The 72,089-nt window shown below is 39.4% G+C and overlaps 1 protein-coding gene and 1 pseudogene across 1 annotated transcript; both read left to right on the top strand.

The window, feature by feature from the left end:
- Positions 1-25,848: 25,848 nt before the first annotated feature.
- LOC117695945 (lysine-specific demethylase 5D-like) lies at positions 25,849-61,593 on the top strand. The gene is given in 11 exon segments (XM_076706138.1): positions 25,849-25,955; positions 54,395-54,524; positions 55,501-55,859; positions 57,562-57,700; positions 58,347-58,526; positions 58,666-58,803; positions 59,012-59,339; positions 59,342-59,598; positions 60,019-60,100; positions 60,231-60,430; positions 60,517-61,593. Coding segments are annotated over 11 exon segments (2,262 nt in total). The 3' UTR covers positions 60,859-61,593.
- Positions 61,594-68,015: 6,422 nt separating this feature from the next.
- On the top strand, positions 68,016-71,394 carry LOC117695944 (eukaryotic translation initiation factor 4 gamma 2 pseudogene; annotated as a pseudogene).
- Positions 71,395-72,089: the final 695 nt, after the last annotated feature.

Below are 72,089 nucleotides of genomic sequence, written 5' to 3'. Positions count from 1 at the left end.
GTGAACCTTAAGTCAACTCAGTCATTCTGGATTTCTGACGGGGTTGAAAACTTATAGCTATTTACCTTGAGAGAAAAGATCTGAGTGTATGGTTGTCAGCTGACATTCATCCTAAAGCCAGGTTCAACAAAATGATGGACTGGGTATTAGGACTATCTTGTACCTCACTGGTACAAATTGGCATAATTATGCTCTAATTGTATTTTGAGAGAAAAGTTTCCTTTTAACAGGAAGGGTGATGTGTAGAAGGAGCTAAGGTGGGAGGAGTACTGAGAGAAAGAAAAGGAGTAAGAAGAGGAGAAGAAGAAGGAGAGGAGAAGCTAGGTGATGAAAGAGAGATAGAGGGGGGAGACAGGGAAGCAGATGTTCATGAATCTCCACCAGTCAAAGATAGTAGATATATCTAGGTTGGGTAGTGGGTTACACCTCTGATTGAACAATACCAAACTTATAAAGCCTATGATTAACATTTTTTTTTAATTTATAAATGCAAAAAGGAAAAGGGGGCATGGGATAGGGGTTTTCTAAGGGGGGGAATGGGGAAAGGGAATGGCATCTGAAGTGTAAATGAAAGATTGAATAAATAAATAAATATATATATATATATATATATATATATATATATATATATATAGAGAGAGAGAGAGAGAGAGAGAGAGAGAGAGAAATAATGAATTTGAGAAATTCTTAGGTAAATGGATGGAACTAGAAAATATTGGGCTGTCTCTCTAGGGAAAAGTAGTGGTTTTGTCGGAATAGAGAGGATTACCTAGGGTTTATTGCATAGCCATAACCTATTAGTAGAAATCTGTATAATTAATATCAAGATGAAGATATAAATTCTTAAATGGCACCAATTTACTCTGTTTACAAATTTTAAGGTTTTCATTGGCATGAGCTTCTTAGTGATATAAGAGTGAGATGAATATTGTTACTCTCATAGGCATTGTACCAGTATAACACACTTAGGAATACAAAGCTTAGACCCAGTCCTTCTTCAACTTTTTTAACTGATTTGAGATGGTCAGCCTGTGAGTTAAGGGACTATAGCAAATTCATGACTTGGAGTTTATTATAAGGGTGTTCTCTATGTTTTATTTAGAAATAGCTGAGTGGAGTTAACAGGCAACAGTCCAGATTACCTTACATGGATAGCTGGTTTTCAAAACATCAGAAATCCACAGAATTGACATGACAAACATTTCAGTATTAATGTTCATTTTCATTAGAGACCTGTCTGCTCCGGACAGCTTCCTATGTTAAATTCTAAGAAGAAATTGAGCATCCTTGGAGTTACTCCAGTTGTGGTGAGACAGCCACTAGGCAAGAATTGCCACTTTCCTTCTACAGACAAATTACTGTCCAGAAAAGGACACACTTGCAGAATAGTCGACTGATTATATCTGCCTAGACAGAGTAATCAGCCCTTAATACTTCTGCAGCACTAAGGTCTGTCAGATGATCCTGGGCCAGAAGGCAGAAGAACAGATGCTCCAACGTTTTGAAGTAGAGCGAGTGTCCAGGTGTTCAGAGGTCTCTATAAATTGGCTAAGTTTTAGAAGCTATGCTTTGTGCTTCTACAATTAAAGTCAACTCAGTCATTCTGGATTTCTGACGGGGTTGAAAACTTATAGCTATTTACCTTGAGAGAAAAGATCTGAGTGTATGGTTGTCAGCTGACATTCATCCTAAAGCCAGGTTCAGAACTAAATGTTTTAGTTAGGAGAGATGACAGAGGTGCTGGTAGGTCAACAAAATGATGGACTGGGTATTAGGACTATCTTGTACCTCACTGGTACAAATTGGCATAATTATGCTCTAATTGTATTTTGAGAGAAAAGTTTCCTTTTAACAGGAAGGGTGATGTGTAGAAGGAGCTAAGGTGGGAGGAGTACTGAGAGAAAGAAAAGGAGTAAGAAGAGGAGAAGAAGAAGGAGAGGAGAAGCTAGGTGATGAAAGAGAGATAGAGGGGGGAGACAGGGAAGCAGATGTTCATGAATCTCCACCAGTCAAAGATAGTAGATATATCTAGGTTGGGTAGTGGGTTACACCTCTGATTGAACAATACCAAACTTATAAAGCCTATGATTAACATTTTTTTTTTTAATTTATAAATGCAAAAAGGAAAAGGGGGCATGGGATAGGGGTTTTCTAAGGGGGGGAATGGGGAAAGGGAATGGCATCTGAAGTGTAAATGAAAGATTGAATATATATATATATATATATATATATATATATATATATATATATATATATATATATATATATAGAGAGAGAGAGAGAGAGAGAGAGAGAGAGAGAGAGAGAGAGAAATAATGAATTTGAGAAATTCTTAGGTAAATGGATGGAACTAGAAAATATCATCCTGAGTGAGGTAACCCAATCACAAAAGAACACACATGGTATTTACTCACTGATAAGCTGAGATTAGCCCAAAAGTTTGAAACAACAAAGATTCAACTACCAGAGGACATGAAGCTCATGAAGAAGAAAGAACAAGTGAGGATGCCTAGGTCTTTCTTAGAAGGAGTAAGTAAATACCCAAGGGAGCAAATATGGACACAAAGTGGGACAGAATCTGAAGAGGGGGGGTTGTACAGAGACCATTCCATCTGGGTATTCATTCCATGGGCAGTCACCAAAAATAGATGCTGATAGAGATGTCAGGATGGGAAAGCTGACAGCAGTCTGATAAGGCTATCTCCTTAGAGGTCCCCCATAGTCTGACATACCCAGAGACAGATACCCACAGCTATCCATTAATCTGATCAAAGGTTCCCAATGGAGGAGTTAGAGAGTAAACTGAAGAAACCTTAAGGGCTGGTAGCCCCATGAGGAGAGCAACAATACCAACCAGCCAGAGCTCCCCAGGGTCTAAACCACCAGCCTAGGAACACATATGGAGAGACACATGACTCCAGCTGTATATGTAGGGGAGGATGGCCTTGTTGGGCGTAGGTGGGAGACAAGGTCATTGGTACCCTAAAGGCTGAGCACTGGAGGGTGGGGGGGGGGGGAATTTGAGGGTGGGAAGGAGGGTTTGGGGGTAGGAGGGTAAAGACCTTCATAGAAGCAGGATGAGGGGGTTTGGGATAAGGGGTTCCTGGGTGGTGGGGTAATGAGGTAAGGGAATAAAATTTGAAATGTAAATATTATATCCAATAAAAGTGGGGAAAAAATAGAAAAGCGGTTAGAACCAACATTCTTAATAAAATGTCAGCCATCTTAAAAAAGAAAAACTATCTTGATACTAAAATTTGTTTTGAGAATTGTATATTGCAGAATGATCAGCCTTGGTGTATCTACTCAACAAGCAAGCTGGGCAGACCTGCTCAAACCTCTGAGGTCCGGGAATCCCATCTGAAGGCAGCGAAGACACAGCATCAGAGGATTGTCAATTTGCCCTTTCCCTCACTCCTCTACTAATATCTCAATGCCCATAATCAGCTTGAAGAAGCTAATGAAGAGTCAGCACCCCTATTATCTGGGATTAGGGACTAAGGTGGTAAATGTTGGGCTGTCTCTCTAGGGAAAAGTAGTGGTTTTGTCAGAATAGAGAGGATTACCTAGGGTTTATTGCATAGCCATAACCTATTAGTAGAAATCTGTATAATTAATATCAAGATGAAGATATAAATTCTTAAGTGTCACCAATTTACTTTGATTACAAATTTCAAGGGTTTCATTGGCATGAGCTTCTTAGTGATATAAGAGTGAGATGAATATTGTTACTCTCATAGGCATTGTACCAGTATAACACATTTAGGAATACAAAGCTTAGACCCAGTCCTTCTTTAACTTTTTTTAACTGATTTGAGATGGTCAGCCTGTGAGTTAAGGGACTATAGCAAATTTATGACTTGGAGTTTATTATAAGGGTGTTCTCTATGTTTTATTTAGAAATAGCTGAGTAGAGTTAACAGACAACAGTCGAGATTACCTTACATGGATAGCTGGTTTTCAAAACATCAGAAATCCTTAGAATTGACATGACAAACATTTCAATATTAATGTTCATTTTGATTAGAGACTTGTCTGCTCCGGACAGCTTCCTATATTGAATTCTAAGAAGAAATTGAGCATCCTTGGAGTTACTCCAGTTGTGGTGAGATAGCCACTAGGCAAGAATTGCCACTTTCCTTCTACAGACAAATTACTGTCCAGAAAAGGACACACTTGCAGAATAGTCGACTGATTATATCTGCCTAGACAGAGTAATCAGCCCTTAATAATTCTGCAGCACTAAGGTCTGTCAGATGATCCTGGGCCAGAAGGCAGAAGAACAGATGCTCCAAGGTTTTGAAGTAGAGCGAGTGTCCAGGTGTTCAGAGTTCTCTATAGATTGGCCAAGTTTTAGAAGGTATGCTTTGTGCTTCCCTCAATTATAGTTAACTCAGTCATTTTGGATTTCTGACAGGGTTGAAAACTTATAGTTTTTACCTTAAGAGAAAAGATTTGAGTGATTTGGTTGGCAGCTGACATTCATCCTAAAGCCAGGTTCAGAACTAAATGTTTTAGTTAGGATAGATGACAGAGGTTCTGGTTAGTCAACAAAATGATGGACTGGGTATTAGGACTATCTTGTACCTCACTGGTACAAATTGGCATAATTATGCTCTAATTGTATTTTGAGAGAAAAGTTTCATTTTAACAGGAAGGGTGATGTGTAGGAGGAGCTAAGGTAGGAGGAGTACTGAGAGGAAGAAAAGGAGTGAGAAGCGGAGAAGAAGAAAGAGAGGAGAAGCTAGGTGATGAAACAGAGAAAGAGGGGGGTGACAGGGAGGCAGATGTTCAAGTATCTCCACCAGTCAAAGATAGTTATTATATCTAGGTTGGTCAGTGGGTTAAACCTCTGATTGAACAATTCCAAACTTATAAAGCCTATGATTAACATTATTTTAAAAAAAATGTATAAATGCAAAAAGGGAAAGGGGACATGGAATAGAAGTTTTCTAAAGGGAAGGGAATGGGGAAAAAGGATGGCATCTGAAATGTAAATAAAATATCTAATAAAAAATTATATATATAAAAAAGAAAATGCTGAGAGAAAAAGAAAAAATGGGAATAAAATAAACCTCACCACTTCTGCTTCCAACAATAGAGTTGGTAGATCTTCACAATATTTTGAAGAAAGCTTCAGAAATCCCTTATCATGCCTAGGCATCCATTGGTGGTCCAAATTTCCCAAAACAAATAGAAAAGCGCTTCTTCTGAACAAAGGGACAATCAAGCTTTCCGTTTAGAACATGAGGGTTGAAAACAATCTTCTTTTTCAAAAAAAAAAAAAAAAGCATTCTTTATATTCCAAAAAAAGGTAGGAATGCAACACCCACTACCCAAGGAGATATAGTATTTTTCATCTCAACACAAGAGGACATGAGAACAACTGCCTCTTATGAAGAAAGTCTCAAGCATTTTTTCTCTCAACTGGACTCTTACATACTCAATTGTACCAAAAGAAGACTGAGGAATGTCCCTGATGCTTAATGAACCCTGCAGAACAGGAAGGCACTGACTGAGTCAACTGCATATGGAGACAGTCCCCATAGAGGTGTCAAATAGTCATCATCAATTCAAGAGGATGTCAACTACCTGTTTCTACCAAAGAGGGCTCAAAACATGTTCCTTTTGCCAAAGACTTCGGAAAGGGGGCAGTAATTTGCTTCCTATCTTATGGAAACTCAGATCTGCAACCATTCCAAAATCAAGTTCTAAATCATGTATTAGTAACCATGGAAAGTTAAGACATACCATATTTTAACCACAAGAACTGATATCTTCACTCTCTTACCAAAGTAGAGACGAAACCTTCCATTATGATTGTGGGTAACCCTTTTCTGAGCCTTCTGTCCTACGAGTCCACATATATTCACATTTTTCAGATACAATGTCACAAGGATGCCACTGAAATAGAAAGTAGTGGTTCTATCTTCTCCCCTAAAGAAGCTATAAGACCTTCTCAAACTTTCCAGTGTGGACACAGACTTTCAAATTCTCACCAGTGAGACATGAGCTATAACATTCAATATGTCACCCTTGTTTTAGACATCCTCAGAATGTTTGAGACTGAGAAGGCCTCTCAAATACACATCTATCAAACTGGCTTTATAAATGCTCTTTGTGACAGAGAATCCAGAAATTTGTCATCCAATCAAGAGTGGGTCAGACCTTTAAATTCTCTTTCTCCCTTATTCCCAAAGATCTATTTCCAGTTTTCTAAGGAACCACCAGATCCATTTCCAGAGTGATTTTACCAGTCTTCACACTGCATAGCAATGAAGTTGTGTGCCTTTTTCTCTATATCCTCATCAACATGTGCTGTCACTTGAGTTTTTGATCTTAGCCATTCTGATTAGTGTAAGGTGAAGTGGCTAGATATAAAATTAACTCAAATAAATCAAATCCTATATATAAATGATAAATGGGCTGAGAAATAAGTTATTGAACAAACAGCCTTAACAATAGGCAAAAATAATATAAAATATCTTTGCAATGACTCTAGCCAAACAAGTGAAATACCTGTATGAGAAGAATTTCAAGTCTCTCAAGAATGAAATCAAAGATAACCTCAGAAAATGAAGGGACATCCCATGCTCATGAATTGGTAGAATTAACATAGTAGAAATTGTCATCATACCAAAAGCAATCTACAGATTCAACACAATCCACATCAAAATTATGATACAATTCTTCAAAGATATGGAAAATGCAATTCTCAATTTCATATGGGAAAAAATCCATAATAGTGAAAACAATTATTATCAATGAAAGGACTTCTAGGGGATCACCATCACAAATCTCATGCTATATTGCAGAGGAATAGTGATTAAAAAAACTGCATGGTATTGGTATAAAGACAGACATGTTGATCAATACAGTAGATTTGAAGACACAAAAATAAAGCCACACACTTATGAACACTTGATCTTTGTAAAAAGAAGCCAAAAATATACAATGAAAGAAAAAAAATCTTCAATAAATGCTACTTGTCTAACTGGCAGTTTCTATGAAGAAAACTGAAAATAGATATATATTTTTCATCTTGCACAAACTCAAGTCTAAGTAGATCAAGGACTTCAGTATAAAACCAGATACACTAAATCTAATAGAATAGGAAGTGGTAAAGAGCCTCAAACTAACTGGCATGAGGGCAGGGGAAATTTCCTAAACACAACTTCAATGGCTCATGCTCTGAAATCAAAAATTGTTTTGTATCTTTCCCACCTGTACAAGGGAGGATATCACAAAACCTAACTCTGTCTCTAACCCTAAACCTAACCCTAACCCTGACTTTGACCCAAAGATACTCATACATTTCTTAATTCACAAGATGACATTAGACATGTTCTTTTGAACAGTATAGTGGCATGCATTGTATCCTCAATCATCCTCTTATGTCTTTGAACTACTTGCAACGAATATACTCTAAATAAGAGAGATTTGAGTCTTTCACAGTTTACCATGGTGACTAGGAAAATATCTTATTTCAATCTACTTTGAAATATAATGTCCTAAGTGTAGAAGTATTGACTGAATTCTATGTTGTTCTCTTCATCCAATCACTAGAAATTAAGTGGAATTATTGTTGATAGTCATCTATGGACATATTAAGAGGAAACCTAGCCAGGGTCAGACATCCTGGATGCTTGAAAAAGGCTTGGGTTGAGGTTGAACCCACCCCACCCCCGTCATACTCAATGCAAAATGTGAGATTTTACCCATTAAAGAAGATTTGGAAGTTAAAGAGAAGTGATGGGATCTTCACTTACTGAAAAAGATAACAGTGACATTCATGTTCAACAAAATATTGTCTGGCACTTACCCCTCTCCAAGACTTTTCTAACCCATATCTTTGCACAACCAGGTGCCAAAGTTTTCTTTTCCTCATAAGGTATGAGTGCTTTCTCATTTTCCAAGTTACATCAGTCCTTCTACTTCAATGAATATAATGTCAAATCTTTCTTTTGACTAAGTCTACTCCAGATTTCCCCATTTGCCCAAAGTGGTCTCATGTACTTATTTACTGAAAAGCCCATCACACTTTCTATTTCCTTGAAAGTAGGCCTAAGTAATTTCTCTTCTGACTAAAGAGGCCCCTCACCAAGTAACACATATTCCATTCTTTCTATAGAAACTAGAAGCAGATCCATACACGTGCAGTTCAGTGTAGTGCAAAAGGAGGCTCTGATTTTTCCTTTGACCACAACTCTAGATAGATATCCAATTTCTGGCTAATGGTGTATGTCCCATGCAGCAATGATGAAGGAAACCTCAGATTTGGCTCCAATGCTCTAGAGGACCTCATTATTTCCATTTATAATCATAAGAGCTTCATTAGAATGCAGCTTCTAGCCAACTTATGCCCAAGAGCATTATTTCATTCCAAGGGCACATTACACATGACCTTTTCATTCATACTACCTCAGTTTCACTCTCCCTGAACAAGATTGCCAAACAAACACAACTACAACCTCATGTTTAGACCTCACAAGGTTCTGGTTGTAGATCACAGAGCAGAAAAGAAAAAGCTAAAACTAACATTCATGTGATTGTATAAAAATTGGTTCTCAGATATGCAATGTTCATATCTGTCATTTTTTAATCTGCACAGAATAATGCAATCTTGAGGAACCATAAGAATTTAAACAACCATTTACCCTTTAAGAAGAGTAGGCTGGTTGCTTTTTGTGTGCGTCTCAATTGTGCTTATAATATATGGATAGATAAAGCTTAGGAAAATATTTGGAAATAAGTGATGTAGTATCATACTTGTCTCCCACCATCTAAGGTAAGCTATGTATTTTTTCTTCTACACAGTGAGAGGACTGGATATTGTTATTTATTTAAACATGGCCAGGACATTTCTTTGTATGCAAAACTGTTTATGAGAGCCTCAGAAGATGCACTTATGAAGACAAGCTTCTAAAACTGCACCTATTTTTCAGGTGTCTTATACCATCCCCTTTTGATGATGAGTTACCAGCACTTCCCTTATGATAGGTGGCATTCAGGCCTTTCTGCTCTTACAAGTCATACCTTAAACCTTCCTCCTCTGTCCAAGTTGAGTTACAAAAATGACTGTATTTTTAAGTTGGAAATTCATAAGTTTTATTTTGTCCAAGGAGACCAAAATCTAAGGGTCCTCAGAGCACACACACACACACACACACACACACACACACACATATCAGAATATGGGCTTCAAGAGGTATTAGATACTGACAATCATAACTGATCTATAATGTTTGGATTGCTACCACAGTGTTACTAAAGATGTGAATCTTCTAAACTGTGAAGCACAAGTTAGGTTAGGATACTCCCTTACCTTTAAAGAGGCTTGGGACTTAAAGCATATCCTATATCTGCATTCATCTTTTACTCCTCGTTCATCTTTTAAAGCCTTGTTGCTTTAGACTATCAATTTCTGTCCATTATATATCAAATGAACTCTATATAAAGAGGTACAAATAGTTACCTTGTCACTAACAGGGCCTGAGATCATGTCTACCTGCCCAAGGTCTCAGCCTCCAATTTTAGTCAAAAAGGTCCTCAAAAATTATTCCCTCTGACCAAGGATTCCAAACTATTCTCTTTTTAGTGAAGTAGGACTCAAACCTTCCACTTAACTGTGTCTCACATCCAACACATCATCTGAAAGAAACATCAGAACTACATTTGTTCTAATAGTTTTCAAATTCACATGTTCTGTCCAATAAGGCTGTAAATCCACTTTAATTTTCTGGAGGAGCTTCAGTCTGTATTACTCTGATTATGGGAGGCTCAGTTATACATGAAAAATTTAGTTTCCCACTCTGCTTGGTGAGAAACAAAACATTCTCTTAATTGTTGTGGACAGCCCCAGCCTTTTGTTTTCATGGTATTTCTACTCCTGGGAGGGGCTGCAGAGAAGAAGTGAATCTTGTGAACCTTCTGTCCAATTGAATTTGTAAAATAAAGGCTAGAGCCAGTGATTGGGCAGTAGAAGCAGAGGTGGAGAAAAAGGCTTAGGGGAGAAGTTGGAAGAGAAGGAGTTAGAAAGTTGCTGGGGGAGAGGTGAGGGAGGCAACAGAGAGCCAGAAGAGCAAGAGGAGCCATTGGAGCCATTGGTGGAAGAACAAGGAGGGGGAGAAGGACATGGCTTAGAAAATTGCAGGTTTTAAGGGATCTCATAGCTGGGGAATAGAGTAGTACTGAAGAGTTCCAAACTCCAGAGACCCTTCCTCAAGCCTCAGGACATTGTGGCCACCCAAAAATCACAAGAAACCATACCTGGATGCAATCAGCAGAGGTTTATTAGGGAAAGAGCTGGCAGCCAGTGGTCTGACCAGGTACTCTCGCTGGAGTCAAGGTCCGACACCCTCGGCCAGTCCTTGGAGGGTTTTAAAGGGAAAAACCACAAACCAGGGGAGTGGGAAGCAGGGCAAGGGGTTGTCAAGGATACAAAACATGAAAACAGTGGAACAATTCAGAGGTACTCACCCTAAATGATTAGTGTCATGTGGAAATCGCCCTGCATTCTTCTAAAAAATGTGGTTTTTACCATGCCATTGTGCCCTATCCTGCCATTTCAGATTACTATCTTTACTTTTTCTGGCTATAGGGCTATAGCCCCACCTAGGTGGTAGCATCTTTATCTGTAATCAGGAATGTCTTCCTGCCTTGAGCCTCTCCCACCCATGGGAGAGGCTTGAGGAATGTCTGCATTTTTCCTGCTCAGGTACTCTTGAGAAAGTAAGTTTTTCTAAGGCGAGAAATCTACACATATTTCATAAAATGGCCTTTATAATTTTTCACTCTACAGTACAATGGTAAATCTGCCCAATCCAAAGCTTGCAGTTTATAATCATAAATATTGAGTTGTGTTTTCCTTGACTGGATGTGTTTGGGTCAGAGATTTACCAAAACAAATTGGCGCCCAATTTATTACTTAGGACTCAACTAACCTGAGATAAAAGTTCATTCCACCCTAATCACTGAATATGGCTCAGCAGCCTTCTAGGCTGCACCACCAGTATGTACTGAGTGGGTCTGAGGGCCTACAAAGAAGTTACAAAGTTTCACTGCCCTGTAAAAACTACAAAGAGGGACTGGTGATCCTAGAACACAACTGACTGCAAGGTAGTTTTCAGGCAGAGAAAGTGAACTGAGGGCTCCGGGTCAGGTAATTCTTTGATATAAAAAAGACACATAGGCACCCCGGATCCTGCCAGAGACATTCTGGGGGCTCCACAGATCCCACAGCCAGCACTACGACTCCTCTTCCACCACTCACCCCTCTTCCGGTCTGAGGCCTGGACCAGACCTCTGCCTGGCCTACTGGTGAGTGCACCCCGGATCCTGCTGGAGACATTCTGGGGGCTCCAAGGATCCCACAGACAGCTTTAGGTAGGAAAACTCACATACTGCCCTGAGCTCATAGCTGGGTGCCCTGAGTGCTCAGATTCCAGCAGATACCCCCCCCCCGGCCTCTGCCGGCCAGCACCCCCCTTCTACCCATTCCCCAGGTCTGAGGCCTGGACCAGACCTCTGCCAGGTCTGCTGTTGTGTGGACCCCGGATTCCACCTGAGACATACTGGAAGGTCCACTCAACCCAGAGCCACAGAGGAACAACTGAACTCAGAGTGTCAGACAACATATCCTGAGATATCCAAGAGGAGACAGCAGACACCTAGCCGGACTGCCACCTTGGAGGCACCATATCCTGAGGCATCCTAGAGATACCACCGTAATCAGTGCAGCTGAAAAAAATCACAGAGACATCTGGACCCCTAGAAGACCAAACACAAGCTAGATAACTGGAAAGGCAGGCTTCAATCAGAGACAGAAGTACAGGTAGCATTAGATTTAACCAGATGGCAAAAGGCAGGTGCAAGAACGTAAGCAACAGAAACCAAAGTTACATGGCATCATCAGAACCCAGTTCCCCTGTTGGGGGCCGACTTTTAGCAGAAAGCATCTATCAGCTTTGCAGCCATCTTGAGCCATATACCCTGACATGAAACTTGAATTACAATAGCCTACAACAGCTGAGAACACTCCGATAATCTTGGTTTAGATACCTTGAGATTAAAGGCGCATGAGATTAAAGGTGTGTGACTTAAGAGTATGATTTAGATGTATAGAGATCAGAGTTAGAGACAAGACCTAAGGGCATGATTAAAGGTGTAACTTAGAGGCATGGCTTAGAATGAGACTATAAAAGACAGAACCAGACATCAGACGAGAGAGAGAGGTTCATACACATCAGATATTAGGTAGAATCTGCCCTCACCCTCACTCTTGCTGAACCCCGACCTGCAGACCGGAACAGCAGCTTGGGCTGGGATACAGTGGCCGCCCAAATGTGGATCGGCCCGGGGCCTCAACATTTTGCCTGGGCTGCAACATTTATTTTGGCGCCCGAACAAGGACTGGAGCTTGGGCCCCAACATTATTTTGGCACCCAAAGTGGGCAGCAAGAACAAGAGACCCAGTGACGGACTTTACTGGAAGAAGGATCTGTTGATTGTCGCAGGAATCTGCCGAGTTGAGAAAGGTAAGGAAATGGGACAAGAAATTAGTCAACCTGAATCCAACCCTCTGTTTTGGTTTGCTTCGAGAAAGGTAATGAAAATGGGACAAGAAATTAGTCAGCCTGAATTCAACTCTCTGTTTTAGTTTTGTTGTTTGCTGCTCACATGTGTTAATTTTCTGCTTTTGTTCTTGAATGCTGTCTTTTTGTTCAAAATAAAAGGAAGCATAAGTTAGAATCCAAAATACAACCAAAGGTTGATGACAATTTGTCAGAGCCTGATTGTGCTGACCAAGAGGAAGAGGAAGTCAAATTTTATGATGCTGAAATGCCCCCTCCCTATGCACCTCCACCTTCAAGTGCTCCCCCAATGGAGATGGTGGTTATAGATCCCATAAGGGAGTTACAGGAAAAAATATCTGTTCTTAAACAACAAATAGAGCTAGAAAAAGAGTATCAGGACTTAATTAATCAGCTACAAAAATTAAAGACAGGAAAGATGTCTCAAGAGGTAAACTGTGAAAATCCCCTGGCTCCTTGCATTCCTCAACCAGGAATCCAAAGGCAGTCCCTATCACCTAGCTTAAGATTAGTCACAGATCAGCCAGAGGAGGGAAAGGCTGAGGCTTTCCCTGTATCCAAGACTAGAGACAATCAAGGAGTTGCTTGGAGACATCACACAGGTTTTAATTTTCAAATTATTAAGGAATTTAAAAATGCAGTATCTCAATACGGTGCCACTGCTCCTTTTACTCTTGCAATTTTAGACTCTGCCGCAGAGGAGTGGCTAACTCCTAGTGATTGGAATATGTTAGCAAGAGCAGTTCTTACTGGTGGAGACTATTCAATTTGGAAATCAGAGTATCATGAGAATTGCAAAGAAACAGCTAGGAGAAATATTCAGGCAGGTAATGGTTGGTCCTTTGATGCCTTAGTAGGAGAAGGGCAATTTGCTTCTAGTGATAACCAGATGCAATATAACCCAGGTTTATTTGCTCAAATTCAAAATGCAGCCATGAAGGCTTGGCGTAAACTTCCGGTAAAGGAAGACCCTGGTGCATCTTTAACAACAGTCAGGCAAGGGCCTGATGAGCGATTTTCTGACTTTGTTCATCGATTAATGACAACAGCAGGAAGGATTTTTGGTAATGCAGAGGCAGGTGTAGACTATGTGAAACAACTTGCATATGAAAATGCTAATCCTGCCTGCCAAGCAGCCATTAGACCTTACAAGAAAAAGACAGATCTTACAGGGTATATTAGACTCTGTTCTGACATAGGTCCTTCTTATCAACAGGGCTTAGCTATGGCAGCTGCCATGCAAGGAAAATCAATAAGAGATTTTTTGGCAAGTAAAGACAGAAAGGCATGTTTTAAATGTGGTAAGCCTGGACACTTTGCAAGAGATTGCAAAGTAGAAAATGAGTTAAGCCAGAGACAGCCCAGAAAACAGCCTGGGCTCTGCTCAATTTGCAAATGTGGAAGGCATTGGGCTAGTGATTGTAGGTCTAAACAAGACGCACAAGGTAATACCCTTTCCCATAATCAGGGAAATGGGAACAGGGGCCAGCTCCAGGCCCCGAACCGACGCAAGCCAAAACAGGCTTATGGAGCAGTCAGTGTCCTACCAGCGAACACCAATCCCTTTCAGAACTTAGTGGAGCAACACCAGGAAGCACAGGACTAGACCTCAGTTCTGCCACCCACACAGTATTAACTCCAGAAATGGGATTTCAGGCCTTCCCATTAATCTCTGGGGCAGAGATCTGTTATCCCAGTTGGGATTGATTATGTGCAGTCCTAATGAAGTAATCATGGCTCAAATGATAAACCCTGGATTTTCCCCCAGGGAAAAAATTAGTAAAAAGTGAAGAGATTATCTAACTTGGATCAGGCCAGGCGGTGGTGGTGCACGCCTTTAATCCCAGCACTTGGGAGGCAGAGGCAGACGAATTTCTGAGTTCAAGGTCAGCCTGGTCTACAGAGTGAGTTCCAGGTTAGCCAGGGGTACCAGGTCCTCTCTCTGAAGGAAATACCAAGGCAGAACTAGCTACTTGAATAGCTGCAGTTACTTTATCAGATTCGCAATCTAACTTGGATAAGGCCATAAAGGCTCATGAGTTACATCACCATAATTCTAAAACTTTAAAAGGTATGTTTAAAATTACCAGAGAACAAGCAAGACAAATTGTCAAACAATGTCAATCATGTGTTAAACTTTTACCAGTTCCTCATTTGGGTGTAAATCCAAAGGGACTGATACCAAACAGTATCTGGCAAATGGATGTTACTCATTATAATGAATTTGGCAAGCAAAAATATATACATGTATGTGTAGACACATACAGTGGTTTCATTTATGCAACATTACAAACTGGAGAAGCAAGTAAGCATGTGATTGCTCATATGCTTGCTACAATCGCTGTATTGGGTGTGCCTAAACAGATAAAAACTGACAATGGCCCAGGTTATACAAGCTCCAGTTTCCACCAATTTTGTGAAAGATTGGGAATACTACATAAAACGGGTATTCCATATAATCCACAGTGCCAAGGTATAGTAGAAAGGGCACATCAAACCATTAAATGTCAATTTTAAAAAATTAAAAAGGGGGAATGGTACCCTACCAAGGGATCCCCCAGAAATATCCTTCATCATGCACTCTTCATTTTAAATTTTTTAAATTTGGATTCTGAAGGAAAATCTGCTGCAGATAGATTCTGGCATCCTGATACCAAAAAGAATTTTGCAACAGTCCTCTGGAAAGATCCATTAACTGGAACCTGGAATGGGCCAGATCCAGTGCTTATCTGGGGAAGAGGTTCTGTTTGCATATATTCCCAAACTGCAGATGCTGCACGTTGGCTGCCAGAGAGACTGATTAAACAAATAGACAACAATAACAAATCCAGGGAGGAGAAACCCCCTGAGAAGCATATGTTTTCTTCACAGGAAACATGAAGATGCTTCACAATTGCCTTCAAACTGGAACAGATCAATGAGTAAACCTGACTTGGGAAGTTATCAGTGCTGAAGAAGACATCACCACCCATATCTCCAGGGTGGCTCTATTGGACTCTTGATTCCCTGACTTATGATTTAGTGGGGAACTAGATTGTTTTAGATTTAGTGGGAATTTAGATTGTTTAGACCTAGGAGAAAACCCACTACCACAGTTACTATAGTTGTTTTTTGGGTTTGAGATTGACTAGAGCAGGAACAGGGATTTCCTTAGTTTTCTTTAGATCAAAGCTATGATCAGTTTTGTATTTATATAGATTTAGATTCTGATATAAGACTTTTATAAACAGAATAGAAGAGGCTTACACTTTTTACTCCTCTGATAGAGGGAGTTATATGTTGCCCTTTAAAAAGAGTGTTGCTGTCATAATAACTATTCAGGCATTGTTAAGTCTCTTGTCTTTTGGGTCCATGCGGTTCAACAAACTGATGGCTTTTGTATGAGATACTATTCAAATGAAACCCACAGAGGTCCATTATTACAGGCTGGAAGTAAGGGATTGTAAAACCTCTGTCATCAAAACTAATGAGGTATATCCCCTAACTTACGCACTAAACCAGATAGTCAGTGACGGGTAAGAGAGCATACCGAGACCCTTGCCCCTAAAAGAAGGGAGGCCTCACCATCCTAAGACAGGAGCTCAAGGGAAACCAAAGTTACATGGCATCATCAGAACCCAGTTCCAGCATCATAGCAAGCCCTGAACAGCCCATCACACAAGAAAAGCAGGATTCAGAATTAAAATCACTTCTCATGATGATGATAGAGGACTTTATGAAAGACATAAATAACGCTCTCAAAGAACAGATAGAAACTCTTAAAGAGGAAACACAAAAATCCATAAGAAATTGAAAGAAAATGCAACCAAACAGGAGAAGGAATCAAACAAAACCATGCAGGATCTAAAAATGGAAGTAGAAACAATAAAGAAATCACAAAGGGACAATACCCTGGAGATAGAAAACTTAAAAAAAATGATCAGGAGTCATAGACACAAGTATCACCAACAGAATACAAGAGATGGAAGAGAGAATCTCATGTGCAGAAGATACCATGGAAAACATTGACACAACTGTCAAAGAAAATGCAAAATACAAAAAGCTAATAACCCAAAATATACAAGAAATCCAAGACACAATGAGAAGGCCAAACCTAAAAATAATAGGAATAGATGAGGGGGAAGTCTCCCAACGTAAAGGACCAGTAAATATCCTCAACAAAATTATAGAGGAAAACTTCCCTAACCTAAAGAAAGAGATGTCCATAAATATACAAGAAGCCTACAGAACTCCAAATAGTTTAGACCAGAAAAGAAATACTTCCCGCCACATAATAGTCAAAACATCAAATATACAAAACAAAGAAAAATTACTAAGAGCAGTAAGGGAAAAAGGCAAAGTAACATATAAAGGCAGATCTATAAGAATTACACCAGACTTCTCACCAGAGACCATAAAAGCCAGAAGATCCTGGACCAATATGATACAGACACTAAAAGAACATAAATGCCAGCCCAGATTACTATACCCAGCAAAACTGTCAATCATTATTGATGGAGAAACCAAAATATTCCATGACAAATCCAAATTCACACAGTATCTCAACACAAACCCAGCACTTCAAAGGATAATTGGTGGAAAACTCCATCACAAGGAGGGAAACTACAACCTAGAAAAAGCAGGAAAGTAATCTTCCAAAAACCATAAAAGCAGGTAGCTACACAAACATATCTCCACTGCCAATAACAAAAATAACAGGAAACAATACTCATTTTTCCTTAATATCTCTTAATATCAATGGACTCAATTCTCCAGTAAAAAGACATAGACTATCAGACAGGACCCAACATTTTGCTGCATTCAGGAAACGCACCTCTGTGGAAAAAACAGACACAACATCAAAGTAAAAGGTTGGAAAACAATCTTTCAAGCAAATGGTCCCAAGAAACAAGCTGGAGTATTGATTCTAATATCAAATAAAATCAGTTTTCAACCAGAAGTAATCAGAAAAGATAAAGAAGGACACTTCATATTCATCAAAGGAAAAATGTACCAAGAGGAACTCAAAATTCTCAACATCTATGCCCCAAATGTAAGGGCATCCACATACATAAAAGAAACTTTACTAAAACTTAAAGTATACATTGCACCCTACACAATAATAGTGGGAGATTTCAACACCCCACTCTCAGCTATGGACAGATCATGGAAACAGAAACTAAACCGAGACAAAATGAAACTAACAGAAGTTATGAAACAATTGGACTTAACTGACATCTATAGAACATTTCATCCTAAAAAAAAAGAATATACCTTCTTCTCAGCACCTCATGGCACCTTCTCCAAAATAGACCATATAATGGGTCACAAAACAGGCCTCAACAGGTACAAAAAGATTGAAATAATCCCTAGTACCTTATCAGACCACCATGGACTAAGACTTGGCTTTGACATGGACAAAAACAACAGAAAGCCCACATACACTTGGCAACTGAACAATGCTCTACTCATTGATAACTTGGTCAAGGAAGAAATTAAGAAAGAAATTAAAGACTTTTTAGATTTAAATGAAAATGAAGACACATCATATCAAAACCTGTGGGACTCATTGAAAGCAGTACTAAGAGGAAAAATCATAGCTCTAAGTGCTCACAAAAAGAAAGTGGAAAGAGCATACATTAACAACTTGACAGCAAACCTGAAAGCATTAGAACAAAAAGAAGCTAGTATACCCAAGAGGAGTAGACAGCAGGAAATAATCAAACTAAGGGCTGAAATCAACCAAGTCGAAACAAAAAGAACTATAGAAAATATCAACAAAACCAGGAGCTGGTTCTTTGAGAAAATCAACAAGATAGACAAACCCTTAGCCAGACTAACCAAAGGGCGCAGAGACAGCATTCAAATTAATAAAATCAGAACTGAAAAGGGAGACATAACAACAGAAACAGAGGAAATTTGAAAAATCATCAGATCCTACTACAAAGGCCTATACTCAACAAAATTGGAAAATCTGGAGGAAATGGACAATTTTCTAGATAGATACCAGGTACCAAAGTTAAACGAGGAGCAGATAAACCATCTAAACAGTCCCATAATGCCTAAAGAAATAGATACAGTCATTAAAAATCTTCCCACCAAAAAATGTCCGGGGCCAGATGGTTTCAGTGCAGAATTCTTTCAGACCTTCAAGGGAGATATAATACCAATCCTCTTCAAGCTATTCCATCAAATAGAAACAGAAGGGACACTACCCAATTCATTCTATGAAGCTACCATTACACTCATAATTAAACCACAGAAAGACCCAACAAAGAAAGAGAACTACAGACCAATCTCTCTTATGAATATTGATGCAAAAATACTCAATAAAATTCTTGCAAACCGAATCCAACAACACATCAAAACAATTATCCATCAAGATCAAGTAGGCTTTATCCCAGGAATGCAGGGATGGTTCAATATTCGGAAATCCATCAATGTAATCCACTACATAAATAAACTCAAAGAAAAAAACCACATAGTCATCTCACTAGATGCTGAGAAAGCATTTGACAAAATTCAACATCCCTTCATGTTAAAAGTCTTGGAAAGATCAGGAATTCAAGGCCCATATCTAAACTTAGTAAAAGCAATATACAGCAAGCCAGTAGCCAACATCAAACTAAATGGAGAGAAACTTGAAGCAATCCCACTAAGATCAGGGACTAGGCAAGGCTGCCCACTCTCACCTTACCTATTCATTATAGTACTGGAAGTCTTAACTAGAGCAATTAGACAACAAAAGGAAGTCAAAGGGATACAGATAAAAAAGGAAGAAGTCAAAATTTCACTATTTGCAGATGATAGGATAGTATACTTAAGTGACCCTAAAACTTCCACCAGAGAACTCCTAAACCTGATAAACAACTTTAGCAAAGTGGCTGGATATAAAATCAACTCAAACAAATCAGTAGCCTTCCTCTATTCAATGGATAAATAGGCTGAGAAAGAAATTAGGGAAATGACACCCTTCACAATAGCCACAAATAAAATAAAATATCTTGGAGTGAATCTAACCAAGCAAGTGAAAGATCTGTATGACAAGAACTTCAAGTCTCTGAGGAAAGAAATTGAAGAAGATCTCAGAAGATGAAAAGATCTCCCATGCTCCTGTATTGGCAGGATTAACTTAGTAAAAATGGCTATCCTGCAAAAAGCAATCTACAGATTCAATGCAATACCCATCAAAATTCCAAATCAATTCTTCATAGAGATAGAAAGAGCAATTTACAAATTCATTGGGAATAACAAAATACCTAGGATATCGAGAACTATTCTCAACAATAAAAGAACCTCTGGGGGAATCACCATTCCGGAACTCAAACTGTACTACAGAGCAGTAGTGATAAAGACTGCATGGTATTGGTACAGAGACAGACAGGATGATCAATGGAATAGAATTGAAGACCCAGAAATGAACCCGCACACCTATGGTCACTTGATCTTTGACAAGGGAGCTAAATCCATCCAGTTGAAAAAGAACAGCATTTTCAACAAGTGGTGCTGGCTCAACTGGAGGTCTACATGTAGAAGAATGCAAATTAATCCATTCTTATCCCCTTGTAAAAAGCTCAACTCCAAGTGGATAAAGGACCGTCATATAAAGCCAGACACACTGAAACTAATGGAAGAGTAGCTGGGGAAGATGCTCAAATACCTAGGCACAGAGGATAAGTTCCTGAACAGAACACCAATGGCTTATGCTCTAAGATCAAGAATCGACAAATGGAACCTCATGAAATTGCAAAGCTTCTGTAAGGCAAAGGACACTGTCAACAAGACAAAACGGCAACTAACAGATTGGGAAAAGATCATTACCAATCCTACATCCGATAGAGGGCTAGTATCAAATATATACAAAGAACTCAAGACATTAGATGCCAAATAACAAAATAACCCCATTAAAAATGGGGTACAGAGCTAACAAAGAATTCTCAATTGAGGAAACTCAAATGGCCAAGAAGCACTTTAAGAAATGCTCAACATCCTTAGTCATCAGGGAAATGCAAATCAAAACAACACTGAGATACCACCTCACACCAGTCAGAATGGCTAAGATCAAAAACTCAGGTGATAGTAGATGCTGGTGAGGATGTGAAGAAAGAGGAACACTCCTCCATTGTTGGTGGGGTTGCAAGCTGGTCCAACCACTCTGGAAGTCAGTCTGGCGGTTCCTCAGAAAATTGGACATAGCATTACCTGAGGGCCCAGCTATACTACTCCTGGGCATATACCCAGAAAATGCCCCAACAAATAACAAAGACATATGCTCCACTATGTTCACAGCAGTCTTATTTATAATAGCCAGAAGCTGGAAAGAACCCATATGCCCTTCAACAGAGGAATGGATACAAAAAATGTGGTACATTTACACAATGGGGTATTACTCAGCTATTAAAAATAATGAATTTGAGAAATTCTTAGGTAAATGGATGGAACTAGAAAATATCATCCTGGGTGAGGTAACCCAATCACAAAAGAACACACATGGTGTTTACTCACTGATAAGCTGAGATTAGCCCAAAAGTTTGAAACAACAAAGATTTAACTACCAGACTACATGAAGCTCATGAAGAAGAAAGAACAAGTGAGGATGCCTAGGTCTTTCTTAGAAGGAGTAAGTAAATACCCAAGGGATCAAATATGGACACAAAGTGTGGGACAGAATCTGAAGGGGGGTTTGTACAGAGACCATTCCATCTGGGTATTCATTCCATGGGCAGTCACCAAAAATAGATGCTGATAGAGATGTCAGGATGAGAAAGCTGACAGCAGCCTGATAAGGCTGTCTCCTTAGAGGTCTCCCAGAGATGGACATACCCAGAGACAGATACCCACAGCTATCCATTAATCTGATCAAAGGTTCCCAATGGAGGAGTTAGAGAGTAAAGTTAAAGGCTCGTGGCACCATGGAGAGCAACAATACCAACCAACCAGACCTCCCCAGGGTCTAAACCACCAGCCTAGGAGCACATATGGAGAGACACATGACTCCAGCTGTATATGTAGGAGAGGATGGCCGTGTTGGGCATAGGTGGGAGACAAGGTCATTGGTACCCTGAAGGCTGAGCACTGAGGGGGGGATCTGAGGAGGGAAGGAGGGCTGGGGGTAGGTGGGTAAACACCTTCATAGAAGCAGGAGGAGGGGTATGGGATAAGGGGTTCCTGGGTTGTGGGGTAATGAGGTAAGGGGATAAAATTTGAAATGTAAATATTATATCCAATAAAGACGGGAAAAAATAGAAAAGCTGTTAGAACCAACATTCTTAATAAAATGTCAGCCCTCTTCTAAAAAAAAAAAAAACTATCTTGATACTAAAATTTGTTTTGAGAATTGTATATTACAGAATGATCAGCCTTGGTGTATCTACTCAACAAGCAAGCTGGGCAGACCTGCTCAAACCTCTGAGGTCCGGGAATCCCATCTGGAGACAGCGAAGACACAGCATCAGAGGATTGTCAATTTGCTTTTCCCCCCACTTCTCTTCTAATATCTCAACGCCCATAATCAGCTTGAAGAAGCTAATGAAGAGTCAGCGCCCCTATTCCCTGGGCTTGGGGACTAAGGTGGTAAATGTTGGGCTGTCTCTCTAGGGAAAAGTAGTGGTTTTGTCAGAATAGAGAGGATTAGCTAGGGTTTATTGCATAGCCATAACCTACAAGTATAAATCTGTATAATTAATATCAAGATGAAGATATAAATTCTTAAATAGCACCAATTTACTTTGTTTACAAATTTTAAGGTTTTCATTGGCATGAGCTTCTTAGTGATATAAGAGGGAGATGAATATTGTTACTCTCATAGGCATTATACCAGTATAACACACTTAGGAATACAAAGCTTAGACCCAGTCCTTCTTTAATTTTTTTAACCGATTTGAGATGGCCAGCCTATGAGTTAAGGGACTATAGCAAATTCATGACTTGGAGTTTATTATAAGGGTGTTCTCTATGTTTTATTTAGAAATAGCTGAGTGGAGTTAACAGGCAACAGTCCAGATTACCTTACATGGAGAGCTGGTTCTCAAAACATCAGAAATCCACAGAATTGACATGACAAACATTTCAGTATTAATGTTCATTTTCATTAGAGACCTGTCTGCTCCGGACAGCTTCCTATATTGAATTCTAAGAAGAAATTGAGCATCCTTGGAGTTACTCCAGTTGTGGTGAGACAGCCACTAGGCAAGAATTGCCACTTTCCTTCTACAGACAAATTACTGTCCAGAAAAGGACACACTTGCAGAATAGTCGACTGATTATATCTGCCTAGACAGAGTAATCAGCCCTTAATAATTCTGCAGCACTAATGTCTGTCAGATGATCCTGGGCCAGAAGAACAGATGCTACAACGTTTTGAAGTAGAGCTAGTGTCCAGGTGTTCAGAGGTCTCTATAAATTGGCCAAGTTTTATAAGCTATGATTTGTGCTTCCCACAATTATAGTTAACTCAGTCATTCTGGATTTCTGACGGGGTTGAATACTTAAAGCTATTTACCTTAAGAGAAAAGATTTGAGTGATTTGGTCGGCAGCTGACATTCATCCTAAAACCAGGTTCAGAACTAAATGTTTTAGTTAGGATAGATGACAGAGGTTCTGGTTAGTCAACAAAATGATGGACTGAGTATTAGGACTATCTTGTACCTCACTGGTACAAATTGGCATAATTATGCTCTAATTGTATTTTGAGAGAAAAGTTTCATTTTAACAGGAAGGGTGATGTGTAGGAGGAGCTAAGGTAGGAGGAGTACTGAGAGGAAGAAAAGGAGTAAGAAGAGAAGAAGAACAAAGAGAGGAAAAGCTAGGTGATGAAAGAGAGAAAGAGGGGGGAGACAGGGAGGCAGATATTCATGTATCTCCACCAGTCAAAGATAGTTGTTATATCTAGGTTGGTCAGTGGGTTTCACCTCTGATTGAACAATTCCAAACTTATAAAGCCTATGTTTAACATTATTTTTAAATAAATGTATAAATGCAAAAAAGAAAAGGGAGCATGGGATAGCGGTTTTCTAAGGGGGGGAATGGGAAAAGGGGATGGCATCTGAAGTGTAAATAAAATATCTAATAAAAAAGGGAAAAAAAGACACATAATCTTTTGATACATAAAGATGAAAAAACAATGGATATCTTTTGGTCTTTATATGATGATATTTCAAATAGTTTGATAGGAACCATCTTAGGGAACACCTTATCATTCATCAGTATTGCAATAATTATCCTCTTGATTTATTATGTCTTTTCAAAAGACAAGGCCCTAGATAAAAAATTCCGTGCCTTGGAAAAGAGATACAAATAACACTAGAACTAAAGGTACAGGATTTTATTGGTCAAAATAAGCAACAGCAAGGAAATAGAGATAAAATTTGGAAGCAAAGTCTAGAAGATAATTTACTAAAGTTAGCAAATCAAAATAAGGCAGATGCTGCAATATTACAATTACAACATAAAGAGAAATTAAGATTATGGAAGCAGGGCTTAGAACAGAAAATATAGGAAATTATAGAGCAGCATGAACTTCAGAAAGAGAAGCTTATGACTTGGCAACCAAGCTTAGAGGAAACAGTAGAATTGAAGACACAAGAAATTATAGATCAGAATAAGAGACAGAATGATGAAAATGAAGGTGGGAGACAGGAGCTTGAAAAGATGATAGAAGAGAGGATACAACAGCTCACAGATCAGACTGAGCAGCAGAGAAAAAAATGAGGAATGGAAGCAAGAATTAGAGAATTACCTTGTGAACTTAATCAATCAAAATAAAATGCACAGAAAACTATCAGAATTACAATATAAGGAAAAATTCAAAATGTTGAGGCAGAACCTTGAACAGAGACTACAAGAACTCAAGGAACAGGAAGATCGACAAAAAAAAAAAAAAAAAAAAAAAAAAAAAAAAAAAAAAAAAAAAAAAAAAAAAAAAAAAGAGCTATGAAGCATGGACACAAACCTTAAGGGAAGAATTTAAATTTTCTTTAAATTTTCAGTTAAGGAAAATACTCAGGTAGAGACAGAAGAAACTAGAGAAAATCAATCAATCAAAGGTTATTAGAAAACACACTTTAGTCTAGCTGGTTAATGTACAACAAAGACCTCCAGACTTTGTTTATCCACAGGGTTATGGGAATTTGAAAGGCAACCTGTGGATGTGTTAGATCTGAGAAAATTTAAGGAAAGTGTCACTAATTTTGGAATGCACTCGCCATTTGTAAAACAAATTCTGACTTCTTGGGCTATTAAAAATAGAATAAACCCCAAAGACTGGAAAGATATGGCAAGGGCAACATTAGAGCCTGCCACAAATTTACAATGGGTTCCATGGTGGAGAGATGAGGTGAGGGAGATAGCACGACAAAATAGAGCCAGAGGAAGAGAGATTTCCATAGACCAACTGCTTGGTGAAGGTCGCTTTGCTGAAATAGAGGTGCAGGCTGTATATGATGAAGAAATTCTGGCATTGTGTAGATTGTCAGCCTTAAAGGCCTGGGATAAAGTTGCAGAATCTGGGAAGATACTTGAACCATTTACTCAAGTCATACAAAATCCAAAAGAAACCTTCCCTGACTTTTTACAAAGGCTAATCTCAGCTGTCGATAGGAGTGTATCAGATTCAGTGGCAAGAAAGGCAATAATTGAGTCTTTAGCCTTTGAAAATGCAACTGCTGAATGTAAGGAAGTAATCAGACCACTGAGGGCAAGGTCAGCATCAATAGATGAGTGGATTAGATACACAGCTGATGTTGGATCTCACTCAGCCAGTATGATGGTAATAGGAAAAGTTGCCACTAGACTCTTAGAGATGACCCAAAATTTCAAATGTTTTAATTGTGGTGAATGGGGTCATCTCAGAAATGACTGCAGGACAAATCAAAGTAATACAAAATGGGGGCCTAGGCCTTCTGGAATATGTCAAAGATGTGGCAAAGGCCGACATCTGACTAGAGAATGTAGAGCAACAACAGACAAATGGGGCAATACCCTGCCAAAAAACTTCCAGGGTGGCCTTTCGTAGGCCCCAATGCCAGACAGGGAGAGTTCTCTTCCTCAGGACAATTAAATGTCACTGCTTCAAAAACAGATGTTCGGTGACCAGATATGGCTGAGGACAAGGGTACACAAACTGGAGAGATACACAACCTCAAGGACATGCTGGATGTGAAGGAGCGGAAGGTCAATGTTCTCCAGAAGAAGATAGAAAATCTTCAGGAACAACTAAGAGATAAAGAGAAGCAGATGAGCAGCTTGAAAGATCGAGTCAAATCTCTACAGGCGGACATGACTAATATGGACACAGCTCTGACAATGCTGAAGGAGGTTGTTGCAGACAAAGAGCGGACAATTGAACATTTAAAGGAGCAGCAGGACAGAGATGAGCAAGAGAAGCAAGAGGAGATTGAAACCTACAAAAAAGATATTAAAGACTTGAAAGAAAAGGTCAGTCTATTGCAAGGAGACCTCTCAGAGAAGGAGACTTCTCTCTTGGATCTCAAGGAACATGCTTCTTCCCTGGCTTCCTCAGGACTAAAAAAGGACTCACGGCTCAAGACCTTAGAAATTGCTCTTGAGCAGAAGAAGGAAGAGTGCCTAAATATGGAGAGATCTAATCGAACTCTAAAGGAGATGTTTAATAGGCAAAAGGAATCAATAAGAACCCCTAAAGATAGATTATATACTGCTTTATTAACCTTAAATTTTTTGAATGCTAATGAACAAAACACCACAGCCTCTGAGAGACATTGGATGGTGGAAAAAACTACTGAACTAAATCAACCTGTTTATATTAAGGATATTTTGATGTCAGACTGGAAAGTGGGAAATGTGTTATACTGGAGGAGAGGTTATGTTTTCGTTTCCACAGGAATAGAAAAGCTGTGGGTTCCTTCCAAGTTGATAAAGATCAGAAGTGATAAAGGGAGACCCCCAGAAGACCTCATCGATGCAGAAGAAAAGGGAGATTAACACAACCAACCAAATAGGTGATGTATATATGGTGTTGTTTATGTCTCTTATCTGAAGACAGCTCTGGAACTGGCTGGGACTAAAATGTCTAATACAAAGCCAAGAACATTTAATTGGGTACTAATTTCTCATGATTTAATACATGCCATCCTTTATGAGGGCATGTATACAAAGTTATATTATAGTTTGATTAAGTGATCAAAGTAACCTGAAGACGGGCAGTTGCCTTTCTTTATTGATCTTCATTGACCAAGCTGTGTGCCCTACATGCTCCATGTGAATGTCTTTATAAAACTACCTGCTGCTTTTAAGTTATATGTTACAGGATGAAAGAAGAGAAACACAGCCCTAGCAAGATTCATACTCAGGGATGCTGAGACTCCAGGACCTTCTAATCTAGCTTAGTGCTTGATTCTACTGCAACTACATCGAAGCTGTGTCTTTTAAGGACTTGCTTCTAGAACTTTTCCAGAACAGCCAGATTGCCTGTCCAGCCTTTCTGACTGTCACAGTCATGGTGTCAGCTAAGCTATGAACTTTCTCAGCACATAGTGATTTCAAGGCAAATGATGCCAGCTAGCTCTCTTTGACTAATTCAATTTTTCTATTTCCCTTTGGGCCCCCAGATGGGAATTCTTCGCCCCAATTCAGCTGGAAGCAGACAAAAGGAGATCATCATCCCAGTTTCTTATGTTGGGGTGGATGGTTCTGGTTACTTTAGAAATTATACATGTGTTGTCATTTAAAGAATACTTTACAAATGTAGCTTCGGACAGGGAGGGAACTAGAGAGCTTAATCTCAGGGATTTCTACCTTTCCTGTCCTCTTCTCTATCCTTCCTTCTTAGGTAAAACAGAGGGAGGAAAGAAAGGGGGAGGCATAGTAATATCATAGAAATAGACAAATAGGGTTAGGTTAGCAAATTTACTCTTAAGTGAAACATTACATAGGTATATCTTACATTGGTAGAAATCTTTATGATTGTTACAAGGTTGAAGTTATAATCTCTTATATTGGTATAGAATTTATTTTGTACAAATTTAGGGTTTTCACTGGTATGAGTTTCTTATTGATATAAAAGTGGGATTAATATTTTTACTCTCATATAGGCTTTGTGCCTGTATAACTCATTTAGAAATACAAGGCTTAGACCTAGTCCTTTTAAAACATTTAAAAAAAAAAAAAAAACTCATTTGAGATGGTTGGCTTGTGAGTCAGGGGCCTACAGCAATTGCATGGCTCAGAGCTTACTGTTAGGGTGTTTTCTAGATTTTAATTAGAAATAGTGGAAAAGAATTAACAGACAACAGTTCAGATTGCTTTACATAGATAGTTGGTTTTCAAAAATGTCAGAAGTCCACAGAATTGATGTTACAAGCATTCCTGTATAAACATTCATTTTATTAGAGACCTGTCTGCTCCTGACAGCTTCCCTGTCTTGGAATCTAAGAAGAAATTGAACATCTGTGAAGTTACTCCAGTTGTGGTGAGACAGCCACTGGGCAAGAATTGCCTCTTTTCATCTACAGATGAAATACTGTGCAGAAAAAAGACACACTTGCAGAATAGTTGACTGATTATATCTGCCAAGACAGAGTAATCAGCCCTTAGTAATTCTGCATCACTAAGGTCTGTCAGGTGACTCTTCTTATCTGAAGATTTGATGCTCCAACGTTCTGTAGTATAGGGACTTTCCAAGTGTTCAGCGGTTTTCGCTGAAAATTGGCTAAGTTTTAGAAGCTATGCTTAGTGCTTCCCATACTTTCAGTTAACCCAGTCATTCTGGATTTCTGACGGGGTTGAAAACCTATATAGTCTCATAGCCAATACTTTGAGAGAAAAGATCTGAGTGGATGGTTTTCAGCTGACATTCATTCTGAAGACAGGACATAAGCCAGGTTCAGAACTAAGTCTTTTAGTTGAGAGAGATGGCAGAGGTTCTATTTAGTTAACAAAAATGATGGACTGGGTAGTAGGCCTATCTTGTACTTTAACAATTACAACATGGTAATATAGTTTGTGTTCAATTTATATCTGAGAGAAAAGAGTCTTTTAATTGGACAAAAAGAGGGAAGTGTTGTGGATAGCCCTAGCCTTTTGTTTTCATGGTATTTCCACTCCTGGGAGGGGCTGCAGAGAAGGAGTGAATCTTGTGAACCTTCTATCCAATTGAATTTGTAAAATAAAGGCTAGAGCCAGTGATTGGGCAGTAGAAGGGGAGGTGGAGAAAAAGGGGAGGAGGGAGAAGAGGATTTGCCAGGGGAGAGGCAAGGGAGAAGAGAGAGCTGGATAAGGAGAGGAGCTGTTGGAGCCGTTGGTGGAAGGACAAAGAGGAAGAGAAGAACATGGCTTAGAAAACTGCAGGTTTTAAGGAATCTCACAGCTGGGGAATAGAGTAGTACAATGGTAAATCTGCCCAATCCAAGGCTTGCAGTTTATAATCATAAATATTGAGTTGTGTTTTCCTTGACCGGATGTGTTTGGGTCAGAGATTTACCACAACACTTAATGTTCATGTTGGCCTGAAATATTCCCTTTTATCAATGTGGACTCATGCCTATTCCTTCTTCTAAGGTTTCAATAGAAATTGTTCTGTCACTATTGTATGCTTGATATAGTCACAACTTTCTTGGCTTATTTTCAACCTTTTTCACACTACATATATTTTTTTTGGTTTGAGATATGTAAGTACATTTATTGATTTACACCCAGAATCTCACCCTTTCCCTCCCATTTGTTTTTTATTTTTATTTTTTATTTTTATTGGATATTATATTTATGTTTCAGATTCTATTCCCTTACCCCATTCCCTCCACCACCCAGAAACCCCCTATCCCATACCACCTCTTCCTGCTTCTATGAGGATATGCCCCCACCTAACCCACACTCCTACCTCCCCACCCTCAAATTCCCCCCCACTCAGTGTTCAGCCTTCATGGGACCAAGGATCTCCTCTCCCACCTATGCCCAAGAAGGCCATCCTTCCCTACATATACAGCTGGAGTCATGAGTCCCTCCATATGTGCTCCTAGGCTGATGGTTTAGACCCTGGGGAGCTCTGGTTGGTTGGTATTGTTGCTCTTTTCATGGGGCCACAAACCCTTTCAGCTCCTTCAGTCTTCTTTCTAACTCCTCCATTGGGAACCCCTTGATCAGATCAATAGTTATTCATGCTACATATATTCTAAGACATTCCTTCTTTGAAGAGAGGGACCTTGGACTTGTTTCATCTGTCCAACGGCTTCATAGATTAAAGTTAGTTAGCCATTCACATGTTGAAACAATGTAGCACTTTCTGCTTGTCCTTCCACATATTTCCCAAAAATTAGATGTATATTCCAAACCCTGAAAAATATTTCAAAGCCGATCAAACAATACTGAAACATTCTCTGCTCCACAAGGTATTTACATGTTGTCTAATGGGAAGTGATCTTTCCTATTTTATTGAATGTAGCCAGACATTTTTCTCCATGGACAAATAGGTATATAGTTTCATTTTTGCACATAGTTTCTCAGAAATTCAGCTTATGACCGGGAGCTTCAACATCCTTATCCCTATAAAATCTGCCATACTACCTTTTTGATGAAGGGCAAAAATACCTTTTTGATGAAGGGCAAAACAGTTCTTCTATTTTCTGTGAAAAGGCACTCAGGTCTTTCCCCATATTACACAAGAGGATTTGGACATTCACAATGAATCATTCCACAAACCAGGCCTGTATGATCAAGGAAAAACAACAGATCAACCATCTTCCCAGCAAAACTCCTACTTACAATTTCTAATTTCAGTGGCCTTGGAAGTACTGTTCTTACCCAGGGGGTCACAGAGTACACTTTTCTGAGGTCCCAAACAGAATAATGTCAAGTGAAGGGTAAGTCAGACTATGTTCTTCATTCTGGACCCTCATTCAGAGATGTCCTGAGCTATATTCAGAGGATTGGGTGGATGGACATTTATTTGAGGAAGATACTGAGCCAGAGATGATTGCATTAAAGCCTCTTAGAAGACATTTGAGATTGCTGCTACTATGCCTGCCTTGGACATTCAGAAAATGTGTATTCTTGATTGTGAGCTTCTGAAAGAGTGAGTCCTCAAAACTTACTGTAATTCTCAAGTATCAATAAACCTTTATCTTCTCCTCAGTAAACCTTCAGTCATAAGAGTAAAAGAGAATGAAAATATTTCAAACAATCCTCAGGGCTTATATCTCATTCTACTGTTGAACTACTAACAGTCTGCAGCAGGGGAGACTATCACCTCTTCTGCAAGTAGAAAATCTGGATGTTTCCATCTACCCAAAGTAATCTGAGTATTTTCTTTAACTAAAATGACTTTTAGATTATTCCCTCTTTCTATTACTCCCCAACTATTCTTCTCACCAAAATGATCACAGACCTGCCTGTTCTAATAGAGAGCTACAGTCCACCAATATCCAAATGGTTCTGAGAACTTCGAAACATGTCCACACATACAGACCTGCCATACATAGCAGGCTGTTCTTGAACTCAATCATAGAGTTTAAACACTTCCTCTGCTATTCAGAAAGGTATGCAACAACAGGTCATCTCAGAGGGTGTTATTCTTTTTAATCACTTTTCCCTGAAACAGGGTTTCACTGTGTAGACTTGGCTATTCTAGATCTATCTCTGAAGACCAGGCTGGCCTTCATCTCAGAGATCTGCCTGCCTGTGACTAATGAGTCTTTGGATCAATGGTTTATGCACTACTACTCTGGTTGATAGGTTGTGTCCCACTTATGTGTAGTGCCTGTGGAAGCCAAAGGAGGGTACCTGTTCCCATTCAACTGAAATGAAAGTGTTCTAAACCACATGTGGGTCCTGTCATTATAAACTAGGACTTCTGGAAGAGCAACCAGTTTTCTTAACTTCCATGCTATCTCTCAAGGTCCTTAAGGTGGTCTTGAATCAAAGAAAAAGCAACAGCTACTTAAAAAGGCAACTTTCAATAATTTGTTAACAAATCTAGACTGAAAATCTGTAAGTCACTAAAATCTGGACTGTAATTTCCAAGATCTTGGTAAAGAACCATACCTGTTGTATATGTTATAGTCAGTGATCTAAGTGCTTACATGGAAAAAGCCTTATGAGATCAGCTAAGGACCTTGATGAATATTTGATGACATTACACAAGAAAAGAAAATTGTAAATGCCCTTTGCAACATACTAAACAATGTATCCTTCTGTTTTTAATTATCAAGATTAATTTTACCTATATACTTTAATCTAATTTGTAAATATTATTTTTCAATAAAATCTTTCAACATCTAAGGTAATATACAACCTTACTTTACAAACTTTAGAAATGCTATACAGCACATTTTTTCTCTTGCAAAATCCGTTTTTATTTGTTTTCTTTGCTATTATTTTTAATTGGTTATTTTATTTATTTAAATTTAAAATGTTATAATCCTTCTCAGTTTCCCCACTGTAAACCTCCTAACCACTTACTCTACCTCCTGCTTTTATAAGAATGATATCTCACTAATGCTCTGACTCCTGCCTCCCCACTTAGCATTGCCCTAAGTGAAGGCATCTGGTCTCAACAGGACCAAGGGCCTACCCTATCATTGATGCCAGATAATGCAGCCCTCTTCTTCATATGTGACTGAAACCATAGGTCTCCCCCATGTGTACTCTTTGGTTGGTGGCTTAGTCCCCGAGAGCTCTGAGGTGCCTGGTTAGTTAATAATGTTACTCTTCCTATGGGGTTTCAAAACTCTTCAGCTTCTTCAGTGCTTCTAACTCTTCCAATGGAATTCCCATGCTCAGTCCTATGGTTGGCTTCAAGTTTCTGAATTTGTATTGTATTGTCAGGCTCTGGTAAAGCATCTCAGGGGACAGCCAAACCAGGCCCCTGTCAGGAAGTGCTTACTGGCATCAGCTATAGTGTCTGGATTTTATGTCTACATATGGGACAGATTCCTAGGTGGGGTAGTCTCTGAATGACCTTTCCTTTTGTCTATCCTCTACTCTTTGTCCTTGCATTTCCTTTAGACATGGACAATTCTGGATTAACATTTTTGAGATGGGTTGGTGGCTCCATCTTTCAAATAGAAGCTGTGCCTATTTTCCAGATATGGTTTCTCTCTCTCTCTCTCTCTCTCTCTCTCTCTCTCTCTCTCTCTCTCTCTCTCTCTCTCTCTCTGTCTGTCTTTTCTTGGGTATTTTAGCTAATATCATCCATCCTGGGAGCCTGTTGCTTTTCTGGCATCTGGGACTTTCTGTTGGCTACCTCCAGTTCTCCATACCCTACTGCTATACCCTTCTTTTCAGTTACCTGACCCTATGTATTCTCCCCATTTCCTCTCAAACCAGATCCAGCCTCCTTTATCGCCCCCCACTTCCTTTCTTCTCTCTACCGCCCATGATAATTTTGTTCCCTCTTATAAGTAGTACTGAAGCATCCACACTTTGGTTTTCCCTATTCTTGAGTTTCTTATGATTTGTGAGTTGTACCATTGGCAAATATCTACTTACCAGTGTGTGCACACCAAGTATCTTCTTTTGTAACTGGGTTACCTAACTCCCAATGATATTTTCTAGTTTCATTCATTTGCCTGTGAATTTCATGATGTTATTGTTTTTAATAGTTGAGTAGTACTCCATTGTGTAAATGTACTACATTTTCTGTATCTACACCTCTGCTGAGGATTTCTGGGTTGTTTTAGCTTCTGGCTATTATGATTAAGGCTGCTATGAACATATTAGAGCATGTGTCTTTGTTATATATTGGGGCATCTTTTGGGTATTTAACCAGGAGGAATATATAGCTAGGTCTACAGGTAGATAAATTTCCAGTTTTATGATGAACCACCAGACTGATTTCCAGAGTGGTTCTTACCAGCTTTCAATCCCACCAGCAATTTGGGAGTGTTCCTCTTTCTCTACATCCTCATCAGCACCTGCTGTTTTGGATCTTAGCCATCTGGACTGGTATTGAATCTCATGGTTGTTTTGCTGTGCATTTCCCTGATGACTAAGGATATTGAACATTCCTTCTGGTGTCCCATGACCATTCAATATTTCTCAGTTGATAATTATTTGTTTGGCTCTGTACCAATTTTTAATAGGGTCATTTGAACTCTGAAGTCTTCTTGAGCTGTATGTGTATATGGGATATAAACCTTCGGTCAGATATAGGTTCGTAAAGATCTTTTCCCATTCTGTAGGTTTCTATTTTGTCCTGTTGACAATGCCTTTTGCCTTGCAGAAACTTTCTAATTTTATGTGATCCCAGTTGATGTTAGAACCTGATTCATTGGTGTGCTGTTCATAAAATGTTCTACTGTGCTGATGTGTTCAAGACTCCTTCTTACTTTCTCTTCTATTAATCAGTATTTCTGGTTTTGTGTGAAGGTCCTTGATCTACTTGGTCTTGAGCTTCGTACAAAAAGATAAGAATGGATCAATTTGCAACATTTTTTGAATATGTTTTCTTTCTTTCCACTGTATGATTTTGGCTTCTTTGTCAAAGATTATATGAGCATAAGTATGTGGGTTCATTTCTGGATCTTCAATTCTATTCCATTGATCTTCATGCCTGTCTCTGTACCAATGCCTTGAAATTTTTATCACTATTACTCTGTAGTACAGTTTGAGATCAGGGATGGTGATTCCTCTGGAGGCTCTTTTATTATTAAGAATGGTTCTCCCTATTCTAGGTTTTTTATTATTCCAAATTAATTTGCAAATTGCTCTTTCTATCTCTATGAAGAATTGATTTGGAATTTTGATGCATAATGCATTGAACCTGTAGATTGCTTTGTGTAAGATGGCCATTTTTACTAAGTTAATCCTGCCAATTCAGGAGCATGGGACATCTGCCCATCTTCTGAGATGTTCTTTGTTTTCTTGCTTCAGAGTCTTGAAGTTCTTGTCATACGGATCTTTCACTTGCTTGGTTAGATTCACTCCAAGATATTTTAAATTATTAGTGGCTATCATGAAGAGTGTCATTTCCCTAATTTGTTTCTCAGCCTGTTTATCCTTTGAATAGAAGAAGGCTACTGATTTGTTTGAGTTAATTTTGTATCCAGCCACTTTACTGAAGTTGTTTAGCAGGTTTAGGAGTTCTCTGGTGGAAGTTTTAGGTTCACTTAAGTATACTATCATATCATCTACAAGTAGTGAAATATTGACTTCTTCCTTTCCTATCTGTATCCCTTTGATTTCTTTTGTTGTCTAATTGCTCTGGCTAGGACTTCCAGTACTATATTGAATAGATGGGGTGAGAGTGGGCAGCCTTGTCTAGTCCCTGATCTTAGTGGGATTGCTTCAAGTTTCTTTCCATTTAGTTTGATGTTTGCTAATGCTTTGCTGTATATTGCTTTTACTATGTTTAGATATGGGCCTTGAATTCCTGTTCTTTCCAAGACTTTTTACATGAAGGGATGTTGAATTTTGTCAAATGCTTTCTCAGCATCTACTGATATGACCATGTGTTATTTTCTTTGAGTTTATTTATGTAGTGGATTACATTGATGGATTTTATATACTTCTCTTTGTTTCTTCTTGGTTGATTTCAGCTCTGAGTTTGATTATTTCCCGTCATCTCCTCCTCTTGGATAAATTTTCTTCTTTTTGTTCTAAAACTTTCAGGTGTGCTGTCAAGTTGTTAGTGTATGCTCTCTCCAGTTTCTTTTTGTAGGTACTTAGAGCTATGGGCTTTCCTCTTAGTACTGCTTTCATGGAGTCCCACAAGTTTTGGTATGATGTGTCCTCCTGTTCATTACATTCTAAAAAGTCTGTAACTTCTCTCTTTATTTCTTTCTTGACCACATCATCCTTGAGTAGAGTGTTGTTCAGTGTCCAAGTGTATGTGGGCTTTCCATTGTTTTTGTCATTATTAAAGACCAGTCTTAGTCCATGGTGGTCTGATAGGGTACCAGAAATTATTTCAAACTTTTTGTATCTTTTGAGGCCTGTTTTGTGACCAATTATATGGTCTATTTTGGAGAAGGTACCATGAGGTGCTGAGGGAAAGTTATATTCTTTTGTTTTAGGGTGAAATGTTCTGTAGATGTCAGTTAAGTCCATTTGGCTCATAACTTCTGTTACTTTCATTGTGTCTCTGTTTAGTTTCTGTTTCCGTGATCTGCCTATTGCTGAGAGTGGGGTGTTGAAATCCCCCACTATTATTGTGTGAGGTTCAATGTGTGCTTTGAGCTTTAGTAAAGTGTCTTTTATGTATGTGGGTGCCATTGCATTTACAGCATAGATGTTCAGAATTGAGAGTTCATCTTGGTACATTTTTTTTTTTTTTTGACGAGTATGAAGTGTCCTTCCTTATCTTTTTTGATTACTTTTTGCTGAAAAACAATTTGATTTGATATTAGAAATGCTATTCCAGCTTGTTTCTTGGAACCATTTGCTTGGAAGATTGTTTTCCATCCTTTTGAGGCAGTGTCTGTCTTTGTCATAGAGGTGTGTTTCCTGTATGCAGCAAAATGCTGGGTCCTGCTTATGTATCCTTTCTGATAATCTTTGTCTTTTTATTGGAGAATTGAATCCATTGATATTAAAAGATATTAAGGAAAAATGATTGTTGCTTCATGTTATTTTTGTTATTAGAGATGAAATTGTGTTTGTGTAACTATCTTCTTTTAGGGTTGGTGGAAGACTTATTTCTTGCCTTTTCTAGGTTGTAGTTTCCCTCCTTGTGTTAGATTTTTCCATCAGTTATCCTTTGAAGGGCTGGATTTATGGGTAGATATCGTGTAAATTTGATTTTGTCATGGAATATCTTGGTTTCTCCATCAACAGTAATTGAGAGTTTTGCAGGGTATAGTACTCTGGGCTGTCATTTGTGTTCTCTTAGGGTCTGTATGATATCAGTCCAGAATCTTCTGGCTTTTGTAGTCTCTGGTGAGAAATCTGGTGCAATTCTTATAGGTCTGCCTTTACAGGTTAATTTGCCTTTGCCTTTTTCCCTTACTGCTTTTAGTATTTTTTTCTTTCTTTTTTTTTTTTTTTTTTTTTTTGTATATTTGATGTTTTGATTATTATGTGATGGGAGATATTTCATGTTTGGTCTAATCTATTTGGGGTTCTGTAGGCTTCTTGTATACTCAAGGACATCTCTTTTTTTGGGACTATGGAAGTTTTCCTGTATAATTTTGTTGAAGATATTTACTGGCCCTTTTATTTGGGAGTCTTCACCCTCATTTATACTGATTATCCTTAGGTTTGGCCTTCTCATTGTGTCCTGGACTTCCTGGATGTTTTGTCTTAGTAGCTTTTTGCATTGTGCATTTTCTTTGACAGTTGTGTCTATGTTTTCCATGGTATCTTCTGTGTATGAGGTTCTCTCTTCAATCTCTTGTATTCTGTTGGTGATGATTGCGTCTATGACTCCTGATCTTTTTCCTAGGTTTTCTATCTCCAGGGTAATCTCCCTTTGACATTTCTTTATTGCTTCTATTTCCATTTTTAGATCCTGGACAGTTTTGTGTAATTCCTTCACCTGTTTGGTTGTGTTTTCTTGCATTTCTTTAAGGGCTTCTATCTGTTTACTTGTGTTCTCAAATTCTTTGAGAGTGTTGTTTATGTCCTTCTTAAAGTCCTCCATCATCATTATGAGAAGTTATTTTAATTCTGAGTCCTGCTTTTCTGGTGTGATATGGTGTTCAGGACTTGCTATAGTGGGGGAAGTAGGTTCTGGTGATGCCAAGTAACTTTGGTTTCTGTTGTTCATATTCTTACACTTGCTTTTTACCATTTGGGTAGCTGTAGTGCTCATTGCAGTCACTAGTTCTGACTGGAGTCTGCCTTTCCAGTTATCTTGGTTTTGTCAGAACTCTTTGGGGTCCGGATGACTCTATGATCCTGAGCTCCAGCTGCTCTGGGTACAGTGGCTGGTCTAGGATATTTCAGGATATGGTGTCTCCACGGTAGTAGACCAGCTAGGTGTTTGCTGCTCTAAATGTAGTTGCTCCTGTAGGATGCTTCAGGATATGGTGTCCCCTACTCTGCAGCTCTGTGGGCCATGTCCTCTCTAGGATGCCTGCAGCTCTGTGGTCCTTGACCTCTTTTGGGTACCTCTGCAGCTCTATGGTCTGTGACCTCCCTAGGGTACCTCTGGACTCAGATTCCAGAGGGGAGCAGATCAGCTGGGAGACTGCTCCAGCCACCATTATCCGGGCAATGGGTCGAAGGGGATTGGTTCTCCACAGTGGCAGGGTCTGGATGCCAGGTGCACTTTGGGGGCTCAATACTGCCAGTTGTGCTTCTAAGGCCTAGGGCAGTGTGCGGGTTCTCCTACCTGCTGTTATGTGGTTCGTGTCCTCCCTAGTGTGCCTCCAGACTCAGTTTCCAGAGGGGAGCAGATCAGCTGGGAGACTCCAAGGATGGTTTTGTTTAATTTCTTCATCTGTTTGGTTGTGTTTTCTTGCGATTCTTTAAGAGCTTCTACCTGTTTACCTGTGTTCTCCTCAAGTTTTTTGAGAGTGTTATTTATGTCCTTTTTAAAGTCCTCTATCAACATCATGAGAAGTGACTTTAATTCTGAATCCTTCTTTTCTGTTTTGATGTGGTATTCAGAACTTGCTGTGGTAGGAAAATTGCATTCTGGAGATGCCAAGTAACTTTGGTTTCTGTTGTTTACATTCTTACTCTTGCCTTTTGCCATCTGGTTAGCTCTAGTTCTACCTGCACTCACTGGTTCTGACTGGAGCCTTATTTTCCAGTTATCTTTATTGTGTCATAACTCCTCAGGGTCCAGATGTCTCTGTGATCCTGTGACCCTGAGCTTCAGCTGCTCTGGGTACAGTGGCTCCCCTAGGTTATCTCAGGATATGGTGTCTCCATGGTAGCAGACCAGCTAGGTGTCGGCTGCTCTAAATACAGTGTTTTCTCTAGGATGTCTCCAGATAAGATGTCTTCATAGGAGCAGACTGGCTAGATTTTTGCTGTTCTGAGTTTAGTCGCTCCTCTATGATATCTCAGGATATGGTGTCTGTTGCTCTGAGTTCAATGGTTTCTCTAGGATGCCTTGGGATGTGGTGTTCCCTGCTCTACTGCTCTGAGGTCAGTGGCCTCTCTAGGATGTCTCAGTATGTGGTTTCCACAGGGGAGCAGACCAACTGGATGTCTGCTCTAGCCACAGGGATCCAGGTGAGTGGCCGAAGGGGAGTGGTGTCCTGCAGGGGTGGGGTTTGTGTGCCTGGCAGGCTCTGTGGGCTTTCTGCTCCCAGATGTATCTCTAGGTTGTAGGGCTGTGTGTGACTGATCTTACCTGCCACTCTGAGGTCACTGGCCTCTCTAGGATGTCTTGAGATGTGGTTTCCACAGGGGAGCAGACCAGCTGAGTGTCTGCTCCAGCCACAGGGATCCAGGCCAGGGGCAGAGGGGGCCTTTGATTTCTTTCTCCAGAGGCTTGAAGTTCATGTCATACAGAACTGTCCTTGCTTGGTTAGGGTCAAACCAAGATATTTTATATCACTTGTGACTATTGTGAAGGATACTGTTTTCCTAATGTATTTCTCAACCCATTTATCCTTCAAGTTGTTGAAGGCTACTGATCTGTTTGAATTAATTTATTTATCTAGTCACTTTACTGACATTGTTTGTCAGATGTAGAAATTTCCTGGTGGAATTTGGGGTCACTTATTATATTATCATATCATTTGTAAAAAATGATATCTTGACTACTTCCTTTCCAATTTGTATCCTTTTGACCTCCTTTTTTTTTTTTTGTCTAATTACTCTGGCTAGAATTTTGAGTACAATATTGAATAGATAGGAAAAAAGTGTGAACCAAATGTATTTAACAGATATCTATAGAACATTTCACCCTAAAACAAAAGAAAATATCTTTTTCTCAGCCCTCATGGTGTGTTCTCTAAAACTGACCATATAATTAGACACACACCAAGCCTTAACTAATACAAAAAGATGAAAATAATCCAATGCATGCTATCAGATCACCATAGATGAAAACTAGTCTTCAATAACAACACAAACAACAGAAATCCCACAAACACCTGGAAATGGAACAACTCCCTACTCAGTGGTAACTTGGTCAGAAAAAATAAAGAAAATAATTAAAGACATTTTAGAAATTATTGCAAACAAAGACACAACAGACCCAGTCTTATGGGATACAATGTAAGCAGTGTTAAAATAAAAACGTATAACCATATGCCTCTATAAAGAAACAGGAGATTCATATACTAGCAGCTTAACAGCACATGTGAAAACTCTAGGGGAAAATGGAGCACATACACCTAAGAGTAGACAGAAGAATATAATCAAACTCAGGGCTGAAATCAACTATATAGAAACAAAGAGAACTATACAAAGAATCAACAAATCCAGGAGCTGGTTCTTTGAGAAAATCAACAAGATAGAAGAATGCTTAGCCAATCTAACAGGATGGCACAGAGACAGTATCCAAATTAATGAAAACAGAAATTGAATAAATTTAAAAACCATCAGATCCTACTACAAAAGTCTATTCCCAACAAAACTGGAAAATCTAGATTAAATGAATGGTTTCACACAAATATCAGATTCCCAAGTTAAATCAAGATCAGATACATCATCGAAACAGTCCAATAACCTCTAAGAAAATAAAAGTAGACATTAAAAGTCTGCCAACCAAAAAAAACCAAACAAACAAAAAACAAAACCAGATCAGTTGATTTTAGTGCAGAATTTTATTAGAATTCTATCAGACCTTCAAAGAAGACCTAATACCAATACTCTTTAAACTATTTTAAAAAATATAAAAGAAGGGAACATGATCTGATTCATTCTAGCCAGCATTACCAAACCAAACCAAGAAAGAGAACTTCCGACCAATTTCCTTTATGAATATTAATGCAAAAATACTAAATAAAATTCTTGCAAAACGAACCCAAGAACACATCAAAATATTCACTCACCATGATCAAGTAGGCTTCATCCCAGGAATGCAGGGATTGTTCAATGTATGGAAAACCATAAATATAATCCACTATATAAACAAACTCATAGGAAAAAACCCCACATGATCATATCATTAGATGATGAAAAAGCCTTTGATAAAATGCAACACACCTTCATGTTAAAAGTCTTGGAAAGATCAGGAATTCAAATTCCATACCTAAACATAACAAAAGCAATATATAGCAAATCAATAGCCAACATTGATCTAAATGGAGAAAAACTTGAAATTTTTTCACTAAAATCAGGGACCAGACAAAACAGCATTTTTAAAGGGGCTAAGGATTTAGCTTAGATGTCCCAATGCCTCTGTAGCATTCCCAAAGCCTGAGGGTTCAATCTTCAGCACTACACAGTGAGTTAAAGGTCAGTTTAAGGTACTCAAGACTATGAAAAAGTAAAACAAGTGTAAACAATAAACCTAGCAAATTTCTTCTAAGCAATAAAAACATTTTTTAAAAATTTGTTGTCTGATGCTTTTGTGATATAATTTTCCAAGCTCTTAAGATCTAACATGACCTGTTTAAACACCATATTCTGCTTCATATAAGAGTGATTTGTCAGCTCGCCCCTCCTGCAGTCTGAGGCCTGCTGGTAAGTGCACCCAGGAGCCCCCCAGACACATTTTGGGGGATCCATAGACCCATAGCCAGCGCTAGCACGCCCCTTCCACCGCTCGCCCCTCCTGCAGTCTGAGGCCTGCGGGTAAGTGCACCCAGGAGCCCCCCAGACACATTCTGGGGGATCCATAGACCCATAGCCAGCACTAGCACGCCCCTTCCGCCGCTCGCCCCTCCTGCAGTCTGAGGCCTACGGGTAAGTGCACCCAGGAGCCCCCCAGACACATTCTGGGGGATCCATAGACCCATAGCCAGCGCTAGCACGCCCCTTCCGCCGCGCGCCCCTCCTGCAGTCTGAGGCCTGCGGGTAAGTGCACCCAGGAGCCCCCCAGACACATTCTGGGGGATCCATAGACCCATAGCCAGCGCTAGCACGCCCCTTCCACCGCTCGCCCCTCCTGCAGTCTGAGGCCTGCGGGTAAGTGCACCCAGGAGCCCCCCAGACACATTCTGGGGGATCCATAGACCCATAGCCAGCGCTAGCACGCCCCTTCCGCCGCTCGCCCCTCCTGCAGTCTGAGGCCTGCGGGTAAGTGCACCCAGGAGCCCCCCAGACACATTCTGGGGGATCCATAGAACCCATAGCCGGTGCTAGCACGCTCCTTCTGCTGCTTGCCCCCCCTCCGGCCTGAGGCCTGCAGGGTCTGAGCCCCAGACCAGACCTCTACCAGGTCTGCAGTTGTGTGGACCCCAGATTCCACCTGAAACATACTGGAAGGTCCGCTCAACCCAGAGCCACAGAGGAACAACTGAACTCAGAGTGTCAGACAACATACCCTGAGATATCCAAGAGGAGACACTGCACCCAGAACAGCAGACATCTAGCTGGACTGCTACCTTGGAGGCACCATATCCTGAGGCATCCTAGAGATACCACTGTAATCAGGGCAGCTGGAAAAAAATCACAAAGACATCTGGACTCCTAGAAGACCAAACAAAAGCGAGACAACTGGAAAGACAGGCTTCAATCAGAGACAGAAGTACAGGTAACACTAGAATTAACCAGATGGCAAAAGGCAGGCGCAAGAACGTAAGCAACAGAAACCAAAGTTACATGGCATCATCAGAACCCACTTCCCCCATCATAGCAAGCCCTGAACACCCCATCACACCAGAAAGGCAGGATTCAGAATTAAAATCACTTCTCATGATGATGATAGAGGACTTTAAGAAAGACATAAATAACACTCTCAAAGAACAGATAGAAACCCTTAGAGAGGAAACACAAAAATCCCTTAAGGAATTACAAGAAAATGCAACCAAACGGGAGAAGGAATTAAACAAAACCATGCAGGATCTAAAAACGGAAGTAGAAACAATAAAGAAATCACAAAGGGAGAACACCCTGGAGATAGAAAACTTAAAAAAACGATCAGGAGTCATAGATACAAGTATTACCAACAGAATACAAGAGATGGAAGAGAGAATCTCATGTGCAGAAGATACCATGGAAAACATTGACACAACTGTCAAAGAAAATGCAAAATACAAAAAGCTAATAACCCAAAATATACAAGAAATCCAAGACACAATGAGAAGGCCAAACCTAAGGATAATAGGAATAGATGAGGGGGAAGACTCCCAACTTAAAGGACCAGTAAATATTCTCAACAAAATTATAGAGGAAAACTTCCCTCACCTAAAGAAAGAGATGTCCATAAATATAAAAGAAGCCTACAGAACTCCAAATAGTTTAGACCAGAAAAGAAATACTTCCCGCCACATAATAGTCAAAACATCAAATGTACAAAACAAAGAAAAAATACTAAGAGCAGTAAGGGAAAAAGGCAAAGTAACATATAAAGGCAGACCTATAAGAATTACACCAGACTTCTCACCAGAGACCATAAAAGCCAGAAGATCCTGGACTGATATCATACAGACCCTAAAAGAACATAAATGTCAGCCCAGACTACTATACCCAGCAAAACTCTCAATCATTATTGATGGAGAAACCAAAATATTCCATGACAAATCCAAATTTACACAATATCTCAACACAAACCCAGCACTTCAACGGATAATTGGTGGAAAACTCCATCACAAGGAGGGAAACTACAACCTGGAAAAAGCAGGAAAGTAATCCTCCAAAAACCGTAAAAGAAGGTAGCTACACAAACATATCTCCATTGCCAATAACAAAAATAACAGGAAACAACACTCATTTTTCCTTAATATCTCTTAATATCAATGGACTCAATTCTCCAGTAAAAAGACATAGACTATCAGACTGGATACGTAAACAGGACCCAACATTTTGCTGCATTCAGGAAACGCACCTCTGTGGAAAGGACAGACACTACCTCAGAGTAAAAGGTTGGAAAACAATCTACCAAGCAAATGGTCCCAAGAAACAAGCTGGAGTAGCGATTCTAATATCAAATAAAATCAGTTTTCAACCAGAAGTAATCAAAAAAGATAAAGAAGGACACTTCATATTCATGAAAGGAAAAATGTACCAAGAGGAACTTGCAATTCTCAACATCTATGCCCCAAATGTAAGGGCACCCACATACATAAAAGACACATTACTAAAACTTAAAGCATACATTGCACCCTACACAATAATAGTGGGAGATTTCAACACCCCACTCTCAGCTATGGACAGATCATGGAAACAGAAACTAAATCGAGACACAATGAAACTAACAGAAGTTATGAACCAATTGGACTTAACTGACATCTATAGAACATTTCATCCTAAAACAAAAGAATACACCTTCTTCTCAGCACCTCATGGTACCTTCTCGAAAATAGACCATATAATTGGTCACAAAACAGGCCTCAACAGATACAAAAAGATTGAAATAATCCCCAGCACCTTATCAGACCACCATGGATTAAGACTTGTCTTTGACATGGACAAAAACATCAGAAAACCGACATACACTTGGCAACTGAACAATGCTCTACTCAATGATAACTTGGTCAAGGAAGAAATTAAGAAAGAAATTAAAGACTTTTTAGATTTAAATGAAAATGAGGACACATCATATCAAAACATGTGGGACTCATTGAAAGCAGTACTAAGAGGAAAAATCATAGCTCTAAGTGCTCACAAAAAGAAAGTGGAAAGAGCATACATCAACAACTTGACAGCAAACCTGAAAGCATTAGAACAAAAAGAAGCTAGTATACCCAAGAGGAGTAGACGGCGGGAAATAGTCAAACTCAGGGCTGAAATCAACCAAGTCGAAACAAAAAGAACTATACAAAATATCAACAAAACCAGGAGCTGGTTCTTTGAGAAAATCAACAAGATAGACAAACCCTTAGCCAGACTAACCAAAGGGCGCAGAGACAGCATTCAAATTAATAAAATCAGAACTGAAAAGGGAGACATAACAACAGAAACAGAGGAAATTAAAAAAATTATCAGATCCTACTACAAAGGCCTATACTCAACAAAATTGGAAAATCTGGAGGAAATGGACAATTTTCTAGATAGATACCAGGTACCAAAGTTAAACAAGGAGCAGATAAACCACCTAAACAGTCCCATAACGCCTAAAGAAATAGACACAGTCATTAAAAATCTTCCCACCAAAAAATGTCCGGGGCCAGATGGTTTCAGTGCAGAATTCTTTCAGACCTTCAAGGAAGACCTAATACCAATCCTCTTCAAGTTATTCCATCGAATAGAAACAGAAGGAACACTACCCAATTCATTCTATGAAGCTACCATTACACTCATACCTAAACCACAGAAAGACCCAACAAAGAAAGAGAACTACAGACCAATCTCTCTTATGAATATTGATGCAAAAATACTCAATAAAATTCTCGCAAACCGAATTCAACAACACATCAAAACAATTATCCATCAAGATCAAGTAGGCTTTATCCCAGGAATGCAGGGATGGTTCAATATTCGGAAATACATCAATGTAATCCACTACATAAATAAACTCAAAGAGAAAAACCACATGGTCATATCACTAGATGCTGAGAAAGCATTTGACAAAATTCAACATCCCTTCATGTTAAAAGTCTTGGAAAGATCAGGAATTCAAGGCCCATATCTAAACATAGTAAAAGCAATATACAGCAAGCCAGTAGCCAACATCAAACTAAATGGAGAGAAACTTGAAGCAATCCCACTAAGATCAGGGACTAGGCAAGGCTGCCCACTCTCACCTTACCTATTCAATATAGTACTGGAAGTCTTAGCTAGAGCAATTAGACAACAAAAGGAAGTCAAAGGTATACAGATAGGAAAGGAAGAAGTCAAAATTTCAATATTTACAGATGATATGATAGTATACTTAAGTGAACCTAAAACTTCCACCAGAGAACTCCTAAACCTAATAAACAACTTTAGCAATGTGGCTGGATATAAAATCAACTCAAACAAATCAGTAGCCTTCCTCTACTCAAAGGATAAACAGGCAGAGAAAGAAATCAGGGAAATGACACCCTTCACAATAGCCACGAATAAAATAAATTATCTTGGAGTGAATCTAACAAAGCAAGTGAAAGATCTGTATGACAAGAACTTCAAGTCTCTCAAGAAAGAAATTGAAGAACATCTCAGAAGATGGAAAGATCTCCCATGCTCCTGGATTGGCAGGATTAACTTAGTAAAAATGGCTATCCTGCCAAAAGCAATCTATAGATTCAATGCAATACCCATCAAAATTCCAAATCAATTCTTCATAGAGATAGAAAGAGCAATTTACAAATTCATTTGGAATAACAAAAAACCTAGGATAGCGAGAACTATTCTCAACAATAAAAGAACCTCTGGGGGAATCACCATTCCGGACCTCAAACTGTACTACAGAGCAGTAGTGATAAAAACTGCTTGGTATTGGTACAGAGACAGAAAGGACGATCAATGGAACAGAATTGAAGACCCAGAAATGAACCCGCATACCTATGGTCACTTGATATTTGACAAGGGAGCTAAATTCATCCAGTGGAAAAAGGACAGCATTTTCAACAAGTGGTGCTGGCTCAACTGGAGGTCAACATGTAGAAGAATCCAAATTAATCCATTCTTATCCCCTTGCACAAAGCTCAACTCCAAGTGGATAAAGGACCTTCACATAAAGCCAGGTACACTGAAAATATTAGAAGAGAAGTTGGGGAAGACCCTCGAATACCTAGGCACAGGGGGAAAGTTCCTGAACAGAACACCAATGGCTTATGCTCTAAGATCAAGAATCGACAAATGGGACCTCATCAAATTGCAAAGCTTCTGTAAGGCAAAGGACACTGTCAACAAGACAAAACGGCAACCAACAGATTGGGAAAAGATCATTACCAATCCTACATCTGATAGGGGGCTAATATCTAATATTTACAAAGAACTCAAGAAATTAGATGCCAAACAACAAAATAACCCCATTAAAAAATGGGGTACAGAGCTAAACAAAGAATTCTCAACTGAGGAAACTCGAATGGCCGAGAAGCACCTTAAGAAATGCTCAACATCCTTAGTCATCAGGGAAATGCAAATCAAAACAACACTGAGATACCACCTCACACCAGTCAGAATGGCTAAGATCAAAAACTCAGGTGATAGTAGATGTTGGCGAGGATGTGAAGAAAGAGGATCACTCCTGCATTGTTGGTGGGGTTGCAAGCTGGTACAACCACTTTGGAAGTCAGTCTGGCGGTTCCTCAGAAAACTGGACATAGCACTACCTGAGGACCCAGCTATACCACTCCTGGGTATATACCCAGAAAATGCCTCAACAAATAACAAAGACATATGCTCCACTATGTTCATAGCAGCCCTATTTATAATAGCCAGAAGCTGGAAAGAACCCAGATGCCCTTCAACAGAGGAATGGATACAAAAAATGTGGTACATTTATACAATGGAATATTATTCAGCTATTAAAAATAATGAATTCGAGAAATTCTTAGGTAAATGGATGGATCTAGAAAATATCATCCTGAGTGAGGTAACCCAATCACAAAAGAACACACATGGTATTTACTCACTGATAAGCTGAGATTAGCCCAAAAGTTTGAAACAACAAAGATTCAACTACCAGACGACATGAAGCTCATGAAGAAGAAAGAACAAGTGAGGATGCCTAGGTCTTTCTTAGGAGGAGTAACTAAATAACCAAGGGAGCAAATATGGAGACAAAGTGTGGGTCAGAATCTGAAGGGGGGGTTGTAGGGAGACCATTGTGTCTGGGTATTCATTCCATAGGCAGTCATCAAAAATAGACGCTGATAGGGATGTCAGGATGGGAAAGCTGACAGCAGCCTGATATAAGGCTGTCTCCTTAGAGGTCTCTCAGAGTCGGACATACCCAGAGACAGGTACCCACAGCTATCCATTAATATGATCAAAGTTCCCAATGGAGGAGTCAGAGAGTAAATTGAAGGAACCGTGAACCATAAGGGCTGGTGGCCCTGTGAGGAGAGCAAGAATACCAACCAGCCAGAGCTCCCCAGGGTCTAAACCACCAGTCCAGGAGCACATAGGGAGAGACACATGACTCCAGCTGTATATGTAGGGGAGGATGGCCCTGTTGGGCATAGGTGGGAGACAAGATCATTGGTACCCTGAAGGCTGAGCACTGAGGGGGGGGAATCTGAGGGTGGGGAGGGAGGCTGGGGGTAGGTGGGTAAACACCTTCATAGAGGCAGGAGGAGGGAGGATGGGATAAGGGGTTCCTGGGTGGTGGGGGAAATATGGTAAGGGGATAAAATTTGAAATGTAAATATTATATCCAATAAAAGGGGAAAAATAGAAAAGCGGTTAGAACCAACATTCTTAATAAAATGTCAGCCCTCTTTAAAAAAAAAAAAACCTATCTTGATACTAAAATTTGTTTTGAGAATTGTATATTGCAGAATGATCAACCTTGGTGTATCTACTCAACAAGCAAGCTGGGCAGACCTGCTCAAACCTCTGAGGTCCGTGAATTCTATCTGGAGGCAGCGAAGACACAGCATCAGAGGATTGTCAACTTGCACTCCCCCCCACCCCTCTTCTAATATCTCAACGCCCATAATCAGCTTGAAGAAGCTAATGATGAGTCAGCGCCCCTATTCCCTGGGCATGGGGACTAAGGTGGTAAATGTTGGGCTGTCTCCCTAGGAAAAAGTAGTGGTTTTGTCGGAATAGAGAGGATTAGCTAGGGTTTATTGCATAGCCATAACCTATTAGTAGAAATCTGTATAATTAATATCAAGATGAAGATATAAATTCTTAAATGGCACCAATTTACTTTGTTTACAAATTTTAAGGTTTTCAGTGGCATGAGCTTTTTAGTGATATAAGAGTGAGATGAATATTGTTACTCTCATAGGCATTGTACCAGTATAACACACTTAGGAATACAAAGCTTAGACCCAGTCCTTCTTTAACTTTTTTAACTGATTTGAGATGGTCAGCCTGTGAGTTAAGGGACTATAGCAAATTCATGACTTGGAGTTTATTATAAGGGTGTTCTCTATGTTTTATTTAGAAGTAGCTGAGTGGAGTTAACATGCAACACTCCAGATTACCTTACATGGATAGCTGGTTTTCAAAACATCAGAAATCCTTAGAATTGACATGACAAACATTTCAGTATTAATGTTCATTTTCATTAGAGACCTGTCTGCTCCGGACAGCTTCCTATGTTAAACTCTAAGAAGAAATTGAGCATCCTTGGAGTTACTCCAGTTGTGGTGAGACAGCCACTAGGCAAGAATTGCCACTTTCCTTCTACAGACAAATTACTGTCCAGAAAAGGATACACTTGCAGAATAGTCGACTGATTATATCTGCCTAGACAGAGTAATCAGCCCTTAATAATTCTGCAGCACTAAGGTCTGTCAGATGATCCTGGGCCAGAAGGCAGAAGAACAGATGCTCCAACGTTTCGAAGTAGAGCGAGTGTCCAGGTGTTCAGAGGTCTCTATAAATTGGCTAAGTTTTAGAAGCTATGCTTGGTGCTTCCCACAATTATAGTCAACTCAGTCATTCTGGATTTCTGATGGGGTTGAAAACTTATAGCTATTTACTTTGAGAGAAAAGATCTGGGTGTATGGTCATCAGCTGACATTCATCCTAAAGCCAAGGAAAAAGCCAGGTTCAGAACTAAGTGTTTTAATTAGGATAGATGACAGAGGTGCTGGTTAGTCAACAAAAGGATGGACTGGGTATTAGGACTATCTTGTACCTCACTGGTACAAAAGGCATAATTATGCTCTAATTGTATTTTGAGAGAAAAGTTTCCTTTTAACAGGAAGGGTGATGTGTAGGAGGAGCTAAGGTGGGAGGAGTACTGAGAGGAAGAAAAGGAGTAAGAAGAGGAGAAGAAGAAGGAGAGGAGAAGCTAGGTGATGAAAGAGAGATAGAGGGGGGAAACAGGGAAGCAGATGTTTACGTATCTCCACCAGTCAAAGATAGTTGATATATCTAGGTTGGGTAGTGGGTTACACCTCTGATTGAACAATACCAAACTTATAAAGCCTATGATTAACATTTCTTAAAAAAATGTATAAATGCAAAAAGGAAAAGGGGGCATGGGATAGGGTTTTTCTAAGGGGGGGGGGAATGGGGAAACGGGATGGTATCTGAAGTGTAAATGAAAGATCTAATTAAAAAAAAAAAACAAAAAAAAAGAATATATTTTATGAAAATAATTACATTAAAGCACATTTAAAACATAAAAATGTGGTTTTAAACTGAAGATGATCTCTGAGATAACTTTTTATTGTAGAATTCTAACAAAGGCAATTTTGATCAGAATGCTTAATGCAAAACATCATCATTTTAACCATAAGATTATTTCAGAATTTCTATGTTACAATAAAGGTATTAAGATAAGAATATTTCTTGGTTCTAAAATCACACAGATTACTGTAATTGACTAAGGATTTTTTCTGTCTTTGCATATCTCTTTTTAATTTTTATTTTAATTATTTTTGTAAAAACCAATTTTTTGTTTTGATTTAGATGTATAACTGTATAAGGACTTAAGATCTAAAAACAAATTTTAACAAAAAATAAGTTTCAACTATATGAAGTTTGATTTTCATTTGTGGAATATAACCCTCACATACTCCTGCATGACCTTCACATTCTGAATATCCCCAAGTGTACTAAATGAGATTGTTCTACTTAGTTCTAGAAGGACTGTAGTTAACAAAGATGGCCAGTTCTCACTCCATCACCTCTCATTTTTTTTACTTTTCTTGTATGAGATTGAATATGTACTATGTTTTCATTAGTGTACTTCTCTTCCTTAACTGGGTAACTTAGCAGCTTTTTTAGTTCTTGTTTTATGTAAATATACTGTTTAATATTTATGTTATCATGGAACTTATTTCCTACATCTATAAAGATTAAAAGATTTGCTGTCTTGTAGCAAAATACTTATTCTCCTACATTGGTGATTAGAGTAGAAGAGGAGGTGGAACTGGGAGAGAAAGAGTGAAAGGGGAGGGGAGAAAAAGAGAAAAGGTAAGAGAAAGTGGAGGCTATCAGCCATAGAGAACCACAGATGGATAGAAAGCTCTCCTGGATAGCAACTTCTATCAAAAGGTTAGATAATGGGTAAAAACTCTAATTGTGTGGGCATCTTGTTAATTGAGCATTTCTAAATATATAAATCCTTTAGATACATCATTAGGGGGTTCGAATCCTTCCTTTCTTTTTTTTTTGTATTGCATTTTTTTATTAGATATTTTATTTACACTTCAGATGCCATCCCCTTTCCCCATTCCCCCCACCCCCCTTAGGAAACTCCTATCCCAAGCCCCCTTTTCCTTTTTGCATTTATACATTTTTTAAAAATAATGTTAATCATAGGCTTTATAAGTTTGGAATTGTTCAATCAGAGGTGTAACCCATTGACCAACCTAGGTATAACAACTATCTTTGACTGGTGGAGATACATGAACATCTGCCTCCCTGTCTCCCCCCTCTTTCTCTCTTTCTTCATCTAGCTTCTCCTCTCTTTCTTCTTCTTCTCTTCTTACTCCTTTTCTTCCTCTCAGTACTCCTCCTACCTTAGCTCCTCCTACACATCACCCTTCCTGTTAAAAATGAAACTTTTCTCTCAAAATACAATTAGAACATAATTATGCCAATTTGTACCAGTGAGGTACAAGATAGTCCTAATACCCAGTCCATCCTTTTGTTGACTAACCAGCTCCTCTGTCATTTATTCTAACTAAAACATGTAGTTCTGAACCTGGCTTTAGGATGAATGTCAGCTGACGACCATCCACTCAAGTCTTTTCTCTTAAGGTCAATAGCTATATGTTTTCAACCCCATCAGAAATCCAGAATGACTGAGTTAACTATAATTTTGGGAAGCACAAATCATAGTTTCTAAAACTTAGCCAATTTATAGAGACCTCTGAACACCTGGATACCTGCTCTACTTCAAAGCGTTGGAGCATCTGTTCTTCTGCCTTCTGGCCCAGGATCATCTGACAGACCTTAGTGCTGCAGAATTATTAAGGGCTGATTACTCTGTCTAGGCAGATATAATCAGTCGACTATTCTGCAAGTGTGTCCTTTTCTGGACAGTAGTTTGTCTGTAGAAGGAAAGTGGCAATTCTTGCCTAGTGGCTGTCTCACCACTTTTGTTGAAGATATTTATTGGTCCTTTAAATTGGGAATCTTTACTCTCATCTATACCTATTATCCTTAGGTTTGGTCTCCTCATTGTGTCCTGGATTTCCTGGATGTTTTGTGTTAAGAACTTTTTGCATTTTGTGTTTTCTTTGACAGTTGTGTCAATGTTTTCTATGGTATCTTCTGCACCTGAGATTCTCTCTTCTATCTCTTGTATTCTGTTGGCTTGTGTCTATGACTTCTGATTTGTTTCCTAGATTTTCTATCTCCAGGGTAGTCTCCCTTTGTGATTTCTTTATTGTTTCTACTTCCATTTTTACGTCCTGGCTGGTTTTGTTCAATTCCTTCACTTGTTTGCTTGTGGACTCTTGTAATTCTTTAAGGGATTTTTGTGTTTCCATTTTAAGGGCTTCTACCTGTTTACCTGTGTTCTCCTCAAATTCTTTGAGAGTGTTATTTATATCCTCCTTGAAGTCCTCTATCATCATCATTAGAAGTGATTTTAAATCTGAATCTTGCTTTCCTAGTGATATGGTGAATTTAGGACTTCCTTGTGTGGGAGAACTAGGTTCTAATGATGCCAAGTACCCTGGGTTACTGATTCTTATTTCTTGTGCTTGCCTTTTGCCATCTGTATCTCCTTAGTGCTACCTGTCCTGTCCCTGACTGGAGCCTGTCTTTCCTATTATCTTGGTTATATCAGAATTTGTGGGGTGGGTGTAACTACTGGGGTAAACACTGGGGCCCAAAATCTGCTCAGTGCTCAAGCTCAGACAGGATACTGCCTGAGTTAGAGCACTTGGGATCCCTGCTTCCTCTGGGTTCTTAGAGATTGGGAGCAGAGCTGCCACCCAAGATCTGCTCAGTGCTCTGGCCCAGACCAGAAGGAATCAGTGCTCCTGGCTGGGAGTGACATTCTGGGTCTTTGTGGGTCCCAATTACTCCCTGTTTGGTACAGGCCTTGCCGTCAGCTTACCTAAGATACTTCCTGAGTTAGAGCACCTGGGATCCTCCCTTCCTCTGCGTTCTTGGAGATTGGGGGCAGAACTGCCACCCAAGATCTGCTCAGTGCTCTGGCCCAGACTGAAAGGAAGCTAGTTGAAGAATTTTTTATAGCTTCAGTCTTATTGCTGACTGTGGATTTATAAAAGTGTTTTTCTTGGCTTAATTTTGGAATGCTATATGCATGTCAGATTTCATCCATTTCTTTTAGACTGTTTTTGCGGGGGAAGCAGAAAATAGTTATTTTTCTTTTGTTGAGTTTTCTACCTGGCTCTTCATTTCAGCCTACGTCCTTTTCAGTGTTTCTATCTACTGGTTGAATTCAGTTTTCAAGTCTTGGATTCTGTTCATCATTTCAGTCACTCTTGTACTTGTGTTTTCTTGAGCATCACTCAAACATTTAGTTGCCTTAAGCATTTTCTTCTTAATTTTGTCAAGTTGTTTCTTTGTGTCTTTTTTAAACTTCTTGAGTGATGAAATGTATGTTTATTCTATTAAATTCTGTGTTCTACCATTCACATTGGCAAGCTTTTCTTCAGGGCTGGTAGGATTTAAAGTGAATATACTGGCCTGATTTTTCATATTATTGATATTCTTACAGTGAGATCTAAAAGATCACTTTTTAGTTTTGTGTTTGCTGAGTTGGAGAAGAGAAGGTATTGGGTAGAGATGAGTCTAGAGGCCGGAAAGGCATAGGTGAAATGAAGTCAGGTAGGAAGATAAGACTGGATGCGCTTCTTGTTCCAAGCCAGCAGTGTGAGGTAAGGTTGAATATGATGTGGAAGACTCCTGTGATTTTGGGGGATCAGGAGGGCAGTAAAAGGTAGACCTAAAGGGACCTGAATGTGCTTTCAGGTAGGGTTGATCCTCTTAAAGCCTAGAGCATAACTGTAGTGTGGGCAGGAAAGGTCAGAATAGGCCATGAAGTGTGATCCTAAAGATGCCTAGAGGTTGGGTGCAGCGCAGGTGTGAGTAACCAGACTAGACCAGGACACTGGCTGTGGAATCCAAGCTATATCTGGCAAGTTTTAGAAAAATAATGATCAAGTGATTAGGGATACTCACCAGGATAGACTCCAGAAGATGTGGGAAGCCTTAGTATGCAGTAGGATGGTAGTTAAGGTGTCATTCCTTCAATTTTAGTAGGTAGTTTTGTTGGGTACTATAGACTGGATTGGCAATTGTAATTTTTCAGAATTCTTCTTTATATTTAACTTGACTCTTTTTCTACCTTTTTGTAACCTTTCCTTATTTGTCATTTACAAAATATTAATGATAATATATCATGGGGAGATCTTTTTTTGTCTTTGGTATTCTGTAGGGTTTCTATATATGGACAAGTATTATTTCTTCCTCAAAATTGGAAAACTTTCATGATTTTACTTCAAATAATTGTACTTCTTTGCTATGATATTTTCTTTTCTATGTTCAGTATACAGACAGTCATACACATACACACAGAGATAGAGAGACAGAGAGAGAGAATGTATCTTTTTTGTTGCTTCTGAGTCCTCCAATTTTTTTCATAGTTTTATATATTTATTTTTTAATGTTAATTATATCATATCTACAAAGAGATTTTACCTGAGAAATATGACTCTTTTATCTTTGGGGTTGTTTGTTTGTTTGTTTGGGTTTGTTTGTTTGTTTTTTGTCTATGTGATTCTTAGTTTTAAAAGAGGGACTTTCCAAGGTGTAATATAAAGGAGAAATATAAAGTTGAAATTTGTATTTTACAGTAAGGCATTGGCAGGTTTACTAAATACAACGTCCTTTCTTCCTACAGGTTAGAAACGCCACAACTCACCCTGACTGAACTACAGATTCTTCTCAAACAGATGGGTACTTTGCCCTGTACCATGCATCAGATTGATGGAGTTAAGGTGAAGAGTGGCTGGGGATAATGAAATTATTGTTAACAGGAGATACATGAAGGAAATCTCAAGTAATAAGGGAGTTATAAGAACATGATTGTTCTAAAGAAACCCCCCTCCTCCTGTTTTGTTCTTTATTTTGGGGTTTCATTTGGTTTTGGTGTTGGTGTTGGTTTTGGTCATTTTTTTTTTTTTTTGGTTTTGTTGGGTGTGGTTTTTGTTTGGTTGGTTTTTTGTTTTCTTGGGTTTTTTTGTTTGTTGGTTTTTTGTTTTCTTGGGTTTTTTTGTTTGTTTGGTTTGGTTTGGTTTGGTTTTCGCCTTGTTTATTTTAGTTACATTCATTTACTGAAAGAAGGAATTAAGCTTGAATACAGAGAGTCAGTATTAGGGTTCTCCAAAGTAGTGGAAAAGAGCTCTCTAAAGGAGGTACTGGGGTAGCTTACAAGCTGTGGTGTGAGTAGTCCAATAGTGGTTGTTTCTTGATAGAAAGGCCAAGAACTAGTAGTTAAAGAATCCCTTATAAAATCAGGTTCATTCCTACCATCACAGGAGACAGGAGTTCTCATACTGCCCTTTTGCTTTTAGTCTTATACTATAAGAAGATATTCTCTAAGTAAACATTTTATATTAAGGATACTAGCAAGTATTAAAACTGCTTACACATGGAAGGCTGACTCTTGTTACTAGAAAATGGAACTATCGGAAGTTTCGTTTTTCAGTTTCGAGAGGCTTTTCCCAGTGATAGGATTGTATTAAGTTCATTTCAGAAAATTAAATTTAGATCAGATTATTAAAGAGAACATAGAGTATTCTGACAAAGTATCACATAATTAAAGAGAACATAAGGTATTCTGAAGGGAAAAAGATTGAGAGTGAGGATAAGTTAATAAGAATCTATTAAGAGGAATTATAGATTGATTAATTAGATAGATTATTTGGTTATTTAGATGGCTAAAATCTTTATTTCTACTCTAAAATTTTGCAGGATGTTCTGCAGCAGGTGGAAACATACCAAATTGAGACCCGTGAGGCTCTAACTTCACTGCCTTATAGTTTAGAAATACTTCAGTCCCTGATGGAAAAGGGTCAGCAGCTTCGTGTGGAAGTGCCTGAAGCTCATCAACTTGAAGAGCTATTGGAGCAGGCACAATGGCTAGATCAAGTGAAGCAGGCCCTGGCTCCCTCAGGCCAGAGGCACTCTCTGATGATCATGAAGAAGCTTTTAGTTATGGGAACCAAGGTAGCCTCCAGCCCTTCTGTGAATAAAACTCGAGCAGAGCTACAAGAACTGCTGACTATTGCAGAATGTTGGGAGGAAAAGGCCCATTTCTGCTTGGAAGCTAGGTAAAGAATAACCTCTTCCCATTTGTATTTTCCTTGTGGCCTTTATTGAGACTGCTTCAGAGTATAATTTTCATTAGATATTTTAAGCATCAAGATAGTACCCAAGCATCCTAGGTTAACCTAGTCCTGTATATGTAAAATGCCATACCAATCCTTAAGGTTTCTTTTTTTATTATATTTGATCATATAAGGAGATCTTTCTAACACTCTTTCCCTACATGTCCAACTTTATATTTTTCTCTTTCCCTCTCTTAAAAAAAAACAAAGAAATCAAATTTTCAAACTTAAAATAAGAAAACCAATAAAATGAAAAATAATAAAATAAAACACACACACGCAAAAGTATGAAGTCCATTTTGTGTTAGAGACTACTCCTAAGAAAAAGATCTGCCCAGGACTGTGGCCAGTACATCAAGTGATAATTGAGTGGAAAAAACCAATTTTGTTTCTCCCAGCACATAACAATTACAATTAGCCTTCTGGCTAAGGATGGTAATTTGTGTCAACTTACTCTCTCAGCAGTGGGATTTTGTCTCATTTGAACTTGTATAGGTCACCTGTTTACTGTCAGAACCTCTGAGTTCACATGTATACTAGTCCAGAAGACACTTTTTGGAGCTATTCTCTATCTCTGGCTCTTACAAACAGTCCTCTTCTGGCAAAGATTCCTTAAGCAGAGGGGTTTGATTAAATAATCACATTTTAGGCTGAGTGCTAGATCCAAAAGTTCTTATTCTCTGCAATAGTTCAGTTGTACATCTGCATTAATTCACATCTACTCCAAGAAGCTTCTCTGATGAAAGTTGAACTGTGCTCTGATCTGTAGTTACAGCAGAGTGTCATTGGGAGTCATTTTATTGCTATGTTCCTTTAACAGAATAATAGTAGTCTTGTCCCCACAGTGCCCTAACAAGACACCTTATGCCACCAAGTAGAGCCTGCAGTCCCCAAAATAGGTTATATCTTATTTGAGTTAGTGGCCCAAGGAATCCTATAGTTCCCCATGCCCCAAGTCACATTCTTTAGCCTAAACTATTGCTTACTCTTCATTACCTTGCTTTACATGCTTACAAAGACCAACAGAAAGAAATTCATCTGGTCTCCAACTAGAGGCTTTTTACCCCCTACTGATAGCATCCATGTACTGATGGTATACTTCACTGTAATTGAGGAGAAAGATAATTATCAATATCACCAGGTGCAAACCTGAATGCAAGATATTGGTGCAATAGTGGTGTAGTAAATGTTATAAGAATAACCAACCACTTTTTGCTTGGATTTATAGCCCATTCATGAGATGAGATCCATACATGACATCTTTAAAATAGGACTGAAAGCCATAGGCTTGGGGGAAATCTTTTAGTACTTTAAAGGAAAAACTGTCAATGTATTTCTTTGCTGAGTTTGTTCTCAGATTATCAACATTATTAATTCAGTATATAGGTGACCACTGTGTCCTTACTAAGACTTATAGCATTATTATTCACTTGCTTTATCAAATTTTTTATTGCTTATACTTTTAGCAAGAAACCTATTAACTATAATATTAAATAATATAACATTTATATTATTTAAATATTATATTTAAATATAATACAACTATGTTAATATTTAAATATAATACAACTATATTAAATATTATATTTAAATATAACACAACTATAATATTAAATACAAATTTCTTTTTCTCAAACATTTTTAGCCAAAAGCATTCTCCAGCCACTTTGGAAGTTATAATACGTGAGGCAGAAAATATTCCTGTCTACCTGCCTAACATCCAGTCTCTGAAGGAAGCTCTGACTAAGGCACAGGCTTGGATTGCTGATGTGAATGAAATTCAAGTGAGGATGATGGTTTCTCCTCCTCTCCCTCCTCTTTCCTCCTCTTCTTCTTCCTCTTTTTTCTCCTTCTTCCTCCTCTTTCTTTTAGATTGATTACTTATGCAGTATTCTGCCTGCAAGTATGCCTGCAGGCCAGAAGAGGGCACCAGATATCGGTTTCGAGTCATCATGTGTTGCTGGGAATTGAACTCGGGTCCTTTGGAAGGCCAGCCAGTGCTCTTATCCTCTGAGCCATCTTTCTAGCCCCTAGAGGATCACATTTCTTACTTTGCTACCCAGACCTGCAAGATGAAAAAAGACCATCCTATTTCAGTTTTTTGTAGAGTTGGAGTTGTGGGAGGAATTGAGGATGGAAAGTTAGCTAAGTTAAGATTATTGGGATAAAAAACAAGGAGAGAATGGCTTGGTCCAATGCACAAGAGTTGATCAAAACAAGAGTAAAGAAGCAAGTGATTAGATCAGCCATCACTGTTTTGGTTCTGAGCCAGCAAAAGGAAGAATTTTGTAAGAAAATTAGTTTGCCATTTTTTCTTTTTTCAAAATAAGTCTGTATTTTATCTGCACTGTGATTATAAGGTACTGTATATAACCTTACTCAACAAATGTAAACATAATACTTGACATAATTTAATTGTGCCTACCTCAGAATGGTGATCACTACCCCTGTTTGGATGATTTGGAGGGCCTTGTGGCTGTGGGTCGGGATTTACCTGTGGAGCTAGAGGAACTGAGACAGCTGGAGAATCAGGTACTGACAGCACATTCCTGGAAAGAGAAAGCTTCTAAGACTTTTCTCAAGAAGAATTCTTGCTACACACTGTTAGAGGTGAGATTTGATTACCTTTACCACATAATTTTCTGTGCCTGACCCTGGTTGTTGAGAAAAAGCACATAAGTGAACATGAATTTTTGAGACATCTCAGGGAGATGAAGGGCAGTAATCCCTTTCTTCTATCTGCTAATAGGTTCTCTGCCCATGTGCACATGCTGGTTCAGTCAACACCAAGCGCAGTCGGTGGATTGAAAAGGAGATGGGGTTATACAAATATGACACAGAATTGCTGGGGCTATCTGCACAGGATCTTAGGGATCCAGGGTCTGTGGTAAGCAGCTTGACACAGATGGAGAAAATGTAGCTCATGGTTATCTCCCTAAAAAGAAAGTAGCCTAGAAATGGTATGTTGTATGGGTTGGTTGCCCATAAGCAGACCATTTATACAACAAGCCTATTATTTTAATTTGGGAGAAGGGTAAAAGGGCTAATCCAAAAAGAGGATGCTTAACAGCTTTTCTCTGTCCTGGGTTCAATAGATCATGACCTTTAAGGAAGGGGAAGAGAAAGAAAAAGAAGGTATCTTGCAGTTGCGTCACATCAACTCAGCCAAGCCCAGTCCAATGTCCTCATCGATGAATGCCTCTGCAACCTCCATTTGTATATGTGGGCAGGTCCGTGCAGGAGTGGAAGCTCTTCGATGTGATCTCTGTCACGACTGGTTCCACGGACACTGTGTGACTGTACCCCGACTACTCAGCTCCCTAAGGGCCAGTCATACTTCATCTCAACTGCTAGCTTGGTGGGAATGGGACACCAAATTCCTGTGCCCACTGTGCATGTGATCAAGGCGTCCACGCCTGGAGACCATCTGGTAGGACTACAGAGACTATCTGTAAGGCTGCCTGAGGGTGAAGCCCTACAGTGCCTCACAGAGAGAGCCATTGGTTGGCAAGGCCGTGCCAGACAGGCTCTAGCTTCTGATGATGTGACTGCTTTGTTGAAACAGCTGGCAAAATCTCGCCAACAACTACAGGTTGAATTAAGACATGAGAAGCCCCCTACCTCTCCTTCAGGCCTTGCCTCTGACTGTCTGACAGAGTATAGTGTCAAGGATACCCTTAAGGTAAGCTGTCCAGCCTAGTTTTTACCTTCAAATTTCTATATTTTAGAGTGTTAATACCTTCCTTAAGAATCTGTTTATCAATGTCCTTTGGGTCAGTCCCTCTCCCCTATCCTCTATCATTCTAGATTCCTGATACTCATAGCACTCCATATATCAGTGGTTTTTAGCCTATGGGTCATGACTCCACAGAGGTTGAATATCAGATATCTTGCATATCAGATATTTACATTACAATTTATATCATTAGCAAAATTACATTTATGAGTATCAACGAAACAGTCACAGCATTAGAAAGGTTGAGAACCACTGTCCTATGTGCTCTCTGTGAGAAGTTAACAAAGTTTCATTTACAGTGGATATAAAGAGCCTGATTTTTTTTTCAATTTGATTAAAGTAATCCATTCCTGCTCTTCTTCTCAGGAAGAGGAGGAGTTGGTACTAAATGAAGACAGGCCGAAAAGTTCTGAGAAGATTGCTCCAAAGGAAAGTTCATGTAAAAGAGGTATGTCTAGGTGTTGGTAGGCTAATGAATAAGGTATAACCAGAATGACTTTCTGTGTATTCAGCTCTTTTGTAGTAAGGAGAATTAAACCAAGATCCTATTGTAAAAGAGCTGTCCCCAAATCCTCCAGATGAGGAACTGCTTCCTTCGCTATTATCTCAATTAACTGGTCCTATACTGGAACTGCCTGAAGCCACCCGGGCCCCCCTAGAGGAGCTTATGATGGAAGGAGATCTACTTGAAGTTACCCTAGATGAGAACCACAGTATTTGGCAGCTGCTGCAGGCTGGGCAGAATCCCAATCTAGAGAGGATTCATACACTTCTAGAGGTGAGGAGACGTGTCATGGATATTCCTTGGTATCAGTAAAAACATGAACCACATACACCTTATTTTTGTTTGTCTGTGTATTGTAGCTTGAGAAACCTGAGAACCCAGAGAACTGGTCAGAGGAACAGACACCAGAGAGGCGGCAGCGGCGGAGGCAAAAAGTGGTTATGAATAGAAAGGGTGAGGATTTTGCTCAAAAAGAGCTAGAATCAAAAAGAGCCAGGAGTTCAAGGATTGAGCCTAAGAGAAAAAAGTTTCAAGAGCCAATACATGAGGATAATGTGCTCTTGACACACCATACAGAAAATACAAACATCTTAAAAGAGCACATGAACAGTGTAAAAAGAAAGGATCCAAGCCCTTCATCTTCTTTTCCTTCCTTAACACCTTTGCTACACCTGTCTTATTTTCATCAGCAAAAATTATAATAGTATGTGATTGTTCTTTTTTTCTTCCTTAGTCTTTTTCTGTTCTCCAGCCCTTGTTCTTACCTTCATCATCTCTTTTCTTTGTTGTTCCCTTCCTTTCCTCCATTTTACTCTATTCCTACAGCTTCCTCTGCCCTTAATCCCCTCAGACCACCCAAAAGTATTTATTTCTTATATAGTGCTTGACCACAATATTATTTTATCCTTCCTCTAATAAATTTTTATGCCTTAGTTCCTAAGAACAATGTCCTATATGCGTTTCCCAAAATTTTGTCAGCAATATTCTTGGGACTAGCATAGATAAAGTGATGGCTTTAGTTACCTCTATTCTAATCTGGAGAGGCAAAAACAAAATTTGAGAATGCTAAAGTTTATTACTTTTTATTTTTAAATCCTTCATCATCCTCTATATAATCCCTACATCAAATACTTATTAAAACAAGTGTCTTTCATTTTACATTTTCATTCTATCTATTACCTTTTTCTCTTTGGCTCACATTCTTAAAGAACATTTGTATTTTGTAATTCTTAAGCAAAATACAGTAATGTAAACTAACCATAGTTGTTTATTTTTAATTTTGTTTCTTTTGATGTTGTTGTTATTGGTGTTGTTAAAAATAAAACAGTATGGTTGGAAGTGCATCTGACTTGTACTTCTTGAATTTAGGGAAAGAAAAACCAAGGATGGAAATCATTGTTATTGCGGGAATCAATAAAATTTGTTTCTGGACTTAATACTTACCCGTATCTGGGTTCTTGATTCTCTTTGTTTCTTGATACATGTTGTCTAAGTAATGCCTTCATAGCTGTAATTTCCTAGTAAATGTCAAAATACAATGACTCCTCTTACTTTCTCTTTTATTATATTGTTTTAGTGAACTTATAATGACTTCATTTTTCTTACATAGTTGTTTTTGAATCCTAAATCTTATAACTTCAACAACTTTATTTTTTACCCCCTCAGGACTACTTTTCAGTTTTATTCAACTCATTGGTTGTCATGCTTTATTGTATAAGGTATAAGTAAGTCAACAGCATATAATACTATATACCATCTCCAACACTAACCTTTTTCCTATGCTTACCCATACTAGTCTTATTCACACTTAATCCCTTGTTTTTCTACAATCAGTGTATCACAAAGCTCATTTATTACTAAAAAAATAATTATGGTTCCCTACCCCGGTTTTACCTTTCTTTATATAATAATGGTTCACTAATTTATTCATTTTCAAATAATAAACTTCTTTATATCATTTCACCCAAATTTAATTAGTTAAACCTTCCCATGACCTTTTCCTCTCCTGTATCTCCCTGTCCTCATCTTTGATTAAACCCTTACTATTTTGAGGCTGGAGAGATGACTCAGTGGTTAAGAGCACCGGTTGCTTTTCCAGAGGACCGGTTTCAATTTGCAGCATCCACATAGCAGCTCATAACCATCTGTAACACCAGTTCCAGAGAATCTGATGCCCTCTTACAGGGATACACTCAGGTAAAACACCAATGCATATGAAATAAAAATGAATAATTTTTTTAAAAAACATTCTTCCATTCCCTTTTATAGGATAGTTAGATTAGATAGATAGATAGATAGATAGATAGATAGATAGATAGATAGATATTGTTAATACTCCTATCTATGGTATAGCCTGTTTTTCTTTTTATGGGGCTCTTTATGAGTTTCTACAGTACAGAAAGCTAACCATACAATTTTAAGTATCCAGAGCTAGGATATCCATATGAGTGAAACTATGCAGTATTTGTGTGAGTCTAGCTTCACTCACTCAGTATAGTTTTTTCCAAGTTCTGCTCTTTTCCCTAAAATAAACATGATTTCATTTTAATTTATAACTGAAATGAGTCCCACTGTGTATATATAGTATAATTTCATTATCAGTTCTTCAGCCGGTAGACCTCTAGGCTGATTGGATTTTCTAGCTATTATGATAAGACCTGAAATGAATATAAGTAGGCAATTATCTCTGTAGTAGGATGTGGAAAACAATTACATTCACAGTTTTAACAAAATAAATAAATTCATGTTTATTTTTCAAGAAATTCATTAAAAACAAGGACATTAGGGATTTCGCAGGCAAACATATGGAACTAGAAAACATCATCCTGAGGGAGGTAACCCAGACTCAAAAGGACAGGCATGGTATGTACTCACTGATAAGTGGATACTAGGGACAAAGTAGAGGATAACCACGTTATAATCAACAGTCTCAAAGAAGCCAAATCACAAGGTGGGCCCAAGGGAGGATGTTTGAATCTTTCTCAGAGGGACAAACAAAACAGATACAGGAGGCTGATGGGTAGAGGGAACTTCTTGGGAGAGGAGATGTGGACAGGAGTGGGGCAGGTCAGGGGTAGAACAGATGTAGAGAGAGTAGGGGTGAGAGTAGACACATGCAGTGTGTGTGTGTCTGTGTGTGTGTGTGTGTGTGTGTCTGTGTGTGTGTGTGTCTGTGTATAAGCGGGGAGAGTGTGTAATCTCTAGGTTGTACCAGAGACCAGGGATGGGCGGAGGCCCCAGGGAGTATATGGAGGCAACTAGCTGAATCTCCTGGCAGTGGGGAATTTGGACCTGGAAGTGGCCACTTCCACTGCAGGCAGTGGAGGTATAAGGACAGTAACCCACCCATAGAAACTTGGACCCCAAATTCATCCCAATGACAAGAAGAATAAGGAAAATATGGAACACAAACTTAGGGAAAGGCCAAGGAGTGACTGGCATTTCCACCTGAAATCCATTTCAAGGGCAAGAACCAATCCCTGGGTATTAATGATTCTCTGTTACATTTGCAGATAGGAACCTAGCATCACTGTCCTCTGGAAGTTAATCTCAACAGCTGACTGAAACAGATGTTGAGACCCATAACCAAACATTAGATGGAGTTTGGGGAATCTTGTGAAAAGGTGAGAGAAGGACTGAGGAACCCCTAGAGGACTCCACACGTACTCCACAGGAAGACCAACAAACTCAACGAATGCAGACCTTTGGGGGTTTCCAGTGCCTGAAAAAAAACAATCAAAAAGTGAACATAGGCTGGACCTAGGTTGCCTGCATATGTAGCAAATGAGCACCCAAGGCTTTATGCAGGTCCGAAAACACCTGGAGCAGGGGCTGTCTCTGATGTAGATCCTGTTCCCCTAAATGGTCTGACTTGTCTGGCTTCAACGGGAGAAGATGTGTTTAGTACTACAGGGACTTGATCTGCTTGCGATGGGAGGGTACTCAGGGGAGCACCCAGTGGAGTCTCTTTCCTGGACAAGGAGAAGGGGGAGGGGAATGGACAGAGAATCTCATAAGGAGACACTCCAAGGAGAAGGACAGCTGATATTGATATATAAAGTGAATAAATTAATTTAATAATTATTAAAATAATAAAGGAACACAAGTAGGTTGTGGGTTGCCCTGGTGCTGGTGGTATTTTGATGCTAATACTGCTTCCTCAAGAGATGCTGCCCCAAGGCAGACTGGATGACACACTCAGGTGATTTCATATGAACATTCTCCCTATTTTCACTAGTCAAATAAAGGCCAGTGCCTGTGATTCCTCAGTGGAAGAGAATGTTGGGGCTGGAGGGTTTTTGAGAGGGTGAAGAGAGAAAGGAGGAAAAGGGACTAGGAGACAGAGGAGTCAGAGGAATACTGAGGAAGAAGAGGTGAAAAGAAGATGGAGCAGAACCACATAACCTGGAGAAGCTGAAAGTAGAAGAAATTCCATAGCTGGGGAATAGAGTAGTGTAGCAGTAAATCTGCCCAATTTAGGTGTGCCATTTATAATTATAACTAAGATGTGTGTTCTCTGCATGGGCAGATTGGGATTGGAGATTTATTTACTGCGACAAATTAGTGCCCAATGTATCGAATAGAACTAAATTAACTTGACCTACAAGTCCACTGCCCTGCCCCAATCCCTGATACATGGCTGGGACAGTGGGATTTTTCTACAGAAGATCCATATTTATCACCCTGTATAAAACTCAAGTCCAAGTGAACCAAAGACCTCAACATAAAACCGGATACACTAAATCTAATAGAAGAGAAAGTAGAGAATAGCCTTGGACACATTGGTACAGGAAACAACTTCCTTAACAGAACACCAACAGCTCAGGCACTAAGCTCAACAACTGATAAATGAGACTGAAAACTCATGAAACTGAAAAGCTTCTATAAGGCAAAGGACACCATTGACAGGACAAAACTGCAGCCTACTGCAGGGAACGGATCTTCACCAACCCTACATCTGACAGAGGGGTCATATCTAAAATACATTAAAAAACTCAAGAATTAGACACCAAAACCTCAAATAGCCCATTACAAAATGAGGTATGGAGTTAAACAAAATTCACAGCAGAGGAATCTCAAATGACCAAGAAGCATCTAAAGAATGTTCAAACTCTGTAGTCATCAGAGACATGCAAATCAAAACAGCTCTTGGATTCCATCTTACACACATCAGAATGGCTAACCTCAGAAACTCAGGGAAATGGCACATGAATGGTGAGGATTTAGAGCAAGGGAAACACTCCTCCATTCCTGCTCCAACTGCAAACTGGGAAAATCACTCTAGAAATCAATTTGACTCTTTCTCAGAAAATTAGAAATTCTACCCCAAGTCTCAGCTATACCAGTGCTGGGTACCCAAACAGTACTCGAGCATACCACAACTGTCCACCTGCTCCACTATGTTCATAGCAGTTTTATTCAAAATAGACAGAAACTGGAAATACCTTGGATGCCCTCAAAAAACAATATATTTGTATATGTATATAAATTAATAAAGTGGACAATGTACACAATGGAATACTACTTAGCTATTTAAAGAAAAGGATATATTGAAATTTGCAGGCAAATTATTAGAACTAGAAAATATCTTGGTTGAGGTATCCAAGCCTCAAAAGAACATGCCTGGTATTCTCTACCCATTCCTCCTCCCCTTTTTCCTCACCGTAAAGTACAAGATATCCTTGCTATAATCTACAGATTCAAAGAAGCTAAGTAACAAGAAGGCCTAAGGGAGGATGTTTGAATCTCAGTCAGAAATTGAAATAAAACTGTCATTACAGGTGAAATATTGGTAGGAGGGAACTGGACGAAGGTGGAGAGGGGATGGGTAAGAGAACAGGGAGGGTGATCAGCTGTGGGGAGAGCTGGGAAGAGAGGGCCAGGAGAGTGGATGGAAATTGGAGCAAGGTGGGTGGACTTCTTTAGGATGTACCAGAGACCTGGGATGGGGGAGGCTGCAAGGAGTCTCTGAGGGTGATCCTAGCTGAGAATCCTAGTGGGGGTGGGGAGTGGTTATGGATCCTGAAGAGGCACCTCCTGTAGCTAGGAAAGGACTCCCAGAGGAGGGTTAAGGACACAATCACCTTGGGAATTTAACCACATAACCTTGGGAATTTTACCAGTGCCTGATGAAAAAGATCCTGAAGAGAAGAAAAGGCCCTTGTTCCCTCCCACTTAATACTGTGCTGAACACCCTAGGATATATACAACAGACTCTGAGGAAAACCCAATAAATACAAGTCATTTCTGGGTCAGAAAAGAATTTATTCACTGGCTGACAAAGACACATTATGGGTCACCCAGTATCATTATCAGGGATGGGTCACTCAGTTGTTGTAGTGTCAGAGGGGAGACCCAAGCCCTCTTATAGTCTGCAATGTACATGGTCAGAATTTTAATGATCAGTCCCAATACCTCCACTCCTAAGGGTCAGGAGTGAGTAAGGCACCCCCAGCTGCTGCAGGGAGAATCTTATGTAGGTCTTTCATGACTTTTGTAAGCAAGCAAAGCTTAACTTTTGCTATTCAAGTTTAGTGTAAACACATTGTTCCAAGGTTTTTGTTTTTGTTTCTTTTTGTTTTGTTTTGTTTTACCTCATTGTGGTCTTCCAGTTTGGGAGAGCCTCCTCTTTCAAGTCAAGTCTACCTGGTTCTCAGGAGGTGTTTGTTGTCCCTTGGTTTGAAGAACAGTCTGAACTATAGGAACTTAAATCTCATTTTACCAGAGAAATACAAATACAATTACCAAGACTTTGGAAACAAAACTGCAAGTGGAACAATAAGAAGAATGGGGTCCTGTCATTTTTCACCCATAGTAAAATCAACAGTGAAGTCAGAAATGGTGGAGTCAGCTTCTAATACCATTGTCCTAAGCCAGTACTTGTTTGGATAAATGTCTAGCATAATGTGGAGACCAACGGGAGATGATCTCAGGGTACAAGATGAGAAAGTCAATCCCCAAAGTAGTAAATAAAAGTGATCTAAACCACATACTCCTTGGCTAGCATAGACAAGCAACATTTTGGGAGAAATGGAGGAACAAACAAACATAAAACACCCTTCACAGTAACAAACATATACAAAGAAACACACAAATAGTCGCACACGGACACAGAAAATACACGAGCATTTATAAAGGGCCTCACAACCTATGCGTACATGTTTACTTAGGGTCACTCAGAATTGGAAACTACAAGTGTGCCTGTACAATGAACTGGACAGAGGCAGGTATACGCTTACCCATGAAGCACTGATATGAATATTCAAGTTAAAGGCCAGGCTGTCCAGAAGCCAGTGTAGCAGTGACAGGGGACAAGAATGCTGGACATTAGGTTGTGAGGGTCACAGGCGTGAATTAGGCAACTGGACTGCAGCTAGCCCAAGAAATTCTTGAATCTTGCCAGGTCTCCAAGGGACTATGTTTGTGTCTGGCCAAGAAGGTCCATTAAAAGTGTTTTCCTGGCCAGCAGCGAGCCGGAGCTCTATGGAGGTGGTGGAGGGTACCAGGTGGTGGCTGCAACAGCTACTCCTCTGAGCTGAGAGTTTCAGGCAGGCCCCTGAAACTCTCAGCTCCTTCCTTCCCCTTCCCTCCCCCTTTTTTGTTTTCGTTCCCCTTTCCCCTCCCTTCCCCGTCCCCGTGAGGAGGCAGCTGCGGTGGCAGCTGCTGAGTTCTAGGTGAAGGCTTTTCATTTCTACCATCCCCTCCCCTCCCCACCCCATCCATTAATATTATTCTTTTGAAGATTTTTCGTTGTCAAGCCGCCAAAGTGGAGAGTGCGATTGCAGAAGGGGGTGCTTCTCCTTTCAGTGCTTCTTCTGGCGGAGGAGGAAGTAGGGATGCACCTTAGCACTATCCTGGCAACAGCGAGTTCCTGGGGAAAACTCCAGGGCAAAACGCTCAGAAATGGATTCCTGCACGAAGCACTAGACGAGATGACAACTCCGCAGCAAACAACTCCGCAAATGAAAAAGAACGACATGATGCAATCTTCAGGAAAGTAAGAGACATACTAAATAAGCTTACTCCTGAAAAGTTTGACAAGCTATGCCTTGAGCCCCTCAATGTGGGTGTAGAGTCTAAACTCATCCTTAAAGGGGTCATACTGCTGATTGTGGACAAAGCCCTAGAAGAGCCAAAGTATAGCTCGCTGTATGCTCAGCTATGTCTGCGATTGGCAGAAGATGCACCAAACTTTGATGGCCCAGCAGCAGAGGGTCAACCAGGACAGAAGCAAAAAACAACATTCAGACGCCTCTTGATTTCCAAATTGCAAGATGAATTTGAAAACCGAACCAGAAATGTTGATGTTTATGATAAAAGTGTGAAAATCCCCTCCTCCCTGAGGAGGAGGAACAGAGAGCCATTGCTAAGATCAAGATGTTGGGTAACATCAAATTCATTGGAGAACTTGGCAAGCTTGATCTTATTCATGAATCTATCCTTCATAAGTGCATCAAAACACTTTTGGAAAAGAAGAAGAAAGTCCAACTCAAAGATATGGGAGAGGATTTGGAGTGCCTCTGTCAGATAATGAGAACAGTGGGACCTCGATTAGACCATGAAGGAGCCAAGTCCTTAATGGATCAGTACTTTGCCAGAATGTGTTCCTTAATGTTAAGTAAGGAATTGCCAGCCAGGATTCGTTTCCTACTGCAGAGTACCGTAGAGTTGCAAGAGCACCATTGGGTTCCTCGCAAGGCTTTTCTTGACAATGGACCAAAGACAATCAATCAAATCCGTCAAGATGCGGTAAAAGATCTAGGAGTATTTATTCCTGCTCCTATGGCTCAAGGGAGGAATGACTTCTTCCTGGAGGGACCGTTCATGCCGCCAAGGATGAAAATGGATAGGGACCCACTTGGGGGACTTGCTGATATGTTTGGACAAATGCCAGGTAGTGGAATTGGTACTGGTCCAGGAGTTATCCAGGATAGATTTTCACCCACAATGGGACGTCATCATTCAAATCAGCTCTTCAATGCCATGGGGGACACATCATGCCTCCCACACAATCGCAGTTTGGAGAGATGGGGGGCAAGTTTATGAAAAGCCAGGGGCTAAGCCAGCTCTACCATAACCAGAGTCAGGGACTCTTATCCCAGCTACAAGGACAGTCGAAGGATATGCCACCTCGGTTTTCTAAGAAAGGACAGCTTAATGCAGATGAGATTAGTTTGAGGCCTGCTCAGTCATTTCTAATGAATAAAAATCAGGTGCCAAAACTTCAGCCCCAGATAACTATGATTCCTCCCAGTGCACAGCCACCATGCACTCAAACACCACCTCTGGGACAGACACCTCAACTTGGTCTCAAAACTAATCCACCACTTATCCAAGAAAAGCCTGCCAAGACTAGCAAAAAGCCACCACCAACATAGGAAGAGCTTCTTAAACTGACTGAAGCCGTTGTGACTGAATATCTGAACAGTGGAAATGCCAACGATGCTGTCAGTGGTGTGAGAGAAATGAGAGCTCCAAAACACTTTCTTCCTGAGATGTTAAGCAAAGTGATTATCCTATCACTTGATAGAAATGATGAAGATAAAGAAAAAGCAAGCTCTTTGATCAGTTTACTCAAACAGGAAGGGATAGCCACAAGTGACAACTTCATGCAGGCTTTCCTGAATGTATTGGAGCAGTGCCCCAAACTGGAGGTTGACATCCCCTTGGTGAAATCTTACTGGGCACAGTTTGCAGCTCGTGCTATAATTTCAGAGTTGGTGAGCATTTCAGAACTAGCTCAACCACTGGAGAGTGGCACCCACTTCCCTCTCTTCTTACTTTGTCTCCAACAATTAGCTAAATTACAAAACCGAGAATGGTTAACCGAACTTTTTCAACAAAGCAAGGTCAATATGCAGAAAATGCTGCCAGAAATTGATCAGAATAAGGATTGAATGTTGGAGATTTTTGAAGAAAAGGGACTGAGTTTCTTATTCCCACTCCTTAAATTGGAGAAGGAATTATTGAAGCAAATTAAGCTGGATCCATCCCCTCAAACTATATATAAATGGATTAAAGATAACATCTCTCCCAAACTTCATGTAGATAAAGGATTTGTGAACATCTTAATGACCAGCTTCTTACAGTACATTTCTAGTGAAGTAAGCCCACCCAGCGATGAAACAGATTCTTCCTCTGCTCCTTCCAAAGAACAGTTAGAGCAGGAAAAACAGCTGCTGCTCTCTTTTAAGCCAGTGATGCAGAAATTCCTTCATGATCATGTGGATCTACAGGTCAGTGCCCTGTATGCTCTGCAGGTGCACTGTTACAACAGCAGCTTCCCAAAAGGCATGTTGCTTCGATTTTTCGTTCATTTCTATGACATGGAAATTATTGAAGAGGAAGCTTTCTTAGCTTGGAAGGAAGACATAAATCAAGAGTTTCCAGGAAAAGGCAAGGCTTTGTTCCACGTGAATCAGTGGCTAACCTGGCTAGAAACTGCTGAAGAAGAAGAATCAGAGGAAGAAGCTGACTAAAGAACCAGCCAAAGCCTAAAATTGTGCAAAACATACTGTTGCTATGATGTAACTGCATTTGACCTAACCACTGCGAAAATTCATTCTGCTGTAACGTTTTTCACAGTATTTAAAGCAGAAGCACGTCAATAAGGTTTCCTTCTGCATAAGGTTTTTGTAGTGTGATGTCTTAATCATAGTCTACCATCAAATACTTTAGGAGTATCCTTAATGTTTAGATAGAATATTAGCAGCATGCAATAATTACATCCTAAGTTCCCAAGCAGAGGCAGTCTATTGCAAGGACCTTCTTTGCTGCCAGTTACCATAGGCTGTTTTAAGTTAGAAAACTGAATAGCAATACTGAATACTGTAGAGATGCACTTTGCTCAGTAATACTTGAGTTGTTGCAATATTTGATTATCCATTTGGTTGTTACAGAAAAATTCTTAACTGTAATTGATGGTTGTTGCCGTAATAGTATATTGCCTGTATTTCTACCTCTAGTAATGGGCTTTATGTGCTAGATTTTAAAATCCTTGAGCCTGGGCAAGTGCACAAGTCTTTTTAAAAGAAACATGGTTTACTTGCACAAAACTGATCAGTTTGAGAGATCATTAATGCCCTTGAAGTGGTTTTCGTGGGTGTGAAACAAATGGTGAGAATTTGAATTGGTCCCTCTTATTATAGTATTGAAATTAAGTCTACTTAATTTATCAAGTCATGTTCATGCCCTGATTTTATATACTTGTATCTATCAATAAACATTGTGATACTTGATGTAGTTGTACATGACTTCAAATAGTATCTGCAAAGTTATGGAGAATTGTTCATTTTGTTTTGAGGTATGGATTTATCTCAGTTTAAGAACTTGGGAAAATTTTAATTTCATAGTCTTAATCAGTAGTGATTCAGCCTGTAAAGTAACATCCCTTAATTCAAGCATTAAGTTTTTCACCTTGGAACTGTTCCCTATCAGTCTTGTTCTAATGTGAACTGTCCATTGAATCTGACCTTTAGCATTACAGGCCTTTTGTTAACTCTTTGGCCCTGCTTTCTAAGCACCTTAGGAATAAGCTTGTCTCATCCACCAACCTCTTTGCCAAGGTATCTGCTTAGCTCTTAATCTCCATTTATTCTTCACCACAAAACAAGAAACTGAAAAACAAAACTGCATGGTTTTAGAACCAAGCAAACTTTAAGTCATCCTAAAATTGGCTCCCTCCTCTTGCTTTTTTTTTTTTTTTTTTTTTGCCTTTGCATATTCAGTTACTTCACCTGGAATAGTCAGTGGTCCCCTCACCCTTTAACCTTCAGGTGTGGTATAAACGTCAAAGAACTAGCTTTTTTCTGCTGGGACAATGAGAAGTTTGTGTCAAACTCTGCTGCAAAAGAAAAAAACATTATGCTTTGGCATGGAATTCAGAGAACAGTTGGCCATAGAAATAGACTGGGTGGTCAAGTCCTGTGTCCCT

The sequence above is a fragment of the Arvicanthis niloticus genome, assembly GCF_011762505.2.
Source record: "Arvicanthis niloticus isolate mArvNil1 chromosome Y unlocalized genomic scaffold, mArvNil1.pat.X SUPER_Y_unloc_1, whole genome shotgun sequence".
Classification (NCBI taxonomy): Eukaryota; Metazoa; Chordata; class Mammalia; order Rodentia; family Muridae; genus Arvicanthis; species Arvicanthis niloticus.
The sequence above is the reverse complement of the archived record's forward strand: the minus strand, read 5'-3'. Positions and strand labels throughout refer to the sequence as shown.